General features: G+C 39.6%; 2 protein-coding genes across 2 annotated transcripts; one reads left to right on the forward strand and one right to left on the reverse strand.

The window, feature by feature from the left end:
* Positions 1 to 17,361: 17,361 nt before the first annotated feature.
* On the reverse strand, positions 17,362 to 23,699 carry LOC133725293 (NADP-dependent malic enzyme). Its single transcript, XM_062152500.1, has 20 exons — positions 23,343 to 23,699; positions 22,763 to 23,019; positions 21,359 to 21,479; positions 21,167 to 21,241; positions 20,922 to 21,073; positions 20,715 to 20,820; positions 20,519 to 20,584; positions 20,299 to 20,394; positions 20,126 to 20,197; positions 19,934 to 20,017; positions 19,749 to 19,847; positions 19,452 to 19,499; positions 19,286 to 19,339; positions 19,098 to 19,196; positions 18,856 to 18,945; positions 18,535 to 18,612; positions 18,359 to 18,433; positions 18,148 to 18,238; positions 17,833 to 17,961; positions 17,362 to 17,742 (listed from the first exon to the last, which is right to left on the reverse strand). The coding sequence occupies exons 1-20, from the start codon at positions 23,370 to 23,372 to the stop codon at positions 17,654 to 17,656; spliced, it is 1,911 nt and encodes a 636-aa protein (XP_062008484.1). The 5' UTR covers positions 23,373 to 23,699; the 3' UTR covers positions 17,362 to 17,653.
* Positions 23,700 to 47,659: 23,960 nt separating this feature from the next.
* Positions 47,660 to 50,955, forward strand: LOC133725294 (transcription factor MYBS3). The gene is made up of 3 exons (XM_062152501.1): positions 47,660 to 48,115; positions 49,643 to 49,851; positions 50,221 to 50,955. The coding sequence occupies exons 1-3, from the start codon at positions 47,773 to 47,775 to the stop codon at positions 50,767 to 50,769; spliced, it is 1,101 nt and encodes a 366-aa protein (XP_062008485.1). The 5' UTR covers positions 47,660 to 47,772; the 3' UTR covers positions 50,770 to 50,955.
* Positions 50,956 to 66,131: the final 15,176 nt, after the last annotated feature.

A 66,131-nucleotide genomic window follows, 5' to 3' on the forward strand; every position in this document is an offset into this window, starting at 1 on the left:
AAGCAGAAGAGCTGGGAAAGAACATGAAACCAATGAGGATCCCAAAGAAAAAAATCCTCAAGAGATTCCTGCTAAGTCCAAGAGGCTTAGCCACAACTGATCAATCCCAGGGTAAAGGATTGACTAGCCCATCTCAAAAGGCAGACGGTAAAGGCTCATCAAGACCGTTGACGGCTGTTGCTTTGCCAAAAAGCAAACCTACTCCAACTGGAGTAATTAATGTTTTTAACTATGAACTTCGAAGTTTTGACACTCCTGTGTTCAGAACTGGCAGGAGACTCGCTTACCATCAGAATGCAATTCTGGATAATCTTTTATTTGCCTTCCAAGAAAGAAGCAGTGGTCTAATGTTCCCAGCCCTCTTTGCCTTAGCTGAAGAACTTTATGAAAATGGCAGGCCACAGTTCGAAGAACTACAGCAGAGTGCTGTCAAGAAAGAAAAAATTAACTTCCTTGAAAGCCCAGAAAGTGCTAGGATCCCTATCATGGCACTCACTGAAGCAGACTGGCATAAATTCCACCATCTAATAGGAAGGCACAATTCAGAAGACCTAGTTCCTCCAACCCTCTTCATCATAGCGGGACCATATGTTGGAAGATACCTGGTAAATGTTCAAAGTGAACATCCGCAAGAACACAAGCTTTGGCTTGTTGAAAATGGTTTTGTCCATAATCTGTGGACCAAAACGAATGATGATCTAAAAGGTTTGCCGCCCATCATCGTCAATACAGTCAAGAATGTTAGAAAAACAGACTGTACGCTTCGTCTGAAGTTTAGATCCACTCCTCCAGAATGGATCCAGCAAGCAAATGGTGAGGTTGAATATATTGCTCCATATCACTATGTGAGAATTATTCCAAGACAATATCTGCAACCTGCATGTGTTGGGTATAATGGCCAACCAAACTCTAGCATCCCATGGATGAAGGCCATGGCTCTGGAATACATGAAGAAGATCATCTCTGAAGACCTCAGCAATACCTTCCTGGCAGCAGGAGATAAGATTATTATCACTGCTTACGATCATCCTGACGTAGTCAGCAGTGACCTATTCCTATCTCTCACCAGAAAAGAGATAGACTCAACAATGGCATGCATGCAGTGGGTGGACAAACTTGAAAATGACAACCACTACAAGATGTATGTCGACACAGACGTAGAAGACAATGCTACAACAGTTAGAATGGCCCAAGCAGACAACAACTCATTTGTCTTTGGCCACCACTCAGAGACTGATGACAACATGTAGCAGCTGGTGAAAGAAAAATGCACCAAAACAAAAAAAGCAACTGTTCCCTTTTTCAAAAAGATACTTTTGCTTTTCAGAAAAGAAGAAGGTGAAAAACATTTCACCCAACTGCTTTTGCTTTTCCCTGTCCGACCTCCATCATCAGGAGTACTCAGAAAAGCAGAAGATCACGGAGTTGTTCTGTATATTTTTGTGTTTTGAATTCAAGTTTGAGGTCCGCTCTCTATATAAGGAGCTTTAGTTTCATTTGTAAGGCATTCGAAAAAAAAAACGGAAACATCAATCCGATATTCGAAAAGAGCCATAGTAGAGTGCTTCCATTCCTATCTAGAAGTGAAGTAGTGTGCTTCAGTACAAGTAAGTACATGTTCTCATTCTTATGGATAGCTAAACAGCTTTTGCTGTTTACCTGAGAATGAGGCTCTGAATGTTTAACATGTATATTATTTGAATAAATGAATTCATGTGGTTACTCATCCACCTCTTCAACAAGTATCGTTGTGATAATATAGTTATCTTTTCCTTTGTCATTAAATAGTTATCTTCATCTTTAGGTCACTATCTAAATGTCTGCATCTTGTAGAAACCTTAGGTTTTGATTGTACTATTTAACCGGAAAAAAAAAAACCAGTTTTAAATCCAAAACTAAGACAAGCAGCAGTGATTCCGCCTGTTAAAGTATCCGTTAGGCAAGAGGCCGTTAGGAGAAAAACCTGGGCATGTTGAAGGCTAGTTTTGTTTTGTTTTGTCGTCTAAAATGAATTTTTTTTCTGTCAAAAAGTATTAGCAAAACCACAGGTTAATATAGGATACGAATGACATTTAGATAAAAACTTATCCCTGTTAGTCTTTTCTTAAAAGAAACAGTGTAATACAAAAGTGTTGGGTAGTTGGGAAAAATACTAGTGCTTTTTGGGTATACGGGAAAAACCCCTTAAATATAAATACATGCTAGAGATCCAGAGCCTCATTCTTAGGTAAACAGCAAAAGCTGCTTAGCTGTCCATAGGAATGAGCGGATACTTACTTGAAAACAGAAAGCACACTACTTCACACTTAGGAAGGAAAGAGCACACTGCTACTTGGCTTTCTTACTTCTTGAGAGAAGACTCTTCTGCTCAATTTTCTGATGCCTTACAAATGAAAACTAAAGCTCCTTATATAGAGAGAGCGGAACTCAAACTAGAATTCAAATTTAATAAATGTACAGAACAATTCCGTGATTTCTGCTTTCCTGAGTGCTCCTGTTGGTGGAGGTCGGACGGGGAAAAACAGATTCCTTTAGGTGAAATGTTTTTCACCTTCTTCTTTTTGAAAAGCAAAAACGACTTTTGGGAAAAGTCCAAAAGTGCTTTCGGTGTTTTCTACACCTGCTGCTTCACATTTTCTCGTCTGTTTCTTAATTATGGCCAAAGACAAAGGAGTTGTTATCTGTATTGGCCATTCTGACTGTTGTTGCGTTATCCTCGACGTCTGTATCAACATACATTTTGTAGTGGTTGTCAGTTTCGAGTCTTTCTATCCACTGCATGCATGCCATTGTCGAGTCTATCTCTTTTCTGGTGAGAGATAGGAACAGGTCACTGCTGACTACGTCAGGATGATCGTAAGCAGTGATAATTGTTTTTTCTCCTGCTGCTAGGAATGTATTGTTGATGTCTTCAGAGATGATCTTCTTAATGTATTCTAGGGCCATGGCCTTCATCCATGGGATGCTTGAGTTTGGCTGGCCATAGAACCCAACACAGGCGGGCTGAAGATATTGTCTTTGAATAATTCTCACATAATGATACGGAGAAATATATTCAACCTCACCATTTGCCTTTTTGACCCATTCCGGAGGGGTGGATCTGAACTTCAGGCGAAGTGTACAGTCATTTTTTCTTATGTTTTTGACTGTGTTGACAAGGATTGGAGGCAAGCCTCTGAGATCATCATTAGTTTTAGTCCACAGATTATGGACAAAACCATTTTCAACAAGCCAGAGCTTGTGTTCTTGCAGATGTTCACTCTGAACATTTACCAGGTATCTTCCAACATAAGGTCCTGCAAAGATGAAGAGGGTTGGAGGAACTCGGTCTTCAGAATTATGGCTTCCTATCAGACAATGGAATTCATTCCAGTCTGATTCTTTGAGTGCTATGATAGGGACCCTAGCACTTTCAGGATCTTCTAGGAAGTGAATTTTTTCTTTCTTGACAGTACTCTGCTGTGATTCTTCGAACTGTGGTCTTGCATTCTCGTAAAGTTCTTCAGCTAATGCAAAGAGAGCTGGAAACATTAGACCACTGCTTCTTTCCTGAAAGGCAAATAAAAGATTATCCAGAATTGCCTTCTGGTGGTAAGCTAATCTCCTGCCAGTTCTGAACACAGGAGTATCGAAAGTTCGAAGTTCATAATTGAAAACATTTATTACTCCAGTTGGAGTAGGTTTGCTTTTTGGCAAAGCAACAGCCGTCAACGGTCTTGATGAGCCTTTACCGTCTGCCGTTTGAGACGGGCTAGCCAATCCTTTACCCTGGGATTGATCAGTTGTGGCTAAGCCTTTTGGGCTTAGCAGGAATCTCTTGAGGATTTTTTCTTTGGGATCCTCATTGGTTTCATGTTCTTTCCCAGCTCTTCTACTTCTGGGATTGCGACCTTCATCGTTGTCGTCATCTCTTCTACTGAACATGGCTAATTCCCTTGTTAAGGCGTCTGGAAGATAGTTCTTGTTTCTTGCAATTAATTCAACAACATAATCATATTGGTTAAGGAATAATTGCCAGTTAGCTAGTCTTCCTCTATCAGCAGCTTTATCGAGTTTGAAATTTTTGAAATTCTTTACTCTGGCACAATCGGTGCGGACAGTAAAGGGTTTTCCAAGGAAAGCTGGAGAGTTTAAAATTGTTTTCTTAACAGCCAAAATTTCTTTTTCCCCTGTGGGATAATTCAGTTCTGCAGGGCTGAACTTGCCACTACAAAATTTACAGATCTTTTCAATGTTAGTTCCAGGCGTTTTTGCCAGAACCACACCAGACCAATAATTATCGCTCGCATCTGTTTGGAGGATAATTTCATCATTCTCTTCTGGTTGTTGAAGAGGAGGGAGGTTTTTGCATAATTTTTTTATCTGCTTCACAATTTTTTCATCGTCTTCAGTGAAGTTCCATTTTCTTTTGGAACTTGTTTTAGGAGATAACATTGCTGTTAATCCTAATATTTTTGGGATAAAATCTCTCCCATAATTAATGACACCAAGGAATCTCTCTAGACTCTTAGAATCAGGAATTCTATCTGGGAATTTCCAGATCTTCTCAAGGATATGAGGTTGGAGTTTTATCACTCCATTTTTTATATTTATTCCTAGGAAATCAACTTCATCAAGAATAAAGAAGATTTTCTTTTCACCTAGGATGATTCCATGCTGAACTATCAGCTTTACAACCTCGTGGAGGTGTTTCATGTGTTCTTCTCTGTTTTTGGAGAAGACAAGAATGTCATCTATGTAGACGACGCAAAACTCCGCAACATGCTTGAAGATATTATCCATTTTTCGCTGGAAGATTGAGGGAGCTTGCTTTAAACCAAAAGGCATTACTAACCATTCGTAATGTCCTTGTGGTGTTCCAAATGCAGTGAGAGGTATACTCTCAGGATGCACTTTGACCTGCCAGAAACCCGACTTTGCATCGAATTTTGAAAAGACTTTAGCTCCTCTGAGCTGGTTGATCAGTACTCTTACTTGAGCAATTTGATAACCGTCTGTTGATATCACTTATATTACATACCGCCAAGCATAATCAACGACCTCATAGGTGGGCCCCGCGGCATGGCTAGCCCCGCCTATGGCATGCATCCGGTAAGCCGACACCCGAGCTACGTTGCCGTGGTGGAGGTCGGCCGGTATCTAGTCAGGAGGCCACCCTCCCATGCTCTCCAAGAGGCTTCAAGGGAAGCAATATATGTATTATTGTCCCACATCGGAAATGTAAACTAGATGGAGACTTCCTTTAGCTATAAAGGGAAGTCCTCCCCTTCTTGGAAAGGGATGGATCCATGATCCCCACACTTGTATCACTACAAAGGTCACTTGACCTCACTCATAGTAAAATATCTAAGTGGACGTAGTCTTGCCCCAAGTGCAAGGTGAACCACTATACATCCGGTGTCATCTCTCTCTCTCTCCCCATCATGCTTCTTAGTTACCGTATTCTCACACAGAAACATTGGCGCCGTCTGTGGGAATCGATACAAAAAGTCATGTTGCTCTTCCCGCTCATATTCAGCTCGCCCATGATTCCTATCATGCTTCATAGAAGGAGGGTCCCTAGGAGTTAGGGTACGAACCTCCGACCTTGAGCAAGAGTCATGTACGGGAACCACCAATCATGTACGCGAGACACCTCCGACCTTGAGCAAGAGTCATGGATGGGTACCATGAGCCATCCGGGTACATGCACATCCCCGTACCCTCAACCTCATTCCCATGCCTCACTCTTCTTCGGGACTTTCATAAGCCAGAGGGTACATGCACACCGCACCCTCTCCTCACGGGCCAATTAATCTTAGTTGGACACCCATGAACTCAAACCATCCCGGAGGCACAAACTTTTACTTGGACCCGCTGCAACCTGGAACTTGCTTCCGCCACCCAGCGTAGTACCGGGTCAACCTTCACTATTCACTAGTTAAAAGTACCGGGTCAACCTTCACTCTAAAAAACCCACTGGTTTCCTCCAACTCTTGCTCTTTCCAAGCATCACACTCGTCCGGGGTTTAAACAAAAGAGAAGAAAAGAAGTGCTCTGGGTCTCTGTTCTTTTCCGCATACCGGTGATCACCACCACTCTCCCGGACACCATTAGTTCTCGGACATCACAGGCAAGCCTCAATGCGCATTACTATTGGGTCCGACCCCGTTTGCCTCCAACGGGACCAAGCCCATCGATCACACCATGGAGCCCCTTCCCGGGAGAAACTCATCCTAGTCAGCTAGCTCTGGACACCCAGCCTGGTACTCAACCTCCCGGCACCTTATACCTCAGTAGACTCTCACCGATACCATCAGTTTCTGGCACCATGACCATTATCCGGGACTCCGAGTCGCTCCCAGCACCGCTAGTAGTCCACCGTCACCTATACTCGTTGGGTCCTACTCGCACCCCTCTGGGTCACCGGGAATTTAACCTTCCAACTCACCTTCTTGGTCGAAGCCTCCGGTACCCATTATCAATATCTTCGCGCCGGCACTCAGAGCTTCACCTCCCGGTACCTCACCGGCATTCTCTAGCTTCCCAAAAGGTGTGAGCTCGATATTTCGCTCTCTGCGGTCTCGCCCATGTACATAACAGCAAAGGCTCTGGGCACCCAAGAACCCCGGATCATCACCAGTACCCTCACCAGCAGAAGCTTCGCTTTTCGGTGTCGACTTCCCTCCCCCGCAGCACCTACACCTACCGGTAACAACTTATCATAACAACAGCACCACCCATCCGGGTAGACTCTCACCGGTACCACCTTCACATCCCGGTCAAGTCGCACTCTACTCCAGGTGACTCATTCCAAGGCCTCTCGGTGACCCAACCTGGAGCTAAGTTCCGGCACCCGCTAGCCTCCTTCACCAACCCATGCTCTCTCAAGTAATTTTCACACTCCAAAAAAAAAAAAAAAAAAAAAGAGAGAACGAGAGGAGAAAGAACTGCTCAGTACACCCAACATCTTCTGGCCATATCCAGCAATCTCTTCTCCTATTCGCGCCGGCACCGGGAACGACGGAATAAACTCCTTCGCATAACGCTCAGCGTAATGCCAAGGTCGTCCCCATCAATCCAGGGCACTCACCGAGCATCATTGTTCAGGCCACCAGCCATGAACCACCGGGAATTTGGCCTCACGCTGATCAGGCAGCATGTCCAAGCTTTCAGCTTGCTATCAGCACGAAAGATGAGTTTTTAATTTTCACACTGTTTACTAAAGCCAAAGCATGTCTTCTGTGCCTCTTATTTTAAATAGTTTAAAATGCTCACGGTGCATAGCTCCCAATGGATATAATCTGCTATGCTATATGTAGTGACACGTATCAAAATGCATCCTACACTTGTCTTCTTAATTATTTGCATATGCAGCTGCTTCCTCATTCAGCTTATATAATCTTCTAGAGGCACAGAGCTTTACAATAATGTATCTTGCATATATCACTAATGGACAGGCACATGTGAATTATTACAACCATTCACACTTGTCATTGCGGTCTTCAATCACAAAGCATGACATCCCATATATATTGTGCTACCATTTGTACCAGTCTCCTCTCAAGCATAAATACATAATATATGGTCGATCCAATTATGCAATTGCCATTGTATTTATCATAATCCATCAAAAGAAAACAAACTTGTATATAGCTGCTGCATGTGTATTAGAGACTAGGCTTGCTCACCCAATGTGAAACTGCCATGCGTTAATTATGCCTACACATATACATGGTATCCATGCTTTCCCATCATTCAATTATAATGGAATCCAAGCATGCATACCTCTTATTCTTCCAGCAAAGAATAAATTAAAAGTTTTACACTTTCAAATGCCTACTCAATACCTATGGTTGGAGTAGTACTTTTGTCTAGTTTACCTATCAATTTTACATTCGTAAATAGATATATAGTTAAGTATCATTCATGGTCTCTCTGACCACACAATACAAACTTTGCCCACATTATATAAACTTATCATTTGAATCACACATACAAGCTAGTCTACTTCTTATTCCACTTGTTTGGGTGTTTCAAATATTCAATTATGTGTTCAATTACATAGGCATGTCTCATGACCACAAGATTAATTAGTCTTCACCAAATTCACACTTGCTCATGCTTGTGAAATTCAAATATTTGGTTGTCTATTAATGTCATGCATGTAACTATAATTACGCTATTTCACCATGAAGAGCAATCTAGTCCATCAAATTGCCATGAACAATTACTCGCATCTGTGGGACTCTATCTTTATTCATTGGTACTATATAATCAAATTATATCCATACAAACACATCCTATATGCGCATCACTTCACATAAGTAAACTATTGATGTTGCTTATTAACAAACTTATGTGCTAAATCATCTACTTTTTCTTGAGGTTCGATTATCCCTATTGGGAACTTCCTCACAATGGAACCGATACCTCGATGGTCGATGGGAGCACTTCAAATAAAGCCTTATCATCGGATACTTCAATTATTTTCACACCATTGAAATCTCGTTCTATCGGCTCCAGATAAGTCATTATCTTACTTTCTTTCAAGTGGAGCCAATGCCATGCTTTACATGCCTTGATAATTACTTATCTCAGCATGCTTACAAAACATGATGATCGATCTTAGTAACATATTCACTATGCCTAAATATTTATGTCATGCTCTAAATGTCTCCATAATTCTTAAGCATGCTTACAAAGTGCAAATTCTCACTAGCATTTCCACTACAAGTACATGTTAAACATACATGCCATGCTTCAATTTAATTGCTCATCAATTAAAATTGCTACATATACATATGGCACTAAATTAGTGTCAAATACGGCGAGGTCATGTCCTTACAAATTAGTGTCAAATGCTTCAATTTAATTGCTCATCAATTAAGCCAAGGTCATGTCCTTACAAAATCCTCTCCAATCGGCGAGGTACCCCAGCGGGGTTACGAGGCCAATGCCATTATATATTCTACCCGGGGCCACGCCACCGGGTACCGGAGCCCAAGGCTACCAGATACCCTTACGGGGTTATGAGGCACAAATCATCATTCTACCCGGGGCCACGCCACCGGGTAAAGGAGGCCTACCGGCCCTCATTCAACCCCATTGGGTTAAGGAGGCTCAAGCCCTCATCAATCCCACCCGAATCAAGCCCTCACTCACCTCATCGGCTACATGAGGCCCGGAGCCTATCTACTCCACTAGGTATACGAGTCAGCCCAACCCTTATCGGGTACCGGAGGCCCAAGGCCAAAAATACTCTATCGGGTACGAGACACCAATCTCTCACCCCACCAGGATCATTGGATCAATCACCCCATCGGGTACCGGAACCATCAAGCCCTCACTCTACCCTATCGGGTACTAGAGGCATCAAGCCCTCATGCTACCCCATCGGGTACGAGAGGCATCAAGCCCTCACGCTACCCCATCGGGTACTAGAGGCATCAGGCCCTCATGCTACCCCATCGGGTACGAGAGACATCAAGCCCTCACTCTACCCCAACGGGTTCCAGAGTCGTTATACACAAGGCCCACAGGCCCTCATAAATCCTTTACTCGAGCGAGGTATCCCAACGGGATCACTAAAGAGTAGCTCCCTTACAAAAGCCAAGGTCCAGTCCCTTGCATCCAAATCCTTGCCCCGGGCGAGGTACCACCAAGTCCTCAATCCACCCTTCCGGGTATCAGAGGCTCTAGTCCTCATCTACCCTTCCGGGTATCAGAGGCTCAAGTCCTCAATCTACCCTTCCGGGTATCAGAGACTCAAGTCCTCAATCTACCCTTCCAGGTATCAGAGTCTCAAGTCCTCATTTACCCTTCCGGGTATCAGAGACCCAAATCCTCATTCTACCCCATCGGGTACCATAGGCTCAAGTCCTCAATCTACCCCACTTGGTACCGGAGGCGGGGTAAGCCAAGGTCCAGTCCCTTGCTTTTTAGTCATCTCACCTCCCGAGCGTTCTGTACACTTGGGGGACTTATTCATACCACTTATCACAAGTGGAGGTAGTACCCGACCGGGACTATCATTGAGCTTCACACTCATACCTTCTGTGCTATGGTCTATTAATGGAAATATTGAAATTTTTCACCTATTGTTGATCGCAACAATTAAATTTCTTTTACATCCAATTAATAAGACCATAGGACAAAACTCACAAAATCTATCACCCGCTCAACACGAGCGAACTCAAGTCCAACTTCCCGTTTTACTAACTACGTGGCTTGGGGGACTCGGCGAGTAACAAATCTCCCGATCCTAACGCATGTGCATCATATGCATACAACATATACATATCATTATGTACATATAATTGTGTTCATCACACATCTATGCATCATATGCACTTTGTATGCTATCACAAACACATACATTTTCGACTTATACGTCGTATGTCAAACATTACATAATATGTGCATACACACATTGTGTAACATGCATCTCACATAAACATTCATGCACCTCGATGCATTTGACTCAAATGTCACTTAGATTGCCCTAGCGCAATCAATATGTATTTTGTACACTCTTATCTTATTTGCAGGTACTAGCGTGATGAGGGCCCCGTGGCACCAACCTACCCGTAGAGTCCCTTCTTACTTACGGAGTTGGGGGACTAGTATGGGTATAGCGTTCAACGAGGTCATCACTCATACTTGGCGGCATCACATTTAAACTCCCCAACCAAGAAGCGCCTCTTACTCGGGGACTTGGGGGACTTGTTGATATCACTTATATTACATACCGCCAAGCATAATCAACGACCTCATAGGTGGGCCCCGCGGCATGGCTAGCCCCGCCTATGGCATGCATCCGGTAGGCCGACACCCGAGCTACGTTGCCGTGGTGGAGGTCGGCCGGTATCTAGTCAGGAGGCCACCCTCCCATGCTCTCCAAGAGGCTTCAAGGGAAGCAATATATGTATTATTGTCCCACATCGGAAATGTAAACTAGATGGAGACTTCCTTTAGCTATAAAGGGAAGTCCTCCCCTTCTTGGAAAGGGATGGATCCATGATCCCCACACTTGTATCACTACAAAGGTCACTTGACCTCACTCATAGTAAAATATCTAAGTGGACGTAGTCTTGCCCCAAGTGCAAGGTGAACCACTATACATCCGGTGTCATCTCTCTCTCTCTCCCCATCATGCTTCTTAGTTACCGTATTCTCACACAGAAACACCGTCTTTGACAGTCTTTTTGTTGACATCTCTGTAGTCAATTACCATTCTAGCTTTTCCTCTTAGATTTTCTGCATGATTTCTCACGTAGAAAGTTGGAGCATGATGAGGGCTAGTGGACGGTTGAATTAATCTCTTGTTCATGAGATCTTCAATGTCTTTTCTGAATTCTTTTTGGTCTTCCTCTTTGTACTGAGGAATGGCTTTGACATGACAGATAGCATTCATGTCATGTAATCTCAATTCACAGACCACTAGGTCTTTTCCCCAAAACTTCTGAGGGTCTACATCGATGTTTTGTTCGAGTAGTTTCTTGATTTTCTCAAGAGTGGGGATTTTCTGAGACTCAAGCTTATTCTGAAAGTGCTTGAGGTTATGCTCATGAATGAAACTAGCTTCTTCTTCTTCACTAGTTTCTTCTTCTTCTTCTTCAAAAGATTCTTCAACAAGTAATTCTTCTTGTTGTTTGATTTGGAGTATGGGTTCAAATTTGGGTTTGTAGGGGGTAAGATCACCACTATTCTGTTGCGATCTCTGGTATTGTGTAGTAAAGTTTGGACCTACAATACTTTTGGCCTGAGTAAGCCTATCTGCCCAGAACACCCGTTCTCCTTTCCTGAAGCCTATTGCTTCTTCATCTTGAATAAATCTCTGTTGGAGAATAAAATCATTTCCCAACAAGAAATCTGCGCCTTGGCCTTCAGATTGCCAGACGTTGTGAATGATAAATGTTCCACCATGGTGATCTGAACATTTTTTGCTACTTTATTCATGGTGAGATGGCTTCCATCAAAAGTAACACCAGTAGCTGTTTTCTTTTCTTCTTTCCAGAGTTTTTCTGGAATTGCAAATCTTTTTGCAACTGTAAATCCTGATCCATTATCTACAAAGGCATGTAGATGATATTTTTTGTGATCAGGGAATTTTAGTCTGATCTCTATGTAGTTGCTGTATCTACTCGTAGAGACGACTTTTGATTGTTGAAGCTCATTTTCTTGAGCTTGTTTCTTGGGAATGAATGGTTTACATTCTTCTGGAACAATTTCTGGTGGTTCGACCAGTTCAAAATTTAGAGTTTCACCAGTTTTTTCTTCATCGGTGATTTCTTCCTTTTTTGAAGAAGATGGTTCCATAATTTTTTGGAACAAAATTTCTACTTTTTTCTCTTTTTGTTCAGAGAAGTATTCTTCATATTCTTGTTCAACCAATTGGCTGACAAGGCCATTCTTGGTTTTTCTTCTTGCTTCAGCTATGAAGCATTCTTTGTGATAAGTCTTTTTTTACTCTTCACAAAACATAGGGAGACCATTCTTTTCATGACATAAGCAGAAGTCACAAACAAATGTACCAGGGTTCACTTGATAAGAAGACATTAATGATTCTGTCTTGCTTTCTTCCCAGTTTTTGATTTTCAAAACATTCATTTGTCTGGATTCAAAGTACTCTACTTCAGAATCTGTCTCAGACTCAGAAGAATCCGTTTCTTCAGCCCAGGCAGAGTAAACTGATCCGTCGTCTTCTTCATCATCAGAATAGGCTATTTCGTAGCCCTTCATATTAGCTGATTCTACTACCTGCTCATATTCTTCAAAGAGGGCTTTAGTAGATCTTTTACCCTTTTCCGGGCATTCATTGGCATAGTGCCCTTCAGCTTTACATAACCAACATCTGCAGGCTTTCTTGCTTGATTGTTTAGGTTGATGAATATTCTTCTTTTTCTTGAAGAATTTCTTTTTTGGATCTTCATCCTGTTGTTTCTTGTAATTGGAACTTTTCTTGAATTTCTAGTTTTTTCTTTGACTATTACTCTTTTTGAATTTTTTAGAGTAATATTTTCCTTTCTTCTTTCTGTAAAACTTGGATTCATGACATCCCCAGTTGGTTGGCATATCCAATATTCCGTAACAGAAATTTTCAACTCCTTTGAGTTGTTTTTTGGCCATCTTTGCTCTAAGATTGGCTTTGCATTGTTCTTTCAGTAATTGCCGGATTCTGTCGGCAATTCCTCCAACTGAAAATCTTTCAATTGGTTTTTCTGCTATGCTTTCTCGCACAGCTGTTCTCCAAGGTTCAGGGAGTTTCCTGTGCAACAGGTTGACTAGATCAGTATTTTCTAGTTCACCAATTGTACAGTAATATTCTTGAAATTCATTCAAGTATTCCTCAAAATATCTCATGTCACAGATCTTGAGAGCATAGATATTTGATTTGGCCGTTTCTTTAGCTTTTTCACTCAAATTTGAAAGATCTCCACAGAACTGATCGTACAGGGGTACTGCAAAATCATACGGAGATTTCGAAGCTTTGATGTCTTCCAGCCATTTTTTTCCTCTGGCTGTCTCTTTGAAAGATAAATAATACTTTTTAGCTACTCCTGTGAGAGTAGTTTCAAAGTACATCTGAAGATCAGGGGCTTCAAATTTTCCAAGGGTAAGAGCAGATGCCATCATCAGACTATCTACCCATTGGTCAAGAGTTTTTCTCTTGTCTAGAGCTTTATCTAAATCTAGCCAGATACCATAGTTAGAAATTGGTACTCTGGGTATCTTGTCTTCTGGGACAAACCTTTGAGAATTTCTTTCTCCATTTCTGCCCGTAGGGGCTTTCTGTATAGGGAGTTTCACCTTTCCCTTTTCTCCAGTGATCACAGTTTTGAAGCTTTCTCCTTCTTCCATTTCAACATCTTGGTAGGGAAGGAGTTTTCTTTCCTTTCCTGGATTGAAGTTTTTCATTTCCTCGATTAGTTTTTCTAATCGTTCAGGGTTGTTTTCGCAAAATTCTGCTTCTTTATAAAGATCATAGAGCTTTTGTGCTCTAAGCATATTAACTGGTCTGTTTAGATCAGCTTCTAGGTCTTCTTCAGTAATTGGCTCTTCAATAGTGGGTTTCGAGCCACTAGTACTAGCTTCTCTAGTGCTATAGCTTCTTCTGAGAAGATTTTTGTTTATCCTGATATTCTCTGGACATGCATCACTTTTTCTGTGATTTTCAAAATTTAGACTGATTTCTCTAGTCTTTCTACTTTCATAAATTTTAGCTTTTGCACTTTCTGCTGGTAGCTTCGGACCAGATAATTTCCATTCAATAGGAAAAGTTACCTCATTCCAAGTAACCTTGTGGATCTGTTGTGAATGGTTCTTCTGGCTGGTGAGGAATCCAGTAGTTAGACCAGGGATATTTGATATCCTTGTCTTTGGCTCTACGGTGGTGCTCATCAATTTATAGTATATTCTGTATACTATCGCCAATTCTTGCATATCATTTTTTATAGATATGTCATCTGTCTTGACTCTCAGTCGGAGACAATGGGCTGCATCTTTCAAGCTTGTAGAGAAATTTGGGAAGCAATTAAAATATGCTACTTGGTTGCACAAAGATGCTTCTAGTGTTCCCAACAGACTAGCTTGAAAATCTGTTAGTCTATTGTCTTGTAAGACACATAGGACTGAACAGTTTATGCCTTCTCGAGCAAGAAGTTTTATGCCTACTTGGACTGCTCCAATATGCATAAATTGATAATTTTTTGCTTTTGCTCTGGCAACTTCAGCAGGAGTGATTAGTAATAGATCTGTTTCTCCTGTTGTAGAGGGGGTTGTAAATTCCAGTAATTTGAAATGATGGCTGTCCATCAGGTCAAATGTTCCCCTTTTGTATATTTGTTTGAAATCTAGCTTTGGAATTGAGGCGTTTTTTACCTCATGCTCGATTTCATTGTATTCAAATTCTTCAGAATTTAGGAGTTGTACTCCTTTCTTTTTCCCGAAGATGCTCATCATATTAACATCTCGAGTTTCTTTCGGATTTTCATACCGAATACTAGTAGAACTAGTTGATGGATCTAGAAAAATCATATTTGGAACAGGATTCTTTTCTGGTCTTTCTAATGGTTTGAATCCATTAGCTTTCTTTTTTACTGTAGGCACTTTCTTGTCCTTCAGTATATTTTTCATTGAATCTAGCGTTTTTTGCTGTTCATTGATTTTTCTACTAACACTTGTTAGTTTTTCTTCTTCCGTTTTTGGAAGATCTTTGATATAATCCAGTTTGTTTTCCAATTTTTCTAATTGGTGGAGTATATCAGGTAATTTTTCTAGATGGTTTTGACATCTAGCTAATTCTTTCTGCAGGTTCTGATATTTTTCATCAGATGATTTTAATAGAGAATTCAGTTTCTCTATTATTAAATCAGAAATTGTCCCCATAGGGGATTCCCTTGCTGAGCTCTTTGTAAGCTCTGATACCAGTGATGTGCGGATCTAACCAATGCTCAAATAATCAAGAGGTTTTTGTTCCTCCTTGAGAGTATATAAGAGATTTTCAATCTCTTCTTCGATTTTATAAATTCTTTCTTGGATTCTGAAAATAATATCCTAATAATCTGGAGTTTCTCTTTTCAGATTTTCTCTGAAATTTTTCAATTTTCTTAGCTTTTCTCTTTCTTTTCTTAATTCTTTGCTAGTGTTATTACAGATAGCAACTAACTCAAGCCTATCAGCAATTGAAATGATGAATAGTAAAACGTACTGTTTACCTTCGAAATAGAGGATGAATTCTAACAACTGCAGTTATAGTTAAACAAATAAATTCAAGATGGGGCCACCGCGTTTCATCAAGGAAACAGAATAATATATAAGAGTGCAATGATAGTAGGTAGGAACAAAACGAACAAAACTTAATAGTACCTAGTGTTTGGCTCCAATTTTGCTGCAGCTGGTCAACAGTCTCTTTTCTGCGCGGGCGTGCCAGCACCGTTCGGGTGCGGTCGTCGGGGGTGTCCCTTGACCTGACTTCTTTCAAGCGATTGTAGACGAGGAGAGCACCAACCTCGTCGCGGGATTCTTTGTGCCTTGTGGTAAGGACTTTGTTGTAGTTTCTTCTTGTTCACACAATCGATACTCAATATTGCAGATTGAGCAGAGCGAAATCACCGGGAAGTATTGAGATCTTGCTAAAGCGTGACTTTAGCTTGGCTGGGTTGCTAGGGCGTTACCCTTGCTTGGCTGGTTCTGTAACCGTTGTGGTCGCGGCACTACCGTCGGCTCCCGAGGAGACTAGGACCGAAGCACGTTGACAGAGGGTTTGGTGGCACTGAAAGTCGGCTTCTGAGAAGACTAGGACTAGGAGTGTGATCACCGGTAAGAGAAAGAGAAGGAGAGCAGTTGCTCTTAGAGAGGTTTGCTCTAGAGAGAACTTAGATCATCTTAGAGATGTTGTTGTGTTGTATGTGAATGTGTTTTTTAGAATGAGAGGAGAAGGTGTTTATATAGGGAAGAAAAAGAAGAGTGAAATGATGAGTGGAAGAAAAATAATGAAAGTAGATCTAAGTTCACTTGTAAAATATGGAAAAGATAGAGAAAAGATGAAATGAAACACCCATATGGGGTTGATAGAAAGAATTGTTCCTTAGAACCTCATGGAACCCTATTCTAGTAAAATCCCGAGTATACCCACCTTTTAGGAAATTCACGCACCATTATTCTAACAAAAACTAAAAAACTTCAAAGTAGACATAAAATGATTCAACTAAGACACTGATTTTTGCGATCCAAAACAAAATTAAACATGACTATTGGTGGAATGTGATGAGTCACAATCCACCGATCCCTCTGCAGCAGTAGCCTCCACCAAATGAGTAGACTCAGTCTCCCCCATCTGCACGTGATCATGTTCAAGAACACTTTCAGGTTCATTTGCCTCAAGATTTGAATCAAAATTCAAGACTTTTCCCCGACGCTTATACTTACGAATCTTTTTCCCCTCCTGTTCATCTGGGGCTTTAATTCTATTCTTGCTTCCCTTGGGACGACCAATCTTCTTCTTCTTTGGTGAAACCAAGAGCTTGCCATTCTTATGTTGCAGGATCAAAGAAACATTTTCCTCAACCGCAAGCATCGAATCAGGAAAAGCCAAATATTTTTTCCCAAATCGATCCACCTTATGTTGCCAACATTATAATCCAAAGTCGACCATGCAACTTGCTGAGGCATGATAGACACTGAACATCAAAAAGCTTGTATGCGACAGAATCTGCATCACAGGCTTTGCCAAATGTTGCTGCAAGTTGAGTTTGTGGCAATGCTCTCCATATAAAATATATATATATTTTTTCAGTTTTCTTCTGGGAGTTCTCAACCTATTCTTAATGCGTACACGTCTTTGTTTGTGAGGAACTTCTAAGCAAGAAGTAGATGGTGTAACAAACGTAACTTGAGGTTTATTTCATGTAAAATTTGAGAGTTCATAACATTTCCAAACTATATTTGACCCCTAACCCAACAACTACCTGCACCCGTCCTACTTCTCATCTACTATATAAGCTACATTATAGAAGTGAGAAGGGAACCAAAAATAATTGAAGATTAAAAAACAAAAACAAAAAAGATAAAATGACTGATTCGTTTGGACTCTAGTGAACCTGGGTACAACCAACAAAACGAAAGAAACTTCAAATAACTTTCTAGATCCTGGAAAGGAGCTTCAAAGATTTCACCGGAAACTTCGGTAGTTTGGGCTGTACATACAGCTTTCAGCATACTGGAACAGATCCTTTGGCTGGGGGAGGCGTGTAGCCAAACCTACAAAACCCAATTTTATAACATTACCATTTAAGCTTATTCAGTTCTATAAAAGCTTGTGAAGGCCTAGCCAGTGAAAAAAAGACTAACCAAGTTCATATGATTTAGCAGCTACTTTAGCAGCAATATGTGCTGAAATCTCTCTGATGTTTGTAAATGGAGGGTATATAAGTCCCTTGTCAAAATCTTCCTGGGATACCTGTGAAGCCAAAGCTTCCGCTGTTCCAAAGAACAAACATGGCATAAGATGCCAAGTGTTATTATAAATACAAGAACCTCTTTTTTAGTTGAATCTATTAAATACTGACTAAAATAGAACTCTCTAGTCTCTACTGGTATCTATAATTTTAAAAATATATTACATAACAAAGATTAATGATGCAAGTTATGTTCTTGTGCACTTACAGGCTGCCAGAAGCATGTCATCATGAACACGAATGGTACCAGACATCAATAAACCGAGACCAAATCCAGGGAAGATGTAGGCATTATTCGACTGAAGAAAACAAGAAAATTAGTTGCCAACATGGTCCGAAAGGTATTTCTGACCAAAAAACTAGATCATGTTGTAACAAATGTCAATTCAGGACATTATCAAACTATCAACAGTTAATACCTGGCCAGGAGTGTAAACCTTTCCCTCGTATTCAACTGGTGGGAATGGGCTTCCACTACAGTAAATGGCACGACCCTGAATAAAATATCAGAGGCATATGAACCATGAAAGAAAACAAATCACTCTAACCATCAAGTATGCACTGAGTGATACAATTTTAAACAATGTATCATTACCTGTGTCCATGTATATGCTTCTTCAGCAGTACACTCAGATTGTGATGTTGGGTTGGAGAGAGCAAGAATAATGGGTCTCTATTAGAAGTTCATAAGAAAATATAGTCAGCTCTCTTCTAGAGATGCAAATTCTCAATTATTATTAGAGTAAAGGTCAACAATGGTGACAATGTATTGACGCTGACAAGCTTAGGATATCAAAAGCTTTAAGCCACAACAAAAATTGTTTGAAATGCAGACATTTTACATCATGTATGGATGCTGTTCATGCTCATAGAACAACCCAAAAACACACACACACACACATAGGGAATAGTATACCTCATTGTTGGTGGCCATAGCCTCAACCACTTCTTTAGTAAATGTTCTTCCTACTCCTGACGTTCCAATCAACACCGTTGGCTTGATTGCCTGAATATGAAGGACAAGAACTTTTAGTGACCCAAAAAAGTCTGTTCTAAAGTGTTTTTCTGTCTATGCGTGTGTGGAGGAAAGGGTGAGAAAGAGGACAGAAGAAGAAGAAGAAGAAGTGAGAGGGGGGGAGAAGAGAGAGAGATTCACACATTAACAGCTTCTGCAAGTGTCTTGATTGGTTCATGTTCATGAGCCCAAGGCTTCTTAAAATGTTGGAGTGATTCCAACCGGGAACTGACAATCAATCCCTGCAAATGAATTTCTTAACAAATGAAAACTGATGGAAAGAAACTACAGTCTACATCAGACAGAAAAGAATTAGATCAGCTCTCACTACCTTCGAGTCCACAAGCCAAACCTTCTTGCGAGTTTCTTCCAGTGGGGCATTTGTCTGCAATGAATACAGAGCACTTTCTAAATGTGTCCAATTTATTCTGATACCACTCTTTGTTTAAAGAAGTTTTTTGTTCTACAAAGTAAAGAAACAAAGAGGAGATCATGACCTGCTTAGATATTTCAAGGGCTATGAGCTCCGCTATGCCAGTGCCAGCCTGGAACCATGAAACAACAAATAAACACAACAAAATAGAGTAGTAGCATAAGGGACATCAGTTATGGTCATTGGACAGGTGAGGGAACTCCCATAGAGAAATGATAGAGGAGGGTTTTGGATGATGGAACCACTAAATTTTTCACACTATCAACTTACCCCTTAACAATGTATATCAATAAGAATTCACAGAGTTATTCCTTATGACTTAAGTAGTGAAAGTACAGGCTGCAACCTAAGATGTCCTCACCTCTCCAGCACCAAGGAATAAAAATGTGTGATCAGCCAAGGATCCCCCTACTAACTTCAAAGATGACAAGAGTCCTGCAAGGACCACAGATGCTGTCCCCTGGAATAAATTCAATAATATTAGAGATAAGCTTCTCTAAATTACTTTACTTCAGATATCATTATTGAAAATCCTCGACAACTTACCTGAATATCATCATTAAAAACAAGATGAGTTGCACCATACTTCGAAAGAAGATCAAAAGCATTGTGGTTTGCAAAGTCCTCAAACTACAGAGCAAGAGAAACCGAATTAGGAATGCCAATTAAAAGATGTATTTGTAAAGTTCAATAACAATGCCAAATAATTGAAGGCTGACATTTTTCATCACCAAATACCTGAACAAGAACTTTCTCTCCATAATTCTGCTTCACAGCAGTCATGAATTCTTGAAGGAGTTCTGCGTATTCCTAAAGAAAGAAGATAAAACCTACTTAAGTAAGACAACAAACAACATAACTCATCTCAAATGACTTGAACACCAAACAAGTAAAGGAAACATATCATAGACCTGCCCAGTTGCCCTCTTTTGCCTGAGCCCTATGTAGAACTCATCATCCAACAGCTTCTCATTGTTTGTACCCACATCAATGGTTACAGGCAAGCACTGAACAAATTGAAAAAAAATGACAATATGGTCAGTAAGTATAGGTAACAAACATAACTGATGTGAATGCTGGTGTGTTGCTGTTAGTTTGCTGTGCTTTAACATTGATCATGTTGATACTTACAGCAGATGGACGAACTCCTCCAAGTGCCGTATATAGAGAAAGTTTGCCAACAGGTATACCCATCCCCTGAAATCATAACATATATCGATATCAATTGACTACTTGGTGAGGAAAAAATGCAGTGTTTCACATTGATAGTCAGGTATCTCATATTGGTTATCAAAAAAAGTTGACAAAAAATTTTCATATTAATTACATGGCAGCCAAGATCCCCCAGCCCTAGGATACGCTCTCCATCAGTGACAACAATGACTTGAATATTCTTCTCTGGCCAGTTCCGCAACACTTCAAGAATCTTTCCCCTTAAAGATGCCAAGAAGGAAATAGCAATCAGCTTCAACACAATTTGGAATTGGCTAAAAATATATATATATATATATATATGAATTGCAGTCAAACGTACTTTTCTTTCAAACTTATGAATAGACCCTGGGGACGCTGGAAGATGCTTCCATATTTCTGGCAAGCTTCACCGACAGTTGGAGTATAAACAACTGGGAGTAATTCCTCAACATGCTCAATAAGAAGCTTGTAGAATAGCTTCTGGTTTCTTTCCTGAAAGCATGATTGAATAGAAATAGAGTGTAAACCTCATTGTTTCAATAGTGAAAGATGGAGTAAAACAAAAAATATTTCAATTATGGTTACCTGAAGATCCATCATGGCTATATACTTCTGCAGGGGAACTTGATACTGGCGGATGGCGTTTATCATTTTCTTCACCTGTTGAGTAGATTAGCAGCAAAAGTGTAACCATGTAAGTGGTTACCATTATCATGTAAAAATATAAAGAGGAAAAGTGGTGCAATTTTCAGAGCAAGTATAAGCGGATCAAAAGACCTGAAGTTCTTGAGAAATAACAACTGGGGGAAGAAGACCACGCATGTAGTGGGCATCTCTCTCCTTTTCAGAGAAGGCAAGACCTTTGTTGTGGTGTGGATCTCGTATCAAATTATAACCACTGACACACACCAAAAAGAAAAAGTAATAAGTACAAAAGGTGCCAATAATACATCATCACAAAGAGAATTTCTATCCTTTTTTTTTTATTCAATTTCAACAAGAGTACCAACTCAGACAAACCAGTAAACTGAACTGACCAAAAAGGAAATATAAGTCCAGAGATCAGTACATTAGAATATCACAGCAACTTGACAGAGTAGATATTTATGGTAGCTAGTCTTCATTCTTCTACAAAAAATAAATAAATAAAAAAGCCACAGTATCTAGTCTTCATAAAGTGTGCTCAGGCATCTAATATCTATTCGTCCCAAGAATTGATCGCAAGCAAATGTAAATCAGCCAAAATGGAGTATATCATAGTGAACAAAATAAACATGTCATCATTTTCGCCAGCAAATTATTCTACATTTTCATACTAACTATTGTGGAGCTTTTGCATTAGACTCTTTTCTATGGTTGCATCTTAAGATTCTTCATGAACTTCAGTTCTACGAGTAGTATTACTTTGTTATACAGATGCCTAGTCTGATCAACAGATTTTACCTCAACATATATCTGCATGAACCAAAAAGTAATCTACTGAATTAACTACCCAGTTATTTTCCTTGCATACACTTATATCTTCAATGACAAATACCAATTCTCAATCCAGGATATACTAAACAAAAGTACAAAAACCCAGGACCAAATTTAACAACAAAAGCAACAAGACAATATTTGAGACGGTCCAAAACAAAAGAGTTATACACTCAAACAATATTGCACGAGAACTATACTTGTAACTTCAATAGCAGTTACAAGTAAAAGTGACTATTTTGAGGGACTATTTTGAGGTAACTTCTCATGCATGTGTCTATTGGATAGTTATAATAACTACATAAGAACATATAATGCATACAGTTTTAATCAGACTTGCTCATCTAAATGACAGTTTTTGAGGGACTATGAAGAACAAGTCCATCTGACGGCTGAGAATAACTTCACAATTTTAAGTTATTGAAATTTCAGCATTTAAATTTAATACATGTGGCTGAGATTCACTTGTCCATCATAGTCCCTTAGGTGAGCAAGTCTGATAATACATATATATGTCTAGATAATTCAGCAACCAGCCTACAATATCTTCCATCTCACTTTAAAAGAAAAATTAATTAATTATGTGACTTCCACAAAAATAAAAAGGGAAAACAACATAGATGTCATCGAAATTAGAATTGCAAGAACAACGATATTACAAGAGACAATATTATATTAGTAAAGCAAATTACTCTTTGCTCAGACCTTGCAACAGACACACTCCAGGGCGTGACAGGTTGGTCCTCGCTGGCAGTATCCTCACCATACACGTCTTTGTCCCCACCATGGACGGTAGATTTCAGCTCAACAACTTCTTTTGCTGCGTTCTCCATCACTATGCTGCCGTTTCGTTCGCCTTTCCTGGCGGCGTTCGTCCCTACAGCCACCACTTTCAGCGAAGCCGACCGCCTCTTCTGCCCCTGAGAGAACGGGCTACAATTCCCAGAAATGCCCCCGTTGCTCTGTACAAAAACCAATAATAATTATAAAAAAAAAATAAAAAATAAAAAAAGAGAGACATGGCCATTCCATTACAAATAATCTGCCATAAAAATAAAGATGAAAACTATATGTAAATGGAGGAGACGCAGAAATGGAAATCTGATTCACCGAATTCGAATTGCTCTATACCAAACAATTGGCAATCAGAAACCCAGAAAGACTCGAGATTTCAATGTGGGAAACCAGATGACATATAAATTGAAAAAGCAATCTGTTTTGATTTTGTTTGTGAAGTGGGTGCGTCTGAAATTGTGATCTGAGAAAAGGGTTTGGTATATATTACCAGGAAGCAGCTTCTATTCAGCGAGATCATGGTGACTGATTTGTGAAAGGGAGAGTCTTTCGCTTCTGCTCAGTACAACTCTCTCTCTCTCTCTCTCTCTCTGCAGAGAGACAGATAGATATGGAAAGAGAGAGAGATAGAGATAGAGAGAGAGAGTGAAGGAGATATGGAGGAGAGACTGACTGAGTCGTGTTTCGGTTTTTAAGAAGCTCCCCTTGATTTTCTCCTCTCAGTCTCTCTCTCTCTACCTGAAAGCTGTGAATCCACACACAGATAGAGATCAGAGAGAAATGAAAGCAGGCGGACTCAAAAAAAGGTTGAGTCTTTCCTTCCTCTCTGTGTTGTGTACACAATTCTATGCAACAGAATTTGTCCCAGATTACTTATATACCCTTTCACTATCTGTTTTTTCTTTAATTTATTTGGGCATAATTGACAGAGAAACCATCATATGTGGCGCCGGCCCACGGTAATGCCGGGGCCCTGGTTATCATTTGGATGTGATCCTTATGATGGAATGGAAAACTAGCCATGTTCACAATTTCGGTTTCGATAGAAACATCGGTGATCTGAATTTACGGAAATTTCAGGTCATTGTTGAAATATTAGTGCATAGAAATTAGTTCCGAATATATTTTAGATATCGTATGAAAAGTAAAATTACGCAAATTTTTCAACAAAATTTTTAATCATTTGGATGAAATAGAAACCTTTGATAATTTGACATTGATAGGGCACTGTTGGAGCATTAAGGGCAGGATTGCAAATGACAGGACATGTGCCGATGGAGGCGAAAAGGTTTTAGGATGGTGAAAGGAGGAAGGGTTATGGTGTGGTGAGGCTCATTATAAGATGCATGGGGTGTTCTACATGGGACATTGACATAGCTGTAGGGTTTGGAATTCTACCTTTCTTTGATATAACCTTTGGGATTTGTCTTCACTGTAAACATCACATAAAACTCTCAATCAGTTGGATTTGAGGGCTGGAAATGCACATAGGTAATGGCTTAGCCTTCTCTTTCAGAAGTCTTTTGTATAATAAGAAACTTGCCGAGATTGTTGGGAGAATCCCACCCTCTTGTTTTCCTTTGTCTTCATGTTGAATTCTTTTATATGCATTTCCTCTCTCTGTATTACTTTGTGCATGGTGTAGTTTGGTTGGTTTCCTTGTCTTGTTTAGGTCCTACTCAACTTGACATCATCCTTCATAGTTGTACCTTGTTTTATTAATGCACTTGAGATTTCAATTCTAGCTAGCTAGAGATTTGCTTGTCCAAAGGATTAAACAACTTGAATATATTTGAAAAGGAAATAAAAGAAGTGTTTTATTATGCACTTGAGATTTCAATTCTAGCTAGCTAGAGATTTGCTTGTCCAAAGGGTTATACTACTTGAATATATTTGAAAAGGAAATAAAAGAAGTTAATATGAGGATTTCAAATTGTTCAATGTGAATTTATATTTGAGTAGATTCATATTTTGAATCATAGGTCTTCAGTAATCATTATGGGTATTTTTGAATACATTCAATGTATATTCTTTATGAAAATAAATCTATTCTTTCAAATTATTTGATTCAAACGGTAGCAGTGAAGACAAATGGATAATTATTGAATGGATATGACATAATAGAATGCTTGCTTACTGTAAATGTGTTGAAAATGAAAAATCTCCGATCCAAGTTCATTTTTTCGGGAATATAAGTGCTACTCAAGGCAGATTCGGAGAGTTAGGGTTGTGTTTAGAATAAATTTAGTTGTTAGTTTTCTTTGCATTTTTCTTTTTGGATTTTAGTTTTTTGCATCTTCTTTTTAGATGTTAGTCTGACTATTTGTGTAGTCAGTTGAGCAAGGAATGTAATGCGTGATCTTTGGATCCCCTAGATTGACCTTGTACGGTCGTATGATTTTTTGATCACAGGAATATATATTCCTTTCCCCTAAAAAAAAAAGTAGGTCTTATCTATAAAAGTAAAAGAGTTTACTATTTTCTTTAGGCATAGATTACAGATTCTAGAAGAATAATCTTATTCTTTTAAGATTTGATATTTAATTCATCCATTTTTATTCCAAATAAATAATCATGTCACAAGTTTAAACGTGCAATGTAGTCAAATATATACCATTTCATGCTTTACCTTAAATGACATGGAAATGTGAATGTAGCAGTATGTCTGAGATTTAAACCTTGCAATCGAAAATTAAGCAATTATACCTTAAAGAAAAAATTTAATGGATTTCGCAAAATCTTAATTGTGTCTTAAACTAGAAGCAATTGGATTATGAGTAGGTAGGCAGGCCGAGTTATGTGTAGGTGGGAGGGAATGGCATGAGCATGTGGATACATAATAAGTTTGGGGTTCAAAATATTTCAAGACACAAAATAATGAGCCATCGTTGTCTTAATTAATGGTTGTCCTCTCTTTTTTTTTAATAGGGTTGATTTTATTAATAATCAAGTAATGATAAACATGTCAGAGTATAACAGAACTTACATAAGAAATTTTGGGACAAACCGGATAAACATATCTAAGCCATAATTAAACTCATTAAAAATCTAAGAGACGCTCGCTGAACAGCAAGTCTAACCTAAGCAAGAATAATCTTGCCCTCTAAGGAAAAAAATATTCATCTAGTCTAATCTGCCAAGCACGCAATTGTGGTATAAACATCAATTAGAAACGTCTTAGAAAAACATATAGAAATTACCCCTACTACAAAGGCTCGCGTCCAGAATGTCTTATCTTGTTGAAACCCTAAACATGTACCTTCTCCTTCCCCTTGGGGTCGGAGTTAGTACCTGCCTTAGGCTCTTCAGCATCCAACAACCTCGGCAACAGGTTGGTCCTCTTGCTTTCCAGCTCACCATTTTGAGACTTAGGTTTGTTCCAACGACCCTTACGTCGACCCTTCTTCTTCGGAGTCTTCCCAACAATAACGGGGACCTCCACAAGTTCACCAAGATGAAATTCATGAGGTATCATTGCCAAGGTAGGTTTGTGCCGCTTCTCCATAGTCCATTCACCATGGCTGAATTTTCGCACCCCCAAAATTCTTGGGTAAATAGTAATATCAGGCCCATGTGCCACCTCAGAAGCTGGCCCACCAACATTCTTGATGAGCTTTTTGCAAGCGCATAATTTAACCCTGAAATATCGTTAGTAGTATAAGCAAATAGGGATCGTTCTATTGCGGGGATTGAGGGTACACCTGTCATTTTCAAACAATTAAACAATTAAAATTAAAATAAAGTATAATAATCACAAAGATATTCACAAATATAAACATTATACACAAAAAGGGGGGGTTTTGATTTTGGTTTTTCCGAAAATAAACTAAGTCAACAAAACAATTAAAATGCAAAAACATAAACATAAAGATGGAATGAGAGAACAAAGATCAAAACCGAAAACTATAATTAAAATTGATTCAAACCCTAATATTGTTCATCAAAGTCATGCAAGAGGAGTTGATCATGTGAAACGTTAAAAGCAAACAATTTCCCATATTTTACTTTTCAATGCTAATTAATCTAAGTGAAAGCACCAAGACTAATCCTATCAAACATGCATTCAAGCCCTAGAAAGCTAGTCAATCATGACATGTTCAACGCAATAAACACCTAGAAAGGCTATCAACTCAAGTGTGCAACTTAGTATGAAAAAGTCCACCTAATTGCAATTCTCTTTGATTAAATCCGATTTTTGCACAAAACCTTTACTACTTATCGATTTAAGAACACAAAACCAAAAAGTTGATTCATGTTCTTAAATTCGTAGCACCAATCATATAAAAACCCTAAAAGTTTCGAACCATTTAAGATTCAAATACAAAAGATATCTATCATGCAAATTTAATCAAACACTCACACAAAAGCAACAATGAATCGCAATATAAGAATCTGAAAATTTCAATTAATCATAAAAATTCCAGAAATAATAACTTGTTCAAACAAATATGTCAACTAGTTCATAACCAACGAAATTCAAAACAAGGTTTACAAAGGAGAATCGGATTACACCGTGGATGAAGATGAGATGGATGATTCACGTTGTGGTTTCTTGAAACTCGAAAGCAAGCTTCAAGGATGGGGATGAATGGTGATGCTCACGGCTTCTTCTTCTTCCTTTGGCCTTGCTTGAACTCGTGGAGATGACTAGAGGATGGAGAAAAGACATCAAAAGCTCACGGCAAAGGGAAGTGTTTTCTGATTTTCTAAAGTTAAACGCAAAGGAGGGGAACCCTAGACGTTGAGAATGAGAGAGTATATATAGGGAATGAATTCCTTGCTCTCCAAGCCGTGTAATTCTCTAGGGCTTCTCACGGCAATTACTTGATAACTCCACATAATTTCCTCCAATGCTAGCTTGCCACATAAGCCCTATGATGTGGTCCAACCAATCACAAAATTCTCTAAAATATCTCCCTAAATATTCTTGCCGAAATTCCTTGATAATATTCTGATTTTCTCTCTTTTATTTCGGCCAAAATATATATAGGAATGAATCTAGTCACCTTTTGGGAGCTTTTTGTGTTCAACACATATTCTCTTTCCTTTAAAATCTCCCTAAGAAATCTCCACCGTAATCTTTTATTTTCTTCTTGATTTTCACGCCAACTTTCTCTCCTCCCCTTGGTATTTCACGGCAAACATCTCTAGGGTTGCATCTTGCGTCACAAACCCTAATTGCATGGGCTTTATGGGCTTTTGATCCATTTTGCCGAAAATCCAATAAGTCTTGAGAGTTCTTGGGCCTTGTTGCTTCAACTTCAAGCCTTTATACATTCCAACGCCATAACACTTCATTTCTTCATTTCTTTTTCATGGTTGCGTTGGAAACTTGCTTGGTAAGCTCTCCTCCCCTTTCGCAGGGTTTCCTGGTTGGAGCAGGAAAACTTCTTTTCTTCATTTCTGCTCATTTATGTGGTCCATTGTTTCTCATTTTTGCTCCCCTTGACGTTCGCAAGCTCCTCTTTCCATTTGTGAGTTCATTTCCACTTTTTAGCTCTGAGGTCCTGAAAATAGAAACTAGTAAGAAAAATAGAAACTTTCCTAAAATGAAAAATGACAACTTTCCTAAACTGAAAATGGGAAACTTTCTAAAAATGAAAAATAGAAACTACCAAAAAAAATGGAAACTTACTAAAAATGATAAATAGAAACTAAAAAAATAGAAACTTTCCCAATCAAAGAATGGAAACTTTCCAAAACAAGGATTTTTCAAGGAAATGGCGCAGAAAAATGTAGAGAAATGCAGTTAAAACGTCGCATTAAAATGCTCCTATCAATTCTCATCCACCAGCCCATCCAACTCACCACCCAAGTCCACAGTCAGTCCCCCAGGCCCAGCACCTTCAAGGCCACTGTCACCCGGCCCAGCAAAAAATCCTATTTTCAAAATAGGGTTTCCTGCCGAGAAATTCGAATCGGCCGCACACTTCACCCCAAAACCTGAAGATGCCTACCCAGCAACCCTAGCCTCCTCCGTCCAGAACTCTGAAACCAGAACCACAACTGACCGCACCTCAGACTGACCGGGCGACCCATCTCCGGACGCGTCAACCGCCACCAACACTGCTGCCAACGTTGGAGCAGTGCTCCCCGACGCCGCAGCCGTCAACACGTTGTCACAGCTAACCAGGCTATGGTCAAAAAAGCCACAGCCCTGACAAATGCCATGGCATTTCTCGTACCTCAGCTCCAAGTCCATCGCCACTTCGGCTGAAAACGAGTACGTATGTCGAGCTCATACACGGCGGTGTACATCGTGCACAACCCGGATCCTTTGCACGAGATCTTTCTTCTGTAACGCAGCTTGGTCATACCTTACAAAGCGCCCCAAGGCATTCCTGAGCAAGGTCAGGGCACGAGCATTGCTCATAGCCATGCGCAACCCTTTCACCGCCACACAAACCTCCATTGAATTCAGCGGAACCTCCGCCAGATCCTGGATGCCATCATAATCTGCCAAGAGAAGCATCGAATTGTTAAAGAACCACGGTCCTCCGTTTAGGACGTGATCCTTCATCTCCTGCTCCTTGAATTGGAAAACAAGGATCCCTCATTCCTCTTTACGAATCAGAACTCGTTCTTTCAAACCCTAGATGCCGAAAATCGCCGCGGAGAACGACGGAAGCAACACCCGTTTCTGAGAGAGCAAGTGGCCACATACATAGAAAAAAGGATCTTGGATTGCATCCTTGGCCCCAACTAGATGCACGATAGTCTCCTCCGCCTCCATCAAATCAGAGCTCGATCAATTTCCCCGCTAGAGAAAAAAAAAAACCCTAACAGAGAGAAAAGGTCGACGTTTTTCTTTTTTGTAATTATGGTTGTCCTCTCTTAGTAGTTGTATATTATATTTGTAGTATTATTCAAAACGTAATGATTTCCTCTTGATGTTTCCAAACTAGTCACTTGCATTTTCTATATATTTATCTACGGTTTAGTTATATAGGAATGTTTAAGTCAAAGAAGCAACTATGAATCTCATTTAACCACTGTGTTTGAATCAAGTTTCTTTTCCAACAGGTAATAAATCTCAGGGAAATTTCTAGCTCAACATATTTGAGTATTAATTTGTTTTATGTGCACTGTCAAATTAACATCCAAAATCAGATTTGTAGTTTCCTTCGATGAACAAAATCTGATAAATAATGCTAGTTGCGTGTACATTCTATATCCATAAATTATTTCATCCAAAAGGGAATAACATTTCCCCCTTGTTCAAACAAAAAAAAAACAATCCTATCTAATTTGAATAAGCTAGCTACTGTAATTGCTTATGTATTGTGAAATTAATTGGCAATGTTTTTTTTTAGTCAAGCCCCGGGGGCGAAATAATATATTCATCACAAGCCAGAATAGATCATTACATACCCTTCCGCTATCATTTAAGGACATAGACAGACAAGAAGATAGTGGTAATACCCACAGTGGTACATAGAAATAAACCTACTCATTATACATTCAGATACGTAGAAGTAGCGGGAATCCTCCATTAGTACTACGTCAGAGGCGCTAGAGATCTACATTTCCAATACAAGGAAAATTATTGTAATTTGACAAAAAAACTAAAAACATAAGGTTGGGCCAAGGGCATAAACCCTATCCCAAATTAACAATGGACTGGGCAGAACCCGAGCCCAACAATTTGAGGCCCAGCAGGGTAGTCACCAAAGGATTCGCTGCAGGCCCATCATTTTGGTTCAGGCCAGACCACCGTCTCCTCCTATCACCCGGTCGTACGTCACAGTCCGGCCGAGATTTCGTCCAACCCACGTCGCCGCCCCGCTTCTCCACGATTAGCACCGCCACACAATCTCATTTCGGCGATCCAAACAGTCCCGAGCCACGCCGCCGCAACCTGCATCACCATGGAAAAATCCATCCCCGATCTAGGCCTCGCAACTCCACACCGCCATCGATCGAGATCCATGGCACCGTCGATCCAAGAAACCCATCAGCGGGGATCAATTGTCGACCTCGTACAACACGACCTCCACCTTCGCCACCATTCCAGCCAAACCATCTAACAAAACCCGAGAAAATCCCTTTGATAGAGTCCCATGGGCTGTAGATCTCCCGTTCCCCACCAACCCCATGACGGCGGCGAGGACGGAGGCCAGTCCGGACGTCCGGGCGCCGCCGGACGAGAACAAATTTGCAGAACAGAGTAAGCCGCCTTAGGGTTTCCTTAGGTGAGAGGAGGAAACTTCTCAAATTAATTGGCGATGTAATCAACAACAAGCCCTCTCTAAGTAGAGCTCATAATTTCAACACGATGCGATAGTACAACTTAAAATTCACACAAAATCATATGGGTAAATTTACATGCTTATAAAAACGGATAAATTATGTTTTAATAATAAAAAGAAGATTAATAAAAGGGTGGATCTCAAGAAAACCCGACTTCGAACTCGCAAATAAGAAATAACCAGCTTGACCCATTTAAATTACTGAACTGGTCGCGCGTGTTTGGTAATCTGCATATACAACAGTTAAAAATCAATGAATTTCAAGTGTTTATATCGTTATACTTCTAAAATAAGTCATAAATAAAACGCCCTAGTGATGGTTCTTGTGAATTTGTAGGTTAAATAGGTCAACCAAACAGAAATAGGTTGGTTTGAATACAACAAGATAAAAAAAAAAAAAAGATACGACATGTTTATTAAACTAGTTTAACAAGTTGGGTCGGTAACGTGTTTACTATATGAGTTAAGTTTTATTTGAACTTCCTGATACATAATTGATTCGGATTTGGATTTGCACATTCTTATCTGTTCAATACTTGAAAGTGATATGAGTTTAATACGATATGACTCATTAACAACCATACGTCCACATAATTTGGAATTTGTGATCATGCAATATTTGTTTAGGAGTCATTTCAGTTTTTTCAATCCTTCAATGATTTGGATTTTGGAAGTAAAGGATATATTTACAAAAGTTGAGGGTTTCCATTTGAGTAAGCATGTAAAACATGTTGGAAACATTGGTGGGTATTCCACCACAACACTTACCAAAACCAAGCATGTCAAACGTGTCGCTATAAAGTGATTTGCATTACACAAATAATTATTAATGTAATAGTGAGATTTGAATAAATTTAGAGAAGTGTAATCCACACTCCCTATTTTACAATCCACACTTATTTTATTTTATTTTTTTGGTTGAAATTCTTATAAAAATATAAGATTTAAGTTACTAAAAAAGAAAATGAAGAGTGTGGATTTCACTATCCTAAATTTAAGCTTCCGTTTGAGTTTGCAATAGAACTTGTTAATTGCATTTCCTTTTCACTGGTGATGCACCTATCAATTAGCTTTAATGAAAGGTACAGCATATTCAAGTTGTGGCACATTTACAAGCTGAGGAGAGAAAAGTGAGCATGACTTCAACTGCTTATATCGGTCTTAAATCTAGCTGGGGAGTGATGAATTGATGTCTAGTGCTAATCAATATTTGGATTGTCAAATGTCACTTTCAAACAAGAATTGAATGAACCAGAATTATTTTTTTTGTTTTTTTTTTGTGTGTGTGTGTGTGTTTGAATGCAGTTGCCAAGGGGTAATGAAAGAAAAACCTATGTCTATTTTTGACACCCTCCTTTTGGATTGATCGTGGTATTCTAAAGGCTTCTTATATCCAAGAATTAATCCACTGATGGGAACCCGAACGGCTAACAAAGCTAGCATTGCAGTCCCTCTTTTGGTCACGTTTATAATTAAACAACTACAATAAACTAACACATTGTTCGAACATAAGACGTGGGGATTCCACATCTTGAAAACGTTTCTATAGAGGGACTCAGTACATATTGAACTACATGCAGTTGTTAAAGAAAAATCAAACTAATTAGTAATTACAAAAAAAAAAATTAAGTAAAGGTTCTCGCTCCATTGCAACATAAAAAGAGAGAGAATGTTTTGTTGTTGAATATTTTGATATTGAAAATGGAGAGACAACCAATATCCTTTTTGTAGTAAGTTTTGAATTGGAATAAACAATTCTAAGGACTTATTTTGTCAATTCAAATAGAATCGTCCTTCAAAGAACAGTCATTGAGCTTATTTACATGAATTGATGAAGACCCTTTTCGGGCAAGGCAACGTCAATAAGAATCACCTAATATAAAAACTGGGTCAAGGCCCCTAAGAATAAGAGATGAAGATCGATACAAGGATACAAATCGATCACCAATCACTATCGTGTTATTGAAGGCTTAGCAAACCCAAACCATACATTGGTAGCACTAACTAGCTGGATAGCACGCATTGTATAGACTTGACCCAGTTGTTTAGCTAGATGAAAAACTTGGCCACCCCTTAATTAGTTGCCAAGGTTGGCGGTCAACTCAATGGAATTAGAGCTCATTGTTGTTGTTGCCAGTTAATTGTGATAGATAAGTAGTAGCAGTAGTTGGCCGATGAAGTTGGGTATGACATTATGATCTCATCATCCATCTTGAAGTTGCTTCAAAAATAACGCTTTCCATTGTGCATTGTATTGTATTGAAAAAGGTTTAAAGGCCGGATCATCTAAATTGATCGGTGGCATCTGGTGGAGGCTGCATTTGGTTGCTTATGGGTTAAAACCCTTGACCACTCATCTTCATTGGAGAAGGCGTTTTAAAGTGTCTAAACTAAATTAATCATTTTCATATCGATTTTCTCTGTGTTGCATCTACTTGTTTATAACTTATCTCTTTTCTTTAGCTACTGCAAATTAATTTACGCCATGTTTAGTTTTGAAACATACATACCATCCTATATATGTGTATATCAGACTATCAGTATATATTTGTAAAATTTTTGATGCGGGCAGTGTCATTCACTCGACCTAAAATGATGAAGTTAGTGAAAGAACCCTGTGAGAAAGAATGGAAAGAAGTCAGTTTAACATGAATTTGGTAGGATTGAATTGACCATATAAATCACCTCAAAGTCATGTTTGACTTTGCGTGTAATGGATGATATGGTCAAAGAAGTGGAGGTAGGTGAACCGCGTCGGCTCGCTCCCAAAAAGAAAGACCAAGTGATGATGAGTCTGGGACTCACCCGGTACAAACAGAGGGCGGCAGTCAGATGTCAGAAGGTAGGTATATTCTGCGCCACTAATTCAAACTCAACCGACCTCTACTCGTTTCTCTGCAGCTATTCTGCTATTCATATAGGGTAAAATCTTCATATGATACTTGAACAATCACTAAATGCACATTTTGATATCTATAAATTTTTAGGGGGTCTAGTGGTATATGTATTATATTTTTATTAGTCATTTTAATACTTCCGTCAATTATTCCGTTAAAATATGGGTAAAATCGTAAAACACTTATTTTTTATGTTTCTTTTATAACTGTTTGATTAAACTAAATTAAACTAGGTTAAAAAAAAAAAAAGACTTAGAATTGAATTTAGTGAATATCTAGATTTACCTACCATCTCCATTGATTATCCTATTAATTGTTCGAGAAAAAAGTTATCTCACTAGTTGACCCAAATTAATATATATATTAAATTTTTATAAAAAAAAAGAAACTAAACAAAACCAAAAGTACTTAAATTAATTGCCCCAAGTATCCAAGAACAGTGAAGAACAAATTGGGTATTAATATATTAAATTCTATAATTTCTAAATATGAATGAAATACTATTTTACCCTTGCTATTTTACTCACATGAGTGTCACATGACCGCCACATAAGCATTTTTAACGGAATAATGGACGGAGATACTATAAGGGCTAACGGAGGGATACTACAAGCACCACTGGACTCCCTGAAAATTTGTAGGTACCAAAAAGTGCATTTCTTGATAATTTGGGTACTATATGAGGATTTTACCTATTCATATACTAATGATCAGAATTTTCAAAAAAGAGATATCATAGATATTTTAAAACAATATAAATTTTTTTAAAAGACTTAATTTATTGAATTTATATATAAATATACATGAATGTCAATTTCATCTACATTTAGGCCTCGTTTGGTTGCCGGAAAGAAAATTGGTTCCTTGGTTTTGTGTTTGAATTGAGCTAGCCTTCTTGATTCGGCTAGAATGTTGAATTCAATTACAGAAATTCATTGTTTTTTTTGAGGTAGGGCCAAACGGCTGCCCTTAAGCCATAACCATTAATGAAACCATAGAATACACGGGGGGGGGGGGATTCATTGTTAGTGTGCCACAAATTTGGTCTTGTTTTATACATGCAAATTTGGTCTATCTGCCGCATTTCTTTAGAATACTAGGAATTCGATTCAGAGTGGAGGCTATCGCAATCGAAATCGGAATCTTGAGTTTGGGTATTCTCGAGAGTCATCAGGACTTCATCGGCGTTGATCTCGATGTAATCCATATATAACCGACGAGGATCGATTTTGGGAAACACTAGAGGATTTGGGAATCGATTTTTAATCCATCATTCCAAAATTCTTGTTGGTGACTCCACAAGCCATAGCTTGCAATAAACAAAAAAAATTCTGAGTTTTTGCAATTTTTAATTTCCCAGAATCTGAAACACCAAACCGTAACTTAAAACCCACAAAGAAACAAAACCTAGATTTGCTGGTTTGTTTTGCATTATTTAGGCTTCTGGGTTTGTCCAGGAACTAGTCACTTTTGTTTGGTTTTGAAGCGTATGCATTGTGTGCAAAAGAGATACATTAGAGAGGGGAAGAAGAGAAATGAGAAGTTTTTGATTGATGAAGGTGAAGAGGGCAGAGGAATGTGAGAGGAAGGTGAAGAGAGAGAATGAGCAAAGAGTTGAGATTCATTGTGAAGGCCTGGGAAGCAACAGTGCGTAAAACACATACTGAAGGAAAGAAAAGGGCCAACCCTTTTTTGAGAGAGAGAGAGAGAGATAATCAAATGTGTTATCACAATTTTCTGAAAATTTTATTTTGGAATTTTGGAATTTTGCCTGCCATGTGGGCCCCACCAGTGCCAAGTTGGCATGCCACATCAGCTACTTAACGGCTCCATTTAACGAAATCATAACAGAATGATCTATTGGATTAGAAATGATAGCGTGAGGGTGTTTTTGATGCAATTGAAAGTCCAAGGACTGAATTGATTTGGACCCAAACCACAAGGTACTAAACAATATTTAGCCCATATTTAAAAGTGTCTTGGATAATTTGATAATAACAACTATTAAAATAATATTTAGAGTAGGTAATTAATGTGAAATTAATGTAAAGAAAGTATGAGGGAAAATGAATCTCATGGAGTGTGGGAGGATCTATTTTCTAGGGGTGGCAATTTGGGCCGAAGCAACCGAAGCAACCGAAATTCGAACCGGCCCTAACCGATTTGGGTCGAAAACTCGGCCTGCCGACTTTCGGTACGGCCCAACCGTACCGTATGTATTCCTTCGGCTTGGCTACGGTATGCCATATACCATACCTTCGGTATACCGTACCGACCGAATATAATGTATACATACTGAAAAGCATACTATATGTACAAAATTGTGTAAGAGGCAGGGTTCGAACCCACATCCTCCTCCACAAAGACTCGGTCCCGACCACTGAAGCACAAGTTGCTCTTGATATCTTATACTACAACTTTTATATTTATTAGATAGTTAGTTTTATTGTCAAATTAAAGACCAACACCTCAAACCCTAATACCCTATCACTTAGTCGACGTCTCAACCTCAGCCTCATTTCTCTTTTCTTCGCGTTGCTCGACCTAAACCCGCCTCCCTCCCCAAAAATCACCGATTCCAGATTCCGACCCCTAAAATCATCATAACCATGAACAAATCTATTGCAAAAGCTCATGTCCCAAATCCCCAGCCTTATTTCTCCACAATTTCAACAGATTCACCTATGTAGTTTAAAAATCCCCAAACCATCGAAACCTTAATTCTGGAAAAGTGTTGTTTCCTTCACCGAAAGGTAATCTCTACCCCTATTCTATGTTCTTGTTCAATTTTTATTGTCGATTACTTGATTTTGATCAAAAGAAACACGAAGGTCAAGAAGGTTAACCTCACCGTCCTCCAGTGATCCTATCCGGCAAGGTGCAGAAGCTGAGGAGGAGGAAAGAGAAGGTAGAGGGGGACCGATGATTGTAATCCGTCCACAGTTGCTCGATAAAGCATTTGTCTGGATTAAAGCTTGATGCTTTAGGTACTTTCTGGGCGATATCTATTTTTTTCTGATGAAATCATTTTGTTGTGGTTATTTGATATTATGAATATGTGATATGTGTTAGATCGTTGTGTTTTTGTATCGATCTTACTCGATGCTCTGTTTTTTCCGTTCAAAAATTGCTTTATCAATGTTTAGAGTTACTTGTGTGCACAGATTATGTATGAGATGGTTTCCGAGTATGTAACTATTTTGCAGACCTACTTACTACTTGCTTACTTTGCTTGGTAACTGTGATTTGGATTTTGGGAATAGGTGATTTTTGAGTTTCTTATGAAATTGGTTGGAGCTTACATTTAGGAGCATACGTTGGAGCTTACGTTTAGGAGCATACGTTGGAGCTTTTATTTCAAACGCCGGTGAGAGACTAAGAGTACTTGAGTTGCATGGTAATGAACTGGTAATGTTTTGCTAATGATTAATTGTTTGTTTGTTTGTTTGTTTTCATGTTTGTATAGATGGCATCTTCTTCTAGTAGCTTGAGTACCCCTTCAATCTGCAGTAACATTAATCAACCCTCTACCACCACTGCAACTGAGAATCCAAACCCAAATACAAACCCTGACCTAATCATCATCCCTGAAATAGACAAGTCAGACCCAACCATTCCTACTGACGAAGGGCAGGACAATGCTTTGCCTGCTAGCTAGGGCAGGTTGGAAAAGAAAGAAAACAACTAGGGTGGTGAAAACGGGTAAAAATGCAAAGCCAGCTGTAGGAAGAAGCAAAACTTGGGAGTGTTTCACTAGGCCGAAACTGAGTGATGGGAATGAGGATCGAGAATTTGCACAGTGCAACTTCTGCCAAGAAATTGTACCTGCCTGCAGCAGTACAAATGGGACTTCTTCGATGTGGTCCCATGCCAAGAAGTGCAAAACTTGCCCTCTTTATGAGCCACCACCACAAACAAAGGGTCAGACCATTCTTAGTAAGGATAATGTGAGTGGGGGGGGGGTTACTTATCATAAATTCAGCCAACCTAGATGCGATTTAAAGTGTGTTAGAATGATCATCATGGATGAACTTCCTTTCATGCATGTTGAAGGGGAAGGGTTTAAGGAGTTTGTTTTTGAGTTGCAGCCTCAGTGGACAAGGATGAACAGAAAAAGTGTTGCTAGAGGAGTGTGGGATTTGTATCAAACTGAGAAAGCGAAGCTTATGAGTGAGTTTGCTGCTCGCTCAACAAGAGTGAGCATAACTACTGATACTTGGACGAGTATTCAGAACATAAACTACATGGTGGTCACTGCCCACTTTCTGGACAGTGACTGGATCATTCATAAAAGAATAATCAATTTTTGTTCAATCATTAGCCATAAAGGGGAAGACATAGGGAGGGTTTTGGAGCAGTGTCTTCGAGAATGGGGTATTAACAATGTCTTTACAATAACAGTGGACAATGCATCTGCAAATGATGCCGCTGTTATGTATATGAAGAGAAGACTTAGAAATAAAAACACTTTAAACTTTGATGGTGACTTTTTACACCTTACGTGTGCTTGTCACATCATAAATCTGATTGTGAGAGATGGAAGCGCTGAGATAGAGGATGGGATAGAGGCTATTTGGCATTGTGTGAAGTTTATTAGGTCTTCTTCAAGCAGACTTGATAAAGTTAGGGTTTTTCAGTGCTTGAACAGTTGAGCAAGACTGCAAATGTTCCCCTTGATGTTATAACAAGGTGGAACAGCACATACTTAATGTTGGATGCAGCATTAAAGTATGAAAAAGTCTTTGAAAGGATGGCTGATGAAGATGACGCTTTTAAGAAGTACTTCGACGAGAAGGATGCCAAAACCAAGAAGAAAAGGGCAGGTCCTCCTTCATCACAAGATTGGAGGAATACACAGGCTTTTGTGCATTTTCTAGGAAAGTTTTACGAGGCAACGATGAAGTTGAGTGCTTGGAAGAAAGTGACAGCACATCTGCTGTTCCATGAGTTAATAGGGTTGCAAACTGAGATTGATAGGGCTATGAATGATGAATCAGATCTTATTCTGCAAAGGGTGGCTTGTGGGATGAAAGCTAAGTTCGACAAGTATTGGGGTTCATTTGAACAAATGAACAAGGTCATCGTCATAGCCAATGTGTTAGATCCTATGTGGAAGCTGCAATACCAAAAAAAGGCATTCGCCAAAGTCGGTTCCTCACCGAAAAGAGTTGCAGCAATAACCATTGAGTTGAAGGGTATTTTGATGAGGATGTATGATGAATATAGGTGCTGTGAAGCTGCCTCTTCACAAACCACACCGTTAGATGGAATTTAGCCGATGGATGGGGTTGAGTTTGATGGAATTGATGGTGGACAAGCTGAAATATTAGCTGATTTAATGCAAGAAAGAATGGATGAACAAAATGAAATGATATCAAATGAGGTTGACAAATACTTGAGTGATAGATATGTTCATCCAATGGCAAAGGGTTTTGAAGTGGCAACTTGGTGGAAAGTAAATGCATCTGCCTATCCGATACTTTCCAAGCTTGCAAAGGATGTATTTGCCATCCCTTGCAGCACCGTTGCAAGTGAAAATGCCTTTAGTTTGGGAAAAAGGGTAGTAGATCCTTATAGGAGTTCCCTAACACCTAAAATGGTGGAGTGTTTGGTCTGCTCAAGTGATTGGCTGAGGGCTACACAAACTAACTTCTACAAGGAACCAACTGTGAGTGAGCTGGAGATGTATCGAGAGCTTGAAGCAATGGAAAGAGGTATAAATTAAAGAATCTGCTCTTAAATTTTCTCTTTGACATAGTTTTCTTAAACTTTTACTAACTATGATTTTTGTTGTTTTAATCTGTAGAAACTGCTGGACTAAGATTGGATGAACCAAGCTCTTCTACGACCACTGCTGCAACATAAAGAAGCTAATAAGTTTAGTTTTCCACCGGCTGCTGCATTGATGTTGGTATGCATTCAGTTTTATAACTTACTCCTTCAATTTATATTCATTAAGTTTTGTTTAAATTGAGTTTTCTAGGCTGCTGCATCAAGTTTCCAATACAAAGTATGTAATATAAATGTTCTGAAACTTTGTAGCAGCAGCAAAGTAATGGAGAAGATGAGGTGATGGCTGATCGGAAGATTAAAGCAATATACTATGTTGTTACAACTATTTTTTAGTGTTATTTTGTAATGGGACAATGTGTATTATTTAAGTTATATGTAACTGAGATTGAGTAGTTGTAATATTTAACTTAGAACTTCTGATGCTGCATGTTGTTTTGGATGAGTTGCAGGTTTATTGTTTGTTATAGACTTGTGGTATTTCAGATTTCAAGTTGTAATATTTAACTTAGGAGTTACAACTGCTGCTGCTGCATTTTGTTTTGGACTTTTGGATGAGTTGCAGCTTTGTAGTTTGTTATAGACTGGTGATATTTCAGATTTCAGTTCATATACTTTGATGGTGACTTTTTACTGAATGATTAATGTTTGGATGATTGGGTCAGTAATGGGCTGCTGGAGCAGTAAACTGAAACTCATACATAGGCTGGAAGTGTGTTGCAAAAGGCCAAAAACCTAAATGGCCCTTGTAAAACCCACAAAGTTAGATGGGCCAATTAGTTCGGTAGAAGCCCATTACCAAAGCAAACCAACCGAATACTCGGTATACCGAAAAATCGGTTTGGGCCTTGCTCGGCCCGGTATCCGTTAGGAATTTGAGCTTACCGACCCACTTCGGTTCGGCAGCGGTTTGGCCCATTTATGCTCGGTTTTGGGCCGAATCCAGCCCTACTATTTTCTCCCCTATTTTCCCTTCATGCAAGAAAGTTGTTCCTTTCCTTGGGTGTGCCAAACACAGGAAATTACCAACTTTCCTTTCCCAACTTTTCCATTCAATAAACCAAACAAGGCCTTAGAACTCAAGGTGGTCAAAAAGTTACTACCGCGCTGATATACAAAGGTACAATAATCAGACCAAGATATATGACATATATAGTACGAATTTATAGTGATAAACATGATAGTCGTAGATTTTTTTGGAGCTGCTCACTGTTTCATCTATAAGGGGATAATAAGGATGACTCAACTGAATGTCTGGTCATGTATTTCTTCATATTAATTATATCTATAAGCGTCATAGCCAAATTGATTGTTGCTTTCATGAATTTATTTGAGGTCACACTGCGCTCTGTGCCTAAACTGATAGAGTTAAAACTCAAGGTAACTGAAGCAACATCAGATAAGGTATTTTGATCATCAGTTGCACCTCTAGTCCTTCTCCCATAAACAATCTTCCCTTGAGCACCATGACCAGCTAGAATCTTCATCTTGGGTGGCAAGATCAAAATTACTTTCATAGGTAAATTGGTTCAATCCTTCACCAATAGAAGATTGTTCATATTCATAACTTTCACCTCCACCACCTTTTATGCTTCCACCACCACCATCATCATCAAAACTATCTGGAGTTGCTGTACCACCCAACACATCATCATTATCTGAATTATCTCCTGGAATTTTAACAACTTCTTCAGATAAGATATTCTCTACATTAATTACTCCTCATCTGGATTCCCCTCAAGGGTATATATTATTCCTCACCCATATTTGCCTTGAGGGGAGTTCTCCTCATCCAAATTCGCCTTGAGGAGATTTCTCCTCATACAAATTACTTTCTATCTAGATTCGTCTATAGGGGATTTTTTTCTCACCCATAAATTTTTTTTTTTTTTGAATAAAGGGCTGGTGCGGCTGCCCTCAAGCCTTGATTAATGAAACCGTCGAATACAAGGGGGGGGGGACATTGAGCCTAAACCCCTAATTACAATAGGCACCTAGAGTACATCCTGAAATAATATCATGAGTCTCTACTAAACAATTGTATTCAAATACGCACCAACTAGCAAAGAACGCGCTCCAGACGGTTTTATTTGCTTCCCAGCGGTGACACAACGGAAATATAACTCGATCTGCAACTCGAATACAGCATAGTATAATATTCATTCTCACAGCTTTCCCATCATGTGCCACTGGAAAAAACATCCAATGACAGCAAGTTTCACCCTGCCAGTAGGAGGTAGCGACCATTTGACAAAACAAGGAACTCGCCGCCTACCCAAAGCAGACAAGGCACTTTGAGTGCACACACAGGCACAAAACCCGACTAACCCTACACAACTAACGTAGGGACTTATTACTTGCAAGAAGCGCAAACGAATTAAACAACATAAATAAATAACAACTTTAAAGTAAAAAACAGCTAGGGTATGGCCCAAAAATTGAGCCCAAACCCAAGCCCAGGTAGCAAGGAAAACACAGCCCACATGCAGGGCCCAGTCCAATTCTTGTACAGCCTCCACTGGCCACCCACAATCCTTGCCGCGCCACGACCTGCAATGGGGTGCCACCGTCAGCGTGCCGCCAAGCCGGTTGGCCCATGACAGTTGCTCCATCGTCGGCATTCCACCAATCTGATCGCTCCACTGCTAGCACACCACAACCCGCGCCTCACCGATCCAGGAATCCATAACCAGATCGGATCTACTATACCAAGCAACATCCCAGATCGGATCCAGAAGTCCACCGGCGACCCGCGACATCTCACTCAGCCTCCATCCCCGCCGACAAGAATCGAACCACCACCTGCCCGCAACTGCCATTCCTCCACCACCTCTGCCAGTCCAGATCGAACCCAACCGAATAAGACTCCCACAGACGGAGACAACCTGTCCGTCGACAACGCCCAGAGGGCGCGCCGCCGGACGGAGAAGAGACGATTTTTCTGAAAACTTAGAGCGCGTACAGCGCGTTCCCTTTGGTATAACTTTGCTTTAAGAGGATTTGGCTGAGGCAAAATCCGCCTTCAGATGTTTCACTTCGAGGCATTTTTTCTAAACTGATTAATTTGCCTCTATAAGCTATTTTTAAAATTTGACACCACACATAACCTCCATATTTCATAATGTATATTTCTCTGTGATTAACTGAGTAATTTTTTTATTTTTTGTTTCTCTCATCATATTTTAAAAAATTTTCTTCATTTTATCATGATGTATTCTAAATGTCTTATATATCGAGAATATTTGACGGTATCGGATAAATTTCGCAGAAACTGTGGAACACAAGAAATTTTTTCTTTATGATATATTGATCACTCCAGCAAGAAATATATCAGGATATATAATCGAGATTTCGCAAATATTTCATTCCTTGACCACTACTACTACTACTAATACTAGAAGCTGAGTTTCAATTCACGTACAACTACAGTGTCTAGACCTAGTAGCGAACCTTTATGCATATGGGGTGAAAAGGACTGTCACCAAAAAACAAATCCAATAGCATTTCTTTTCATCCTTCCACTAAAAAACTCGACCACGACACTTCAAGTGCATAGATGGGCATTAAGCCCATCACGTCCTCTCCCAGATTATTGTGAGATCTTATTGCAAACCTTAACCAGAAAAACATAATAAAATTAAGGGAAATTCGTCCAAATAGTGTCTGAACTTTTCCAGACTATTAATTTTCATACCTATATTTCAAAAAACATCAAAATGGTACCTGACGATTTAGCCCGACCCAAATTCAGTACCTAGCAACAGTAAAATCGTTAACTCTATTAACTTTTGAAGGGTATTTTCATCATTTTACTATTCATCTTATCACCATCCTCTTCGTCTCCATCCTCATCCTCATCCTCATCCTCTTCCTCTTCTTCTCCTCCACTAAAACCATCACCAAACCAGACTCTCAGATCTATTGATAACTGAAACCATCCTCATCTCCATCCTCTTCGTCTCCATCCTCTCCTCCTCCTGCTTCTCCTTCTTCTTCGTCTCCATCCTCTCCTCCTCCTGCTTCTCCTTCTTCTTCTTCTTCTTCTTCTTCTTCTTCTTCCTTCTTCTCCTTCTTCTCCTTCTTCTTCTCCTTCTCCTTCTCCTTCTCCTTCTCCTTCTTTCTTCTTTCTTCTTTCTTCTTTCTTCTTTCTTCTTTCTTCTTTCTTCTTCTTCTTCTTCTCCTTCTTCTCCTTCTCCTTCTCCTTCTCCTTCTCCTTCTCCTTCTCCTTCTTTCTTCTTTCTTCTTTCTTCTTTCTTCTTTCTTCTTTCTTCTTTCTTCTTTCTTCTTTCTTCTTTCTTCTTCCTTCCTTCTTCTTCCTTCCTTCTTCTTCCTTCCTTCTTCTTCCTTCCTTCTTCTTCTGCTTCTTCTTCTTCTTCTTCTTCTTCTTCTTCTTATTCTTCTTCTTCTTCTTCTTCTTCTTCTTCTTCTTCGTCTTCTTCTTCTTCTTCTTCGTCTTCTTCTTCTTCTTCTTCGTCTTCTTCTTCTTCTTCTTCTTCTTCTTCTTCTTCTTCTTCTTCGTCTTCTTCTTCTTCTTCTTCTTCTTCTTCTTCTTCTTCTTCTTCTTCTTCTTCTTCTTCTTCTTCTTCGTCTTCTTCTTCTTCTTCTTCGTCTTCTTCTTCTTCTTCTTCTTCTTCTTCTTCTTCTTCTTCTTCTTCTTCTTCTTCTTCTTCTTCTTCTTCTTCTTCTTCTTCTTCTTCTTCTTCTTCTTCTTCTTCTTCTTCTTCTTCTTCTTCTTCTTCTTCTTCTTCTTCTTCTTCTTCTTCTTCTTCTTCACTGTCTCTATCTCTCTCGATTGCTGCTTCTTCGATTGCCCCATTTTCGCGCCACCGGTGAACCCGAACCCGACCCACAACCAGCTCCAGAACAGCCCGCTCACGGAGGTTTGATTCCCACGGTGGAACAACGCCAACGCTGTCTCTATCTCTCTCGATTGCCCCATTTTCCCGCCACCGGTGAACCCGAACCCGGCCCACAACCAGCTCTAGAACAGCCCGCTCACGGAGATCTGATTCCCGCGGTGGAACAACACCAACGCCGAGAAGCCACCGCGTCCAGCAAGAAATCGAGGATGACGTCTGCCGCGAGCGCCGCTTCGACTCCGCCACCAGAATAGCCACCGTCGCTGCGGACGACTCCTCCTTCGACGCCAAAGCAACATTCAAATCCATAGGCACGCCTTCGTCTCCCTCAAGCCCTTCAATTCCAGGCAGAAAATACAAGTACTCCAAGAACCCTGACCCTAGCTCGTACCCAGTGTTTCTCCGAGTCATCAGACCCACGAAGCTCTTGAGTATCTCTAGAGAGAAGCCGAAAATCAACCGGAAAAGCCAACATCTCTGTCGGCAACGACGGTCTCCTCTTTGTGAAATGGGCATCATCAGTTCACTTTTCTTGGCTGATCTGATTTGGATTTTCTTGTTTGACTTGTTTCTATGGTTGTTTTTCTCAAGAGACATGTGTTTGTTCAGACTGCTTTGATTGATTTGTATTCGAAGCTGGGACGAATGGGTGAAGCCCAGAAGGTGTTCGATCAAATGCCTGAGAGAGATGTTTTGCATGGACTACAATGTTTTCTTCTCTTACTCGTGTAGGGAATATGATTTTGGCGAGGACATTGTTCGATGAGATGATAGAAAGGTGTACAGCTAGTTGGAATACTATGATCGACAACATGAAAGGTGTAGAGAAGTGAAATCAGAAGAGAGAACAAAGAGTGAAGTTGCAGATAGATAGGAGGCTGAATAGTAAAATGACGAAAATACCCTTCAAAAGTTAACAAAGTTAACGATTTTACTGTTGCTAGGTACTGAAATTGGGTCGGGCTTAAATCGTCAGTGACCATTTTGATGTTTTTTGAAATATAGGTATGAAAATTAATAGTCTGAAAAAGTTTAGACACTGTTTGGACGAATTTCCCTAAAATTAAACAAAAAACTGAAAGTTAGAGGAACATGAGCCCACCAGCCTTGGCCCAATAAATTCCATCGATCAATGGCTTCCACATAATATTCTCCTTCCAAAATGAAACTTGGACCCTTCCGCTATATTCAAATCCTCATTCACACCCTCAATCATATCCTATTCCAAAAGTTAGGCTCAGAAATTCCTGGAAGTTCATCTCCACCACCAGGATAACTTACTCAACCCGCTACTTGATTCCTTCTCTCTCTTCTAGTCATCTTCATGTGGTACGGATCAAAAAGGAAGACTCGATACGTTATCTTGTGTGACGAAATCGAAACATTTAGTCTTGCAAAGCTTGACTTTGCTTCGTTATGTCTCCAGCCAGCCGTGTTATCTTTTATGGTTGAAAGTCTCCTTGTATGAATTTTAAAACACACTATCCCATGCTATCATCACGTGTCCGTACAAATGACCCCTAGTCTTTGTCTAAAGATAATATATTCTTATTTATCCAAAAAAAAAAAAGATAATATATTCTTAACTTACGACCACAAAATCAAACCTATAAACGTGATCTGTGAATGAAATTTATTCCGTGTGATGAATGATCAAAAAAATATCATATAGTGGCCCATATAATTGATAGTCTTGTACTCTTAACATACGACTACAAAATCAAACTTATGAACGTGATCTGCGAATGAAATTTGTTCCGTGTGATGAACGATAAAAAAAAAAAAAAAAAATCATATAGCAGTCCAAATAATTGATAGTCTTGTACTCTTAACTTACTACTACAAATTAAACCTATGAACATAATCTGTAAATGAAATTTGTTCCGTGTGATGGATGATCAAGAAAATATCATACAGCGGCCCAAATAATTGGTAAGTTTGTACTCTTAATTTAATACTCAAATGTTATGTTTTAGTCTCTAGGTAGAGCTCTAATAAAAAAATTTAAAATTATGGTTTTGAAATCAGCGGTTAGATGACTTGTATGTTTTAAAAAAATTGTTTCAACTAAAATTTCAAATATTTATCTACCTGTTAATTTGAAACTCCTCGCTTCTAGAGACTTCATTTTAAAGTCATTGCTAGAAAGAAACTCTCTGTAAGTCTCTAATATTAAGTTTAATGCGAGTGTCTATAAATTCCTAGATATCAGATGAGTAGGTGAAAAGAACCGGAAATTTTGGTCCTTTTACTGTCCCACTTCACATTTTCTATTACCTCATGTTGTGTGAATCATGTGGTATGTAAATTTGATCTTTTTTTTTTTAAGTGGAACACATGCATTATCAAACTAGACTCAAACTTGAGAACAAAATATTTATCACACCGATCGACACGTCTGGTTAGTGAAATGGACAGAATGGATACAACTCATACAAGTTGACATATTTAGCCAAAATCAAGATGTAAAATAAGGTAAAAACATTAAATTATAAAAACTAATATCTCATTTCATATTTAACCCCATTCATTCACTCTTACATAAATGCAATATTCAATGGGGAAAAATTCTCTAATTACTAATATTAGATTATGAATTCCTTTCAAAAAAAAAAAAATTAGATTATGAATTAGAATCAGAAAACAACTCATTCATAGATAATCAATCTTCCTTATCCATCACTATCTTTAATATTTCCAAAAGGATATTCCAAAGAACAATTTGAACACTCAATCCAAAAACACCCACACATTTTTTCTCACCCAAAAAAATGAGAGAAACAAATCCACCCAAAATTGCGAAAGCCAACACCAACCAAGATCCAGGAAAGAGGACCCCTCGAAAGGAAAAAAAAAACGTTATCCCAAGACAAGGACAAAACCGTCATCTCACCGCCACAACACAAGCCCCACAAGTCCACAACACCCACCGCGTCTTCCTCGTCCTCCACCAAAACCCTCCGCTCTCCCCATTTTGCCCCTCCCCTCCCCATATAAAAACAGAGAACGCTCTCTCGTCCCTGGAAAGCAAAAACACAATCTCCGGATTCTCCTTCTCCCTTCTCTTCTGTGATCGACGAGTCGCGATCACTTTGACTCAGTGCCGCCGAGTCACTTCTCCCGCGATGACTCGGCGCTGTTCCCACTGCAGCAACAACGGCCACAACTCCCGCACGTGCCCCTCGCGTGGCGGAGGTGGCGGCTCCTCCTCCTGCTCTTCTGGAGCGGGCGGCGGCGTGAAGCTCTTCGGCGTTAGGCTGACGGATGGCTCCTTCATTAAGAAGAGCGCTAGCATGGGCAATTTGTCCACTATGGCCTCGCACTACCAATCCTCGTCTCCCAACCCGGACTCTCCTCCCGGCTACGACCCGCCGCTCCACGACCCGGTTCATGTCCGCGAAGGTTACTTGTCGGACGACCCGGCCCATGCCTCCTCCTCCACCAATCGCCGTGGAGATCGTAAAAAAGGTTTTTTTTTTTTTTTTTTTTTTTGAACTTAATTGAATTCAAGGAGTTTCATTTAGATGGGGTTTTAATTGAAATAGACGACAAAGTAATCATTTTTAACAACTTCTTTGGATTAAAAGTTTTTTTATTTAATTGAAAACCTTCTCCTTCTGTGTGTCTCGATTCTTTGTTTCTCATTTGTATTAGCATACTTGTCATTGTACTTGGCTTTTAGTTACAATGAAATGACGCATTTTAGTTAGATTGAAAGTCATATTCTTGATGATCCCACATTATAGGAGTAAGTCGGAGCTCGTCGGGTATCTGTGTTTCATCTACATTATGGTCTAATTCAGGTCTTTGTTGGTATGCATTTGCTACCCTTAGTTAACTTTTAGAATATAATCTCCGGTGGTCAATGATAATTCTTTGCAGTTTACGTATTGCATTGAAACTTAAGACTTCAATGATGGTTGTATCTTCTATGCCTACATAAGCTAAAACATATTCTCAATTGAGGATTAGATGACTCACATGCAGCATTTTCGGAGAAGAATCCGGCTACTAATACCTAGAAGCATTGAAGTAATAGACTTTTAAGTCTTTAAACAGTGATAGAAGTCAAATGCAAAATGTTCCGATAGCATATTGGAAAGTTGCTAAGCTTTTTTTATCATCATTGATGAGTCAAGGTACAAAGTGGATTGCACAGAATATTATACCATATGTCACTCAATATAATTTAGTGTAAATAGAGTTGCCAGTGGTTCATTTCTACAATTAGCTATGTGTTAGAAGTCTGCATCTAAGCGTTTTTCTGCATGATTGGCTCTATAGAGTGGAGAGTCTGCTAACTATGTTTTTGGTTGACACTATCTAGTGGTTCAAGCTTACCTGGTCCAGTTCACTTGTATTGTATTGTGCTTTATCTGAGAATATGAAATTCTTTTGATCATATTCTGTACGAAGCATAGAAGTGAAACTTATAGCTTAAAGTATGTCAGTTTGCACCTTTAGGAATTGGTTTTGAATTAGTTTTATGATAATGTATTGGTATTGGATTCATTTGGCAAACATGGTTTGGATCAGGGTTATAGAGCAAAATTGGAGGCAACTTTTTGCCCCATGCTCACCTCTACTTGAGGTGATTTCTCCTGGAAATATTCTGTTTAAATATTACATATATGATCTTGGCTTTCAATCTCTGAAAGCCAAGATCATTTAGATGAGTTTGCTTTTTCAAGAAAATGGCTCAACCCAGGCTGAATCCAAAACAAGGATTGTTCTTGTGGTGTGGTTCCCAGTTCATTAAGTCTGTAACTCACTTATGCAGATTATTTCTGTTATCTTAGCAGAGCTTGAGTTGACAGATGGGTTGCTGGTTTAAAATAATTGTAAATTCTATTTCGTGCAGCTTGTGGGATGTGATAGAATAATAGATTATAAAAACGCAACTAGTTTTTTTTTTTCTTGCTTTTTTATAATTCACCCAATTTAGGTGTTCTTATTTGTAGGCTTTTACTTATCTGTATTGGCTTTGGTTCTCAGGAGTTCCATGGACAGAAGAGGAGCATCGAATGTTCTTAATTGGTCTTCAAAAATTGGGGAAAGGAGACTGGCGCGGGATAGCGCGAAATTATGTAACGACTAGGACTCCTACTCAGGTGGCAAGCCATGCCCAGAAGTATTTTATCCGGCAGAGTAATTCTACCAGAAGAAAGAGACGGTCCAGTCTCTTTGACATGGCCCCTGACATGGTTTGTCCTTCTTTTATGTTTTTTTTTTCCCCAATATATTCCACACAACTGCGAGCACACAATCAGACACATGCCTATCTAAAACCAAAGTATTTCTGAAAATATAAAAGGCACCTAATTTTTATATGACACCTTCTTCATCTTGTGTGTGTGTGTGCCAATAAAGTGATGCAGATTAGCTATTATTCAGATGTGTGTCATCTCTTCAGAGCCAATTTGATTATCCCTTATTACTTTCTTCAAAAGAATGACGTCTTATGTCGTGATATGAAAGATTAAGATAATGAGTATTTAAAACTTTATGTTAGTCTTTGCCAAAAAATAAATAAATCTCTCTGTTGACTAGCTAATCTGGTATCTATTTGCCAGGCCATGGATCCACCTCACATGCCAGAAGAACAAGCTTTGCTGCCTTCTTGTCAGGAGGAAAGAGAATCTGAAGATTCAAAACCTTCATTAAATCTTTCCCTTGGTTCAGAATGCAGCAGACCTATGGAAAGCACACAAGAAGAAAAAGTGATTATAGAACCCGATAATCAGCCGGTAATGGGATTGAATGGGTACCTGAATGGTTACCCGCCAGTTTTTCCCGGCTTCATCCCAGCGTATTTGCCTTATCCTTATCCTGTATGGCCAAGTGCAGGTCCTCTGATAATAGAAAACGGAGGCGAGGCTTCTCATTTTCCGCAGGTCTTAAAGCCAGTTCCTATGCTTCCCAAGGAACCTGTCAACGTTGATGCTCTAGTAGGTATGTCTCAGCTCAGTCTAGTAGAGGCCGAGAGTCTCCAAAGCAATCCTTCCCCTCTCTCTCTGACATCATTAGGAGAGCCGTCAAGGCAGTCGGCATTTCACCCAAATGCTCCGGCCAGTGAACCAGACTTAAGCAAGGGCAAGACCAGTGCCATCCAAGCAGTCTGAATCTGAACTAGGGGAAATGAAGCAGCATCTCTCTTTTTGTACAATCATATGGGTTCTCTAAGGCATGTTGTTCTATTATTATTTTTTCATGGTCCCAAATATTTATAAATAACATAGGGTAGGTATTTTTCTAACTGTAAACAACTAGAAGTTATTGTTATCGAATCAACTTGGTAGTAAAGTGCATGTTGGCCTGTGTAGATTAACTATGAATAATTGTGTAGTAGTCCACTGAGGGAAAGTAAAACCACACATGAGGTGTCACTTGAACTCTTATAGATAGCATGAGCAATGTGTTTTCAACAAGTAGCAGTTTAACTTTAGATATGTATGTTAATTGTTTAAACCTTCATGGATATTGTATGTCAACATATGTTATATATGTCTTATTCACCACTATGAGGACTTGTGTTATCAGTTTGACAATTCAGGTAGTAGATTGGAAAAGGTCATCATTAAGATAAATAATGTTCTAGGTTACTGCTTGAGTAAAGATAACAAGGTTTTTCAGTTTTCTTTTCTACTGGTTTCAAAGATTTAGGACATTCCGCTGAAATCACATGTTTTGCCCTATTTGGTAAAATTGTTTGGAAATATGTTATATTGGTATTGTTTGCTCCAAATCGGTGTAGTTTGACCGATATTCTAGTAGAAATTGTATCTGGAAGGCAACACTGGACAACCAATTCCGTACCAGGAATACTGGGTGTGGGGGTATAAAATTTTGGGCCCCCCCACCTATTAAGCCAAACCGGTCAAAATCCAAAGTGACTAACAACTTGCTAAAGTGAAACATAGTAAAAGATGATGAGATAGTGGAGAATGTGCAAACGCCACTCCTCCCACTACAACATAGAGTAAGGGCCAAGAACCATGAAGTGAGGACCAAGGAATGAATGACTATAAATTCTCAAGCTTATGGAGGAATGAGGGAGGATGGAGGAGAATGGGTAACAACAGTAACAAGTATCAACCTAATTTCTTTAATTTTATATTCTTGTCGAATTGATATTTTACTTGGGCGTCGGAGTGTTTTTCTGTTTTGCAGGTCCCTACTATTGCAAGATGGATGCGTCAAGTTCTCAAAGATTGAAGGAGGGAGATTTTTGTTGGGCAATCTTCCTCCCGAATTTTTGTGCACCAACAATTGGCGCCGTATGTGGGAAACTGAGCAAAAAGCCTTAAAATTAGTCAAGGAGCCATGGATGCAACCATCAAAGCTGGGCCGGAAGAGTAGAAAAGAATACTTCAATTCAGGGTTAATTCGATAATTCTATTCATCCCACAATGAGGGTATATATATAAGTACAAAGGAGTAGTCTAACTCTAATAGGAAACAATCTTTCCATAATTACAGGATATCCTAATTAAATAAAATCCTAATTACATACAGATTTACAGCGATTCTACACTCCCCCTCAAGTTGGTGCATAGATGTCTATCATGCCCAACTTGTCAACTGAGTTGTCAAATACCTTCCTGGACACTCCTTTAGTAAGAACATCAGCTAATTGCTCCTCTGAGTTTACAAATGGAAAACGAATAACCTTTCTGTCAAGATTTTCTTTAATAAAATGACGGTCAACCTCCACATGCTTTGTTCTATCATGCTGAACTGGATTATGTGCAATCTCAATGGCAGCTGTATTATCACAATGCAAATCCATAGGCTTTTTAAGCTTGTAACCCAGGTCTTTCAAGACATTACGAATCCACAACATTTCACAGACTCCGTGTGCCATACCTCGGAACTCAGCTTCTGCACTTGATCTGGCAACAACTTTCTGCTTTTTGCTACGCCAGGTGACAAGGTTCCCTCCAACAAAAGTGAAGTACCCAGATGTAGAACGTCTGTCAGTTTTATCACCAGCCCAATCTGCATCTGTGTACCCAATAACTTCCAATTCATCTTTTTTCTGAAACAGTAACCCTTTACCTGGCGCCATCTTCAAGTACTTCAAAATACGAAAGACTGCATCCATATGCTCTTCACTAGGACAATGCATAAATTGACTAACAACACTCACATCATAAGCAATATCAGGTCTAGTATGTGAAAGATAAATCAACCTTCCTACAAGACGTTGATACCTCCCTTTGTCAGTTGGAACTTGATCAGGATAAATAGCAAGTCTGTGATTCATCTCAATGGGTGTCTCCATTGGTCTGCAGTCCAGCATCCCTGTTTCAGCAAGTAAATCAAGGACATACTTCCTTTGTGAAAGCAAAATCCCCTTCTTAGACCTTGCAACTTCAATACCCAGAAAATACTTCAGTTGTCCCAGATCCTTCATTTCAAACTCCTTTGACAGATACTTTTGCAATTCATTCATCTCTTTCGGATCATCCCCTGTAACAATCATGTCATCAACATACACAATAAGAGCTGTAATCTTACCATTCTTGCGTTTGATAAACAAGGTATGGTCAGAATTGCTCTGTCTGTACCCAAAGGCTTTCATGGACTTTGAAAATCTTCCAAACCAAGCTCTTGGAGACTGCTTCAGGCCATACAAAGACTTCTTCAATTTACACACCTTGCCAACATCACTTGGGTAATTCTTAACACCTGGGGGCATATCCATGTACACTTCTTCCTCCAAATTCCCATTAAGAAACGCATTCTTCACATCAAACTGGTGCAAGGGCCAATCTTTGTTTGCTGCAAGTGAGATTAGAATCCGGACAGTATTAATTTTTGCCACAGGTGCAAAAGTCTCCTCATAATCAATCCCATAGCGTTGTGTATATCCTTTGGCAACCAACCTCGCTTTGTATCTATTAATAGTTCCATCTGCATTAAGCTTCACAGTAAATACCCAACGACATCCTACAGTCTTCTTTCCAACCGGCATAGGTACTAGCTCCCATGTTGCATTTTTCTGAAGAGCTTCCAATTCTTCATTCATCGCCTTTGTCCATTTTGGATTCATCAATGCATCCTGCACGTTACTAGGAATAGATACAGTAGATAATTGATCAACAACAAGTGCATGTGACCCAGAAATCCTATGGTTAGACATAAAATTAGCTATAGGGTATTTAGCTTTGGCTTTGATATCTGGTTCATATTGTTTCTTAGGAATTCCCTTGGTAACCCTTTGTGATTTCCTAGGTTCGACACTTTCTAACCCAGAAGACTCATTAAAGTTTAGGGGTACCTGAGGTGGATCATTCTGACTGGGATCTTCAGTTGGTGGGGCAGAAGGGGGAATATCTTGTGTGTGAGCTTCGGATACGTCTTGATTTTGTTTCAAACTATCCAGAAAAGTCGTCTCTTCTGTCTCGGAATTCACAACGCTCTGTTCGGCAGTTTCAGCAGTTGCATTCTCTGTTTCGGAATTCACAACACTCTGTTCGGCAGTCGCATTCTTTGTTTCGGAATTCACAACACTCCGTTCGGCAGTCGCATTGTCTGTTTCAGAATTTACGACACTCTGTTCAGCAGTCGAATTTTCTGTTTCGGAATTTACAACACTCTGTTCGGCAGTTGCATTTTCTGTTTCGGAATTTCTACCTTCAAATCGTTCCTCCAAATCTTCCAAGTCTTCAAAGACATCAAAATCAATAATAGAACAAGGATTCCCTTCATAACCTCTCTCCCCCTGAAGGGAAGACTGAGAAGCTCCCCCTGAGTAATATGGCTCAGATTCACGGAATGAGACATCAAGAGATATATGTATAGTGCCAGTAAGAGGATCATAACATCGATAACCCTTCTGGAAGTCAGCATAACCAACAAATATACACTTACGGGCACGGGGATCAAGCTTGCTACGTTGAGGCTTGGGAATATGAACATAAGTTGTGCACCCAAACACCCGGGGCTCCAAATTAGGCATAGAAGGGATGGTCAAAAGTGTATGAAGCTTCTGATGAGGATTCTGAAACTCAATCACCCGTGAAGGAGTACGGTTGATAAGATATGCTGCTGATTTCACTGCTTCGCCCCAATAGGACCGAGGTACATTCATGCCAAACAAGGAAGCACGAACAACTTCCATCAATTGCCTGTTCTTCCGTTCTGCTAAACCATTCTGTTGAGGAGTATAAGAATTGGAGGTTTGATGACGAATTCCATGTGACCGGCAAAACTCAATCATAGGGCCATTCACAAACTCTCCACCATTGTCAGACTGAAACACTCTGATGGATTGTTGATACTGAGTTGCCACCATTTTGTGAAATTCGGTAAACATTCCAAATACATCACTCTTATTCTTCAGTAATGACACCCATGTCATGCGAGTGCAATCATCAATAAACGTTACAAAATACCGAGCTCCAGAAAGAGAAGGAATTTTCGCAGGACCCCAGACATCGGAGTGAATCTTCATAAAAGGAACAGGACTTTTATTAAGACTTGGTGAATATGAAATACGGTGACTCTTGGCCAGTTCACAGATGTCACAGTGGAAATCCAATTCACTAACAACTGAAAACAATTGAGGTTGCAGCTTCTTAAGATAACGAAAGGATAGATGACCTAAACGGCGATGCCATAACCATACAGCTTCCTTCGCATTCTCTACCCCGTTGATCTGATTAGCTTGTCCCAAAAGATGCTTCTGTTTGTTTCCAGTCTCTGTCAGATCCAGATAGTATAATTTCCCCCTTCTAACACCATAACCAAGAATCCGTCGAGTCAGAATATCCTGAAACACACAGAAAGACGGATAGAAGGTCACAATACATGCAAGAGCTAAAATAACTTGACCAACAGACAGGAGATTATAAGCTAGTGATGGAACAACTAAGACAGATTCAAGGGTTAAGGTATAAGATAAAGCAATAGAACCTTCTCCGGTGACCGGAGTTGGAGTACCATCAGCAGTAGAGACAAAGTCTTGAGGGGAACGTCTAAGGTTTTGCACAAGACTTGGGTCATTGGTCATATGGTCAGATGCACCTGTATCAATTATCCATGTACTATTAAATGTAACATTACCCTTCATACCTGACTGCGCTACATTAGCGGAGGCATTGTCTAGGTAAACTTCCTCTGTAGTAGCAACAGCGGCCTTGCCCAGATTCTTTCGCGGTTTCTTGGTGAAGTCCCACCAATCAGGGTAACCAATCACTTCATAGCACCGCTCCTTGCTATGACCTAATTCCCCACAGATAATGCACCTTTTGTTTGCATATGGATTTGGTTTACCCAGAAGACGGCGTTGAGAAGGTCCTGAGAAGCCTGGAGGAGGACCCTGTTTGCGTTGAGCCATAACAGAAAATTCGGTAGTCACCGAATGCCCAATAGCCTGTTTCTCTGATTGCATCATTGAGGAATTCATGATTTTAGCAGGTTTGGATTTTCAAGGGTTTCAAGATGGATATGAATGTTTTGGAAAAGAAAATTTTTTTTTTCTTTTCTTTTTTTCGAAAAAAGGTAGGGTGATGGTGGTTTGAAATTCAGGATGGTTTGATTTCAATGGTGGTGGTACGCAGCGGTTTGTGGTGTTCTTCAGGATTCAGGATTCAAAGGATGCAGCGCAAGTTCAAAGGATTGAACCTGCTCTGATACCAAGTAGAAAAGAATACTTCAATTCAGGGTTAATTCGATAATTCTATTCATCCCACAATGAGGGTATATATATAAGTACAAAGGAGTAGTCTAACTCTAATAGGAAACAATCTTTCCATAATTACAGGATATCCTAATTAAATAAAATCCTAATTACATACAGATTTACAGCGATTCTACAGGAAGAAATCCGTCACGGATTGATAAGCTGAAATTTTCATTCCCTATTATCTATTTGATTCTTGTCGTCTTTGTTTTCTGTTTGACCTAATAGCATATTTTAGCACTATTATTCGTGAATAGGAATGCGACTAGAGGTGGGAGTAGCCCGGAAACGTGAAGGATAAAAACATCGCAGAGAAAGTGTGTGGTGAAGCCGTGAAGGACATAACCCTGAGGCACGAGTAGAGTGAATCGGGACCAAGCCAAACTGGCACATGACACGGGACGACGACGAACCGACACCGGAAACCCTCCAAGCTCCTAATACGAGAGCACGACGCGACCGGGCCGATCTTGACTATTATTGAAACCACGTTGAAGACTCAAAACTAAGCATCAACCAAGCAGCTCACCATGCCTGAGCATGCAACAAACGACACGGGGGCATATGGCAAGAACATGCCGAGCGAACTGAAACATAAGACCTGCCATTTCTAGATAAGAAATTTATTTTGTTTCACCGACCCAAATTGATATATGTTTTTTGCTTTTTCATTGTTGGACGTCGCAGTCCTCTTAGTCATAAATTTATATAATTTAAACCTAATGGTTTAAAGTTGAGCGAAGTTATAACTTCTTGATCCATAATTAAGGAACTTTGGCTCTGCATTGGAGGAGAAGCTAGTTAACAGATTGAGGCGTGTAGGGAGCAATATGATTGCATCCTGACAACGAAATTTTTCTTCAAAGGGATGAAATTCTTCTTCACAGGTTTGATAGGTTAAGAGAATGCTGATTTTTAATATATGATATTTATGATTATACTGTGTGTAGATCCTATAAGCGATCTATAAATTATAATAGAACAGGTAGATTAGATGTTAGCTTCTTAACATATGAATTCGTGTAGCATCTCGATCAGCACCCAATGCAGCATATTGATCTTTGCGTCATGGAATAGTTTCGTGAACCTTGGGGCCTATAATTACATTTAAATCTCATATAGTTGAATTGCATAATAGAATTATTGTCCTCTACTGCAATCTCTTAATTAGGTTTGGAGTCATAGTTACTTTTGCCCTTTTTAAACACTTTCTAGCTCTTAATTTGTTGTCTATTGATTAACAACGTTGATGAATTATATGCAGTTTGTAAAAGTTTTGTAATGCCGTTCTAATGAATTACACGTTGTAGACAGTGGCCATTTGGAAACAACGCTTATCATTTGCATATTGTAGACGCTTTGGATTTATGATCAACCTGCCATTTGCTTTGATTTTATTGATTGTGTGATCCTTATTTGATCATGTTCTAACTAAGATATTGTCATTTATCATGTGGTCCTGATGACATGTGATCAAGTCCTCATTATCTTCGATTGTTATGTTTTTCCATACTTTGGTTTGAGTTTTAAAGTCTAAATTGTTAAGTTCCAAACAATTCTGAGTTTAGTCAAATGACATCATTTTACTTAAATAGTGGCTACTGATTTACGGTTTTAAATAGTTAAACTGCTTTTGGTCATTTGCATTCTGCTGGCAATTAATTTTTATTGGTTGCTTTCTATATTCAAATGTACGTAAGTGGGTGCTGCAAGGAAATCTGTTCAGCATCTCTTTTTCTAGTGAATCTTTTTACACTTATTTCGAACAGGTACTATATATCTTAAGTTCGTTTCTGTGTTCGGATATGCATTGAGATGTGATAAGAAATTTTGCATGTCAATTGTAACCTCTGCACGAGTATTGGGTAAATGGTGCTTTAGAGATGTCATTCGTATTTCGTGTGAGCTATGTAGGTCATTTGATCTAATGAGCCATAATGCTTGATTATCTTGATTTACATCTTTATTTTTAGGGTTAAAGTCTGTTTAGTCCCTGAAATATGCTTTCGTCCTCGTTTCAGTCTCTGCTTTTCTAATTTAATCTAAAAAGTCCCTGAACTCAAAACTTATAGTCCAACTGATCCATTCCCTCGATTTCATCCGGTTACTCGCTGATGTGTCAGTTATCTGCATGTAAAGTGACGAGAATGCCCCTGCTCTTCGTTCTTTCTCTTTACACCGAGCTCTCCACCACCACTACCGAGCCACCATCCAAAAACACTCCACCACCACTACCAAGCTCTTCTTCAACTTCAATTTCAGCGACGACCGCGACGATGTCGTCTTCCGCCATGAAAACAGGCACGCTCACTCTCACAACCGCATGCCGGAGCTTTCTTCTTCTCTTACTCCTCCTGATTTCCACCAACATCATCGCCGGCGTCGCTCTCGACAACGCCGTCTTGAGCGTCAAGTACAAATACGCCAACCGCGACCCCACTCTCAGCGCCCTAAAAACTCACGACACCAAATGAACACTTCGATTTCTCGCCGGCGTGGATCTCCCTCTCGGTGGCTCCGGCCTCCCTGACGCCGTCAGGGGCATCAAAATTCAACTTCTCGTCATGCTCTACAAGCCTGTGTAATTAGATTTTGAATTTGATCACGTTTTGATGATTTTCATTTCTGGGTTGCTTCGGCCGTTTCAGGACATTTTCCGGCATCTACGGTGGCGGTTGGGCTTGCTTGATATATGAAAGACGATCTGCTCTCCGTACTCTACAAGCTGGTGTAAGTGATTTTCGAGTTCGATCAAGTTTTGGAAAAGTTGCGATTTTGGGTTGGTTTCGGCTTTGCAATGTTCTTCGTGACCTTGAGTCGGAGTTAAATTCTGGAAATTTATGGAAATTGGCCGAGTTGAGGAATTTGGGTTTGCCGTGTTCTTCGTCGAACGTGAACCTGCAAATTGGGTTCTAATCTTGATCTCATTTGATCACGAGGTAAGCTAGATTCTATTTGAAAGTTCTGGGATTTGCCTTGTACAGTTAGCTTCTGGGATTTGCCTTGTATAGTTAGCTTTTGGGATTCTCTCCCATCCTCTCTCTCCTCTATGAATCCAATACCCTGAAAGTTGCAGGTTGAAGAAATTCACGGTAATGGGAGGTGGTGGTGACAACTTGGAGAAGAGAGGAGTCGTTGGTGGTGATTTGGGTTCGTCGGAAGCGCTAGAAGAGAGAGAAGTCAAGACACCCAGAAAGGTTGGGTGTCCAAAGCAGTTCTGGGTATTGCTTCGTCGACGCGTGAGTCATTTTCCGGCGGCTCTGGACGATGTGGGAGCTGGGTTTGAGTCGCCAGAGACTGGTGGACACCGTGGTGGTGGAGGTGAGGCACGGTGGTGCCGAGATATTCACTGGTGGGGAATTCTCGTCACTTTACATGCATATAACTGACACGTCAGCGAGTAACCGGATGAAATCGAGGGAATGGACCAGTTGGACTATAAGTTTTGAGTTCAGGGACTTTTTAGATTAAATTAGAAAGGCAGGGACTGAAATGAGGACGAAGGCATACTTCAGGGACTAAACAGACTTTAACCCTTATTTTTACTTAGAAAGTGCAGAAAATTCTCATGGTTGTTTCATGATAATTATAGTGAAAGTTCACATTAGATCTTCATTCGTCCAATGCTCAATAATGACCAGCCAAGCTATGAAAGCTTAAATTGGGGGCAATATCATTTCGAAGAGTTATAACCAAACTCAGAGCAATTCATCTAATGGAGTTGAATGAAAAGCTTGTTTACCTACAGATAAGACTATCGCATTGTATATAAATATCTTGTTATTGCATATTGTTTGCTAACATGATTTTCAGTTTTGTGCCCTTCTCGGAGGCGGCATACCGAGAGTCTCCGGACTTTAAATGGGTTGTCCTCGGAATGTTAAAGAGACAGTCTCCAGACTTTAAATTGGTTGTCCTTGAGACGTTAAAGTGGCAATCTCCGGACTTTAAAAAATTGGTTGTCCTTGGGACGTTAAAGAGACAATCTTCGAACTTTAAACGGGTTGTCCTAGGGACGTTAAAGAGTCTCCAGACTTTAAATGGGTTGTCCTCGGGTCGTTAAACAGCGAGTCCCCAGACTTGAAAAAGCTAGTCCTCGCGACATTAAGCTGTTGTTCCTCGTAGACATAAAGTCGGTGCCCTTAAAAATGCTGTTTGAATCCTCACCCTTTATCTTAATTTTGCCGTAACTATTCTTGTGTACGTTTGATAAATTTTTTACTTGACACATGGAGTTGTTGCTGCTTTTATTTATCCTTATGGGCTAACAATTTATTTCTATGTAAGTATCGATTGTTTTTCCTTCCCTCACTCGGAGCTCGTACAGAAAGGAAAAAGGGGACATTGTGGGGGTATAAAATTTTGGGCCCCCACCCATTAAGCCAAACCGGTCAAAGCCCAAAGTGACTAACAACTTGCTAAAGTGAAACACAGTAAAAGATGATGAGATAGTGGAGAATGTGCAAACGCCACTCCTCCCACTACAACATAGAGTAAGGGCCAAGAACCATGAAGTGAGGACCAAGGAATGAATGACTATAAATTCTCAAGCTTATGGAGGAATGAGGGAGGGTGGAGGAGAATGGGTAACAACAGTAACAAGTATCAATCTTATTCTTGTCGAATTGATATTTACTTGGGTGTCGGAGTGTTTTTCTGTTTTGCAGGTCCCTACTTCTATAATCGATTGCAAGATGGATGCGTCAAGGGCTTCTCGGAGATTGAAGGAGGGAGATTTTTGTTGGGTAATCTTCCTCTCGAATTTTTGTGCACCAACACTGGGTAGCCACAGTACTCTGTAATCCGTGGCCACAATCAGGAAGGAATAAATAGACTACTTGGTCATTACATCTGTACAAAGAAGCCCAACCCAAAGATTTGTATAGTGCCAATATACAATACAATCTAGAACAAAAACAAGCCCAACCCAAAGATTTGTATAGTGCCAATATACAATACAATCTAGAACAAAAATAGTCTTACCGTTTAGACTTATGTAGAGACAACGTTGTCCCCAAGTCGATCAATTTGAGTTGGTGTCAGATGTCTGCACCACTGGCTGTTAGTGGCGAAACTGAAGTCTCTCTGTATATTGATAGTGATTTGGATACTCACCATTTGATCCAATAACATTCCTAAATGCCCTTTCCTTCGGATTATATAATGCCCAGCTGTAAGGGTCTAATGTTTTAGCGACCAATGCTTCACCATTCTCTAAAATGTACACAGGCTTGGTGTCCTCAGCTAGCTCTCAAACAGTACCAGATTTCTTGACCCCATATTCCTTCGTCATAAGTTCATAACCATTACGCTCGGAGAATATGTAGACTTGTAGATCGAGAGACAATTTCTAAGAGTTAAAACTTCATTGAGGGCATAGGGCAATTGCGTAAACTCTCGAAACTCATTCTTGGCTAAATCAAAAGATATAATTTTTTAGCCGAGGAAACAATAGGGTTTCAACGGTGCAGAACTCCACCTACTAAGCACCCGTTCCCATGAAACACTTTTTAGCGAAAAGAGCATGAATTTAACTTCATAGGAAGACTAAAAGATCCAACATGAATTTAACCATGCATTTATTTCCAATGCATCAACTTAACCATATATTTATTCTCAATGCAAACACTTGACTATGCATCAATTTTTTATACATAAGTTATTACTGTGAATGCACAAACTATTAATACCATTCATTAGACATACAAAATATCTCCACGAAGTGGTGCCTACCTACTATTTGAACTTTTAGAAATCTTTCTGCAGATGATCGGGTGCAATATAAAATGCATCTGTAATTTAATCTTTACAGCTTTGTTTTACCAGGTCAATAAAGGAAGAAAACAAGTATTCCTAGGATCCATAATTACAATCTTAAAAGGATAAGATGGAAACATTTGACAAAAGTGAGGAGACATTTCCTCCTCTTAAATAAATGGTACATTATTCTTTATGTTTTGACTATAATATTCCTCGAGCACAAACTCTATGAAAGTAGAAACATGCGTCGTCGTCGTCCTCTCTTCTAGAGGACTATCATTCTTTTGAAACTGGAGGTCGTAACATAAACGCACTTGTTGCAGGTCTGTCCGGGCATATTCTTTAACATAAACGCAGTTGGCCTTTTTCCAAATCCCCTCTCGATGGTGGACATCACATCATCAAAGGAGCTCAGAACATTTGGTAAAACCGATCCATCCTTTAAGCACTGGGTGCACGTTAGTGTCTGACCATAATTTTTTTTTTTTTTTTGAAAAAAGCACGAGGATTATGAATTTTAAGGATGGTGCAGGTTCCATGTTTATTGTACTCATGATCCCAAAAACTTTTTTTTGACCCGCTTCCATAACTCTTCCAATTGCTTGCTAGAATGGTTTTAAATGCTACATCGAACTAATTAGAAGCAGAACTAGTTAGGAACTTAGGAATGCCTAATCACAAAAAGAAACAAATGAAAGAAAGAAAAGCTTTGTTTTAAGTAATTGCAGATAGTGCTTTACCGGGGCACCAAATCTCGCCGGGATCCTCCTATCGTTAAGCTGACCTTCTCAACGCCATATGACAAGCAATTGGCGGATACACTCCTTTGATTATGTGCAAGCACGATCCGGCAAAGAAAACTTGGATCATTTGTTTTGATCCCTTGAGGAACAACGTCATCGGTTGTGTCAGAAGACCGAGATTGAGTGGCTCTCGCACTAACACCGGACTTAGACTATGCTTTTTAATAAGACACAGAATCCTTGTAATAAGACAGTAGTAATATATAAATGCAATATTACAGCCTATTTCCCTATGATGGCCGTAATATATATTTGTGGCCGTGATGGCCGCCATCGGATTACTCCGGTGGGTTTTCTTTCAGGCACGGCAACGTCAAGTTGTCGAAAGCGTCTGGAAGCACGTGGATGAATCCGGTGGCCAATATGACGCTTGATGATGAAGAAGGTATTCTTCTCCTGTTGCAAAGCCGGAATTGTCTTCCCTAGAATTGGGATACAAACATTAATACTTATATCTACTATATATGAGGATTAGAGTTTGATGAGTAGCTTTTTCTGGCCATAGGTCATCAATAGTGAACTTCTCGATCCTCAGTTGCCTGTGGGTTTCTAAAGCTAATAGGAGAAACTGATAGGGACGGTGATTATTGAAGGAAGAGTAATGAGAGAAGATAAGAGAAACGAAAAAACGTTACAATTCCAACACACACAGAAGCTGTATAGAGAGAGAGTTGATGGAGAACAAGATATGGAAAGAAACGAGACTGAAGAACAAGAATGAGGAGCTGGGCTGGGAGTAAATCTATCTCTTACTATTATATATATATATATATATATATATATATAGTGGATGTATAGGAAACTTAAAGTTTGTAATTGCATGGCGCTTCTACTTTTACGTGGTAGTTCATTCACGCAAAAGTTTTGGACTAAAGTAGGTTTTTCACGTACATATATATGCATACCCACTGCACAACTTTGTGGGACGTCTATAAGACCGGGGAAATGTACTTTACCTTCAACAATTTCCTACCCAACAAAGGAAACTTTTATAACACAAGCACCTATTATTTCATCTCTATTCCCAGCCTTCATCTTCTCCATTAATTCCAATTAGAACACAGAGAAATCCAGGGTCTTGTTTTCTTCATCGATCTCTTCCAACTTCCATAAGAAGACCCAGATAGTTAATATATATATATATATATATATATACAGATCCTATCCAGAGTGGAGCTCCGCTTTGAAAATTAACGTGTGAAGTTCGAGTTTTGGGTCACTTTTCGGTCGCACATCCACATCTCGACCGTTCAGTTTTTAGGTACTAGTGTATAGATCGTCTCTGCAAATTTTCAGCAAAAATGATGATCGTTAAGGCATTGATAACTGCCTTAAAGCTAGTACGGTTCAGGTTGACAGATTCAGTCCGTCCATTGGTTTAAGCGAGTTAGATACCTTAACGATCATCAATTTGGCTAAAAATTTGCAGAGATGATCTATACACTAGTACCTAAAAACGGAACGGTTGAGATGTGGATATGCGACCGAAAAGTGACCAAAAACTCGAACTTCACACCTTAATTTCAAAGCGGAGCTCCGCTGCTGCATCGACGTCCGCACTTTAGCTAAAGTGCGGACGTCCACTATATATATATATATATATATATATATATATATATATATATATATATATATATATATAAAGTGACCCAAAACTCGAACTTCACACCTTAATTTCAAAGCGGAGCTCCGCTGCTGCATCGACGTCCGCACTTTAGCTAAAGTGCGGACGTCCGCTATATATATATATATATATATATACAGATCCTATCCAGAGCGATGCCTCACTCTGAATTTCGGAGCGAGGTTAGGGTTTAGGGGGGTCACTTTTCGGTCTCATATCCACATCTCGACCGTTCAGGTTTTAGGTACTAATGTATAGATCATGTCTGTAAAATTTCAGTCAAATTGATGGTCGTTAAGGCATTGATAACTGCCTTAAAGCTAGTACGGTTCAAGTTGGACAGATTTAGTTCGTCAATTGATTTAAACGAGTTAGATACCTTATAGATCATCAATTTGGCTGAAATTTTGCAGACATGACCTATACATTAGTACCTAAAACCTGAACGGTCGAGATGTGGATATGAGACCGAAAAGTGACCCTAAACCCTAACCTCGCTCCGAAATTTCAGAGCGAGGCATCGCTCTGGATAGGATCTGTATATATATATATATATATATAGATATAGCGGACGTCCGCACTTTAGCTAAAGTGCGGACGTCGATGCAGCAGCGGCTTCCAGGCGGCGGAGGCAGCGCGGGGCTGGCCGGAGGGAGGCCGGAGGCGTCCCAGACCTCTTCTGGGCGGCGTTCGAGGTCGGAGGGGGTCGGGCTTGCCGGTTTCTGGGCAGCCACCTCACCTGCAGTTGCAGGTTCTGTGCAGCACTGCAGAACCGTCGCCGGCGACTCCACCGGACCGCAGACCCCTCCGCACGACCCCCAGTGTCCCTCCGGCAAGCCGCGCCGCGCCGTCGTTGCTCGATCGAGGCCGGAGGAGCGATGTCCGCACTTTTTCTGGGTTGCGGACGTCCGCTCTCGAACGGCTTTCTATATATATATATATATATATATATATATTTTTTGAAATTACCCAGATAGTTAATATTAAATAAAGATAGATTTTCAAAAATAAAATTTAACTCAAATATAATATTGTTGGAGAACGAAGGGAAAGAAAATAAGAAATAGGATCCTTTTGGGTGAATTTTGATTTCCTACTTAATATATTAGTTCTTCTCTTGAGACTAAATGGAAGAAATTATTATTCAAAAAAAAAATGGAAGAAATTATTTTATTTTCCTTTTCTGGTCCAAATTATTATACTGTGGTCAAAATGGAATTGGGGAACTGAAAGTTGAAGACATGCATGTTGGTGAAAATTGAAACTGGGGCCTGGGGGTTCAATTCGATCACCTTGAAAATGAATTCTCAAAGATAGTTCTCTTTTGCAATTTTTGGGTTATCATAGCTAAAGAAGAAAAACTGAAAAGCAGATAACGATCCATCTCATGATAATCTGAGTATAGTATGTGCATACCATCATGCATCCATCCTTCTTCGATCCTCTAATTTTGGCTAACAACAAAATGACGCGAAGGCCGGGTCCGGAACATGTTTCTCATAGACGTCTTCGCGTGCAAGATTGATTTGAAGATCGTAAAGTGGAGGTTCCATCTGAAATATCTGAATCCATGACAAAGAGCACATATATATATATATATATATATAT

This window comes from Rosa rugosa, chromosome 1 (assembly GCF_958449725.1).
Source record: "Rosa rugosa chromosome 1, drRosRugo1.1, whole genome shotgun sequence".
NCBI classification, from domain to species: Eukaryota; Viridiplantae; Streptophyta; class Magnoliopsida; order Rosales; family Rosaceae; genus Rosa; species Rosa rugosa.

What these genes read in the sequence shown, in the direction of transcription:
- LOC133725294 (XM_062152501.1), top strand. Translation starts at nt 47,773, where the DNA reads ATGACTCGGCGCTGTTCCCACTGCAGCAACAACGGCCACAACTCCCGC. An exon ending in CCGTGGAGATCGTAAAAAAG is followed by an intron (nt 48,116 to 49,642) that starts GTTTTTTTTTTT and finishes TTTGGTTCTCAG; the next exon opens with GAGTTCCATGGACAGAAGAG. An exon ending in TTGACATGGCCCCTGACATG is followed by an intron (nt 49,852 to 50,220) that starts GTTTGTCCTTCT and finishes TCTATTTGCCAG; the next exon opens with GCCATGGATCCACCTCACAT.
- LOC133725293 (XM_062152500.1), bottom strand. Translation starts at nt 23,372, where the DNA reads ATGATCTCGCTGAATAGAAGCTGCTTCCTG. An exon ending in AAAAGAGGGCAACTGGGCAG is followed by an intron (nt 20,198 to 20,298) that starts GTCTATGATATG and finishes TTCTTTCTTTAG; the next exon opens with GAATACGCAGAACTCCTTCA. An exon ending in AGGTTTACACTCCTGGCCAG is followed by an intron (nt 18,239 to 18,358) that starts GTATTAACTGTT and finishes TGTTTTCTTCAG; the next exon opens with TCGAATAATGCCTACATCTT.